General features: G+C 43.4%; 3 protein-coding genes and 1 pseudogene across 7 annotated transcripts; 2 read left to right on the top strand and 2 right to left on the bottom strand.

Moving 5' to 3' along the window:
* The first annotated feature begins 16,134 nt into the window (after positions 1-16,134).
* LOC114022716 lies at positions 16,135-33,398 on the top strand (annotated as a pseudogene).
* A 795-nt stretch (positions 33,399-34,193) lies between these two features.
* NRGN (neurogranin) lies at positions 34,194-45,068 on the top strand. The gene is given in 5 exon segments (XM_027877592.1): positions 34,194-36,837; positions 42,943-43,131; positions 43,133-43,170; positions 43,484-43,504; positions 44,095-45,068. Coding segments are annotated over 3 exon segments (237 nt in total). The 5' UTR covers positions 34,194-36,822; the 3' UTR covers positions 43,166-43,170; positions 43,484-43,504; positions 44,095-45,068.
* Positions 44,810-51,706, bottom strand: VSIG2 (V-set and immunoglobulin domain containing 2). Of its 4 annotated transcripts, XM_027877586.1 has the most exons (8): positions 51,655-51,706; positions 51,471-51,551; positions 50,560-50,723; positions 49,143-49,350; positions 47,316-47,474; positions 46,447-46,566; positions 46,146-46,290; positions 45,172-45,720 (listed from the first exon to the last, which is right to left on the bottom strand). In XM_027877586.1, exons 1-8 carry the CDS (start codon positions 51,689-51,691, stop codon positions 45,588-45,590), a joined length of 1,047 nt encoding a protein of 348 aa, XP_027733387.1. In that variant the 5' UTR covers positions 51,692-51,706; the 3' UTR covers positions 45,172-45,587. The 4 variants fall into 4 exon arrangements, with proteins under 4 accessions (XP_027733384.1, XP_027733387.1, XP_027733386.1 ...); XM_027877583.1 differs by having other exon boundaries at positions 44,810-45,720; positions 51,471-51,670; XM_027877585.1 differs by having other exon boundaries at positions 45,172-45,491; positions 51,471-51,677.
* Positions 51,707-53,197: 1,491 nt separating this feature from the next.
* On the bottom strand, positions 53,198-63,288 carry ESAM (endothelial cell adhesion molecule). 2 transcript variants are annotated; one of them, XM_027835248.1, is made up of 7 exons: positions 63,074-63,288; positions 57,023-57,207; positions 56,329-56,527; positions 55,884-56,039; positions 55,041-55,163; positions 54,594-54,720; positions 53,198-54,325 (listed from the first exon to the last, which is right to left on the bottom strand). In XM_027835248.1, the coding sequence occupies exons 1-7, from the start codon at positions 63,141-63,143 to the stop codon at positions 54,010-54,012; spliced, it is 1,176 nt and encodes a 391-aa protein (XP_027691049.1). In that variant the 5' UTR covers positions 63,144-63,288; the 3' UTR covers positions 53,198-54,009. The 2 variants fall into 2 exon arrangements, with proteins under 2 accessions (XP_027691049.1, XP_027691050.1); XM_027835249.1 differs by lacking the exon at positions 63,074-63,288 and adding an exon at positions 62,022-62,042.
* Positions 63,289-71,199: the final 7,911 nt, after the last annotated feature.

Raw genomic sequence — 71,199 nt, 5'->3', positions numbered from 1 at the left:
GAAGAGCTATGGATGACTTTCAATAACAATAGCTAAATTTTTTGCACTTAGTATAGTTCATGCACTATGGTAAGTGCTTTACAATTATTATTTCATTTAATCCTCACAACAACCTTGGAAGGTAGGTGTCATTATTATCCTTATTTTATAGTTGAGGAAACTAAGGCAGAGGTTAAATGACTTGCCCAAGGTCACACAGCTAGTAAGTATCTGAGGTCAGATTTGACCTTAGGTCTTCCTGACTCCCCCAGCATTCTATCCACTGTGCCACCTAGCTGCCCTAGGGTTGAGAAATATAGGATATCCCAAAAGTCTTAAAGTTTGAAGTTTTTTTGAAGCTTTTAAGTTTGAAGCTTTTTGAAAGTCTTATAGCTTGAAGCTTTTAAAGCTTTGTGAAATGCTGTATTTATTTCCTTAGAAGATGCAATCTGTGAATCTGCCCATGGGCCTAAAATGGCAGATGAATGGTGTCAGGACCAATGAGATCAACATGATTCTGACCCTCTGCCTTCCAGAGCTATCTTCTCCACACTACCCGGTGAGGAGATTCACAAACTCCCTGAACTCAAGGCTCCAGTTTTTCGATCTTGCTTCCCTGGGATCCCCTGGAATCTGACACTGAATATGCAGCTCCCAGGAATAACTACAATGACAGATGCAATGACCAACTGTGATTTCAGAGGATCACCTGTGAATCATGCCTCCTGTCTAGTGGCAAAGAGATAGATGGTAGACTGCAGGTACAGAACGAAGCATACATTTTCAGACGTAGCCAATGTGTTAATTTACCTAACTTCTATATTTGTTGCAAGGAAAGGTTGGGGGTAGGGGACGGCAGAAGGTAAATAACTGGGAAATTGCAATAATGCTTTTAAAAGTATCATTAAAACATTTTAAAAACTAAAAGCACCGAGCACCTGATACCTCCGGGCTGATATTTAGGCTGGCCCAATTCTTCATGGTAAATTAGTATGGCCTTGGGGGGTTGGGTGGCTTTCCCTGAGTTGTATGATTGATTCCCTAGAAAAGTCTCATATGTTAGACTAGGTTGCAAAATGGCTGAGGTCTTAAACACACAAGATAAGGGTTGGGACACGATGATTCTATGTCAGAAGATAGTTGACAGCTGTACTCTTGACGTCTTCCAAATTATTTCCTTTTTCCTTAGGCATGCCTATATCAGAAATCAAAGGCACCTGATAGGCACTGACCACAAGAATCTTACAAATAGCCCCATAGAACCTACCCACCATTGTTTCAAAGAGAAATTTTCTTCTGATTTCCATCCCATACCCCTGTCATCCTATCATCAGTTAATACAACAGGAAGAGAGACCCTTAGAATTGCTGAAACCCAAAGCTGGAAGGGATCTCAGATCATCAAGTTCAAACTTCCATCTGAGACATAAAAATCCTCTTCAGCATCCCTGATAAGTGGTCATTTGGGCCCTACTTGAAGTCCTTGAATAAGAGAGAACCTCCAGCAACATCCCCTAAAATAAATCTTTAAGATTAAGTAATCTCAGTGCCTCAAGTTGAGATTTAAAGATTAAGTGAGATTTTAAAACAGTAAAGGAAGTTGGATTAATGATAAAATCTCTTAAATCAGAGCCAAGAAAGAGCTGGTGTCTCAGGTAACTATGATGGCCAGGAAGGCCTCTAGCCTATGGCTGGATTCTTCACAGAATCCCACTCATGCTTCCTCTGAACTTACCAAAAAAATACACTTCCTTTAAGACTAGATCCTGGGCATGGATCCAGTGTTCCCCTCCTTATCCATAATGAACTAAAAAATGGCATGGTTATTCTATCCCAAGGTTCCTGTTGTTATCAGTTCACCAACCAGTTCTTTCTTGTTGATTAGAACCAGGTCTAGAATAGCAGTTTCCTTTATTATTTCCTCTGCATTATAAATGATAGAATCATCAGTAAGGCAAGTCAAAAATGTATCAGGTGCTCTCTTTTTAGCAAAGAGAGATCCTCCAGCAGTGGTGTGAATAGTTAGAAGTTGGTCCACTACAATAATATCCTGCCTCCATGCAAGTTTGGGTGATGCATGTTAGGAACTAATCAGTTTCTCTCAAGTGGCCAAGCAATCTACAATAGACACCCCACCCCACCCCACCCCCAACCCCACTGATATCACCTGTTTCTCCAACCTTTTGTCTCTCAAAAGCTCTTGCAATCATGAACTTTTAGATCAGGGATGGGGAAGCTTTGGCCTCAAGGCCACATATGGCCTTCTAGGTCCTTGGGTGTGGCCTTCTGATGAGTCCAAGTTTTATAGAACAAATCCATTTATTAAGGGGATTTGTTCTGTGAAGTTTGGATTCAGTCAAAGGGCTGTACTTTAGATTCATGAATTTCTATACAAACTTATGTTGTCTTAACAGACTGTGCTACTCCATCACCCCACATATCTGATCTATTCTTTTCTAAACAAAACTTAACCTGCCACGGCTATAGTTTGGCTAATACCACCAAGTCTCTGTGATTCTTATGAGGTTTTATTTACCTCCCTGTATTATGATACCAAGTTCATTGTTTCTTTTCCCAGCTCCCATGGTAGTGGCCCCTGTGAGATGGAGCTGTGGTTGTAAGAGGGCAGAAAGGGGCTATGATGATCCACAAACTCTTGCTAGAAGGGAGCTTTTGAGGCTCCCATTGGGGCTACAGTTGTGGCTGAGGAAGAGGGCTTTAGAGGGGAAGGAACACGGACAGTAGAGCGAAGAAGAGATCAGGGGCTACTGAGACAGTTGTTTGCACATTCCAGGCATTTGTAACTTGGGTTTCCATAATTTGAAGACTGCACATTTGAGGATTTTCTCCATCTGGCCTTGGTTGTTATTGACCACCCCCACCTGCTGCCCCCAAATTGCCTTAAGCTTAGATGAGTTCTTGAATAACAGAGACTTTGTCACAACTCAAGACCTTTACCTTCAGCTTTTTTCTGTGGGAGATGCTGCCAGAGTCTTTCAGTAGCCAGACTGTGAGTAATGAAGGAGTAAATGAGTTTCTTATGTAACAGGAAACAGTACTCTCTAGGGCACACAGTGCGCTCAGGGAGCCAGGACTCCAGACTTCTATTTCTGATTCTGCCACAGCCTAGTTCTGGATCTTAAAGCTATTTGCCTCCCTTCACCTCCTCTGTAGCCTGGAGAGCATGATTCTGTTCCTCCCCTCCCCCACTCTCTCTGAAGGAAAGAAAATTCAACAATATGAGAAATATTGCAGCGCTGTGATATCCTATCTCCCATCTCCATTTTAGCTTCAGTTCCTCCCCCCATCCTTGTTCCTTGCCCAATGCCCCCCACCCTCTTCCCAGATACTAAATTCCATTAGTGTCACTTTCTCCCTCATGGAACAATCTCAAGAAACTTAAATATAGTTTGATGAAAATAGCTCTGGACTGGGAGTTAGGAGATCTAAGTTATACTTCCAATTATGTCTAACTAATTGGGTGACTCTGGGCAAGTCACTTAATCCCTCTGGACCATAATATTTTTTAACTAGAGAGTAAGAGAGTTGGACTAGATGATCTTCTAGACCCCTTCTAGCTCTCAAGTTTCATGATACTGTCTTATCCTATGATTCTTTCCTAGGTAGCCCCTAATCAGAGAAGTCAAATTACTGTCCCTTAATTGTCTGTTGGCTCTTTCTAGGTGTCTCAGATGACTGAGCATTTCTCTAAAGCTCAGGAGGCTCTGGAACTATGTGCCCTCTAATGGGCTGGACCTATGTAGAGGACATATGCCAGGTATCCCAACCTCCAAGCAGCAGTTCTATGGTGTAGTGAGGCAAAATAGAGTGACCACAGGCAGGGTCACACTCAGAAAGCATGGAAGCACACTTTCATGCACTGCAGCAAAACTGAAGGGCTAATGACCAGCAGCAGCTGAGCCTTGCAAACCAGGGAGCAGCCATCAGGTGTTCGGTGACCTCCTTGGCCACACTGTGGAGTGACTGCAACTGGTATTTGTAGTAACCACATCATTTGGCCATGAGGAGCACAAGAGGTAAACAATGGAACAGGATCTTCAAGTTGTCAAGAGAACAAGAGAGATCCCCTGCAGGCCACTTATGGGATGACACGGACAAGAATCGTCCAGGACGGGCAGGCATGGCTGAGGTTTCATCGGCATCATTAGAGGGAATACTCATACTGGCGAGATCACAGAATCATTTGACTATAATCTTTTCAGGTGAAAACTGAAGAATAGTCTTTCCGGAAGCCCAGTTCAGAAAGATTGTATGGATCGAGGAGCAGTTTTGAAGTTTTTCTGACCTATTCATACCCGTGAAGTGTCAAAGTAAATGTTTCCCACCATCTCACTGAAGGGGGATACTAAGGAAAGGTATAACCATCCTGTTTTGGGAATAGACTCCCTCAGGAATAAAGGAAAAGTAGACCCTGAGAAGACACCGGCTCTCCTCCCCACCCAGGCCTCACATCTCAGCCTTAGGACAGTTCTGCTTTGCTCCACTCACCCTGCGTGGGCTAGTTCCTGTTGCTAGGAGACCCTGACCATTTGCATCTCCTGCTGTTTTTATTTTAGATTAGCAGCCGCACTGCTGCAGGAACACAGAGTATTTTAAGAAAGAAAAAAAAAGAGGGGGGTGGTTAGGGCTTCCTTCCCATAGATCCCAGAAGGGCTAAGACCAAGGTAGCACCTAATCCCAACCCCTATCTAGCCTTGGATTCCTACCCTACCCTTACCCACCCTGACACCATCACAGGTATCTTCAAACCGTGGCAGGAGGTTCAACTAAACCATCTTCTCCCTAATAAGAACACAGAGGTCTCAATCCAATCCCAAAAAGGGCACCAGCTCCCCATGAATTCAGTACCACATTCACTCCTTGGATGCCAACCAGCTGATGGCAAAGCTGACCTTAAGTGGTGATTCATTTCATTTTCTTTCTCCTTTCCTACTTCATTTGAGCACCTCCCTAAAGAAAGGTGCTGGATGTATGGCACATTTGTTTTTACGTGACGGCAATAATACCAAGTGTAATCCCTAGGCGCCTCCTATGTCTTCCCCCCATGTGTCCCTATTCTCCATCCCTTCTCCATCTCATCTCTCCTCAGAAATACATACTTTTTCCCATCTCCTCAGCCATGCTATTGGGAAATAGTCTATGCAGAGGATAGAAGGAGCACCAAATACAAGTTAGGGTTGTGTCCAAATATTCTTGAGCCTGTAGTAGAAGGCTGGGTCCTTAGCTATATAAATTCAGTACCACTTAATTTCATGTAAGCCAACAACAACTAAGCCTCTCAGGGCATCCAGACTGCATTGAAATTCAAATTTGCCATACCTTCTGCATGACTGCCCAAAAAGACCAATCTCTGAAGAAAGATCACCTAAATCAAGATGGTTATTGGGTCTCCCTTGTACCCACAGCCCACTGTGTACCTGACAGACATGAAATCACAGTAGCCCTCAATTTTAGATGTGAAAGGGCCTCAGAGGACACCTAGTCCAATCCATACCAACATCAGCATTACAACACACTCACCACCTTCTGAAGCAGCGCATTCTCATTTTTTGGACAGCAATAATCGTTAGAAATTTTTACTTACATCAAGACTAAGAAAAAAAAAAGTGTGTTTGCCTCTTCTACCCATTGCATTGCTTCTGGTTGTTCCTTCTGTGACCAAATAGACTAAGTCTGACCCTTCTTCCAAATGAAGTTCTTCAAACACTTGTAGACAACTAGCATGCCTCTCCTTGCCTATCCAGTCTTCCCTTCTCTTGACTAAATATCCCCGGTTTCTTCAACCTGTCCTCATATGGCACAGATTTCATCATGCAGGATGCCCTCCTCCAGCTGCTCTCCATCTCATCAATGCCCTTCCTATTCTTTAGTGTCCAGAACAATGAGATCACAATAAGAAGTCAGGGTAGCTAGAAGCCGTCTAATGCTAGATCTATGCTTTTAAAGTAACCCTGCCCTTCTGGGCAAAGTAATGGTGATGAAAAATAACGTGCAGTGTTGGGGAGAAGCTAATGCTCCCTTCTTCTTGTCTTCCTATTACTGATGAAGATAGGGATTATTTAATTTTTGACCCTTTTTTTTTAGGCAATTGGGATTAAGTGACTTGCCCAGGGTCACACAGCTAGTAAGTGTCAACTGTTTGGTCTGAGATCAAATTTGAACTCAGGTCCTCCTGACTTGAGGGTCAGTGCTCTATCCACTAGCTGCCGTAGATAAGGATTATTTAGAGGCAGCTGGTGGCACAGTGGATAGAGTGCTGAGCCAGGAGTCAGGAAGACCAAGTACAAATCTGGCCTCAGACATTTATTAGCTGTGTGACCCTAGCCAAGTCACTTAACCTCTGTTTGCCACAGTTTCCTCAACTGTAAAATAGAGAATAATAAGAACACCTAACTCACAGGGTTGTTCTGAGGATCAAATGAGATATTTGTAAGATGCATTTGACACAGTGCCTGGCACTATATAAATGCTTATCTCCTTCCCCCATATGGAGCTAAATAGGGCATAGAGTGGCTATTTCCAGTCAGATTCCTCCTTTCTTCCCTACTCTCTATTACCAGCTCTTTTTAGGCTGGCATTTCTTTCAGTGGTCTCAGAGTAGAGCCCACCTCTATCCCACCATCTCTCTTCTCCATCTCCCCTCTCCTCACCCCACTATCCTCCTCCAGTAACTGCCAATCCGACTCCAAAGTCACATTACCAGGAAGGAAATTAGCATGTGTGTTGGGACAGAAAGTGACACTGCTCAGCTCTCACTGTCATTCTGCTCTTAATTAATATTTAACCTCAGAGAGACTGTAGCAGACGGAAGTCGCTGACAGGAGAACAAAGCCCAGGCTGGCACCCCGCCTCCATTCTGATTTCCCCATCTCCCCAGCTTCTCCCTATAGCTCCCCTACATCCCCAAGACCCCTGACAAGTCCCAAAGGGTTCCAGGGTTGGAGTGCTTTGGAGAAGAGACACTTTACTAAAAATTCTAAACTAAATTTGGTGTTTAACTGCAACATCAGAGACTTGAAGCTCTAGAATGTTTGGGCAACAATGTACCCACAGGAGCTGCCCAGAACTCAGAACCCTGAGCCCAGAACCAGAGCCCAGCTCCTGCCCTGTCAAGGAGGCTGTGAGGAGGCAGGAGAGAAAAAGCAATGCAAATGTACCCCTCTTAGGATTATATTTAATGCACTATATTTAGTTCCCTTCAATCCCTCGGGGCTGTCAGGGGCGGTTGCAGCCCCACTCCCCCGGGAGTGAAATGACAGGCATTGTTACCCAGCCCGATAGCGCCGGCAGCCTAGTAGATGGGGGAGGTGCTGCTGCACCAGTTTTGAGATTTGAAAATTTGACTTCAGCAGAGATATGGAGAATTAACCCTTTTTAGCAGGAGCATGGGAACCCCCCCCCCCTCCCGGAGACAGCCTTGGCAGGCTGGCCAATCAAATATTCACCGAGCCCACCCACACTGTGAAGCGAGGGACCTCCCCTCCCCAGCTTCTCTAAAATCTTTAGAAAAGATTACGCAGCCTTCTTGCTTTTGCCAACTTCTACCTTCTCTCTAACTTTAGTTCTTTTAATGCTTCCATTTAAATACTATTTTTCCTTCATTTCATTACCTCTTTTTTTCTCATCTCATCTTCCAAGTTTCTTCCTATGTTTCTTTTTAGATATAGAATGGTATTTAGGGACTGCCTAAATGCTGAGTATAATGGAAAGACCCAATTATTTACTATTTTCTATTGTTCTCTAACTAATATGTCATGTCTCTTTATCATAAGACTGAAAGGACCTTAAAATCAGGAACTTTTTTTTTTAACATCTTTTATATAGTCTTCCCTCAGTCCCTTCTCCCTACACCAGCTAAGTACTGCACTTCGTACTGGACACACAGAAAGTGTTCAAGGGAATGTTCATTTAATCAAATTTTGTGCCACATTCCAGACAACATTCATTTTCTTAATCACGGCACTATAGTTTTCTTATGTTTACTTCATTATCCACCAAAATACCTAGATTTTCTTGAGCCCTGCCTGCACATAACATTAGCTTCCATGTTTTAGGGGCATATACTTGTTCGTCCTCTCCAATGGTATTTATTACCTTCACATTTACCGCCCCCTCCACCTCAAAAAAATCATGCAAAATGAAAGCTGGAAGGGACCATAGAAATCATCCATTCCAAACCTCTCCTTTTACAGATAAGGAAACTGAACCCTAGACAAGTGGTAACTTGCCCTAGGTCACAGATATAAAAAGTGGTAGAGTCAGGACCTGAGCCCAGACCATTGTATTTCAAAGGCCAATGTACTTGCCATTGCATCAGAACTCTCTTGTTTCTAATGAATCATGTTCTATTTGCTCCTAATCACTTCTTTAATTTGTTCCAGTCTGTTTAATTTATTATCCCCTTTTCCAAGAGACTTGTCACCTTCTCATGCCTACCACCCAATCCTTAACAATAACTTCAGCATACTCTGTTCCATATTTAAAGTATCTGATGAAAATGTTGTACATCCCAAGAATGATCCCTTATAGTACACATATCCCTTATGGGTACCATCAAGAATATATAGTACATATCCTTTATAATCCTTATAAACTAGGGTGCTATGTCCCTTTTGCTTTGCCTCCTTGCCTCAAACTATCCCAATGATCTATACTGAATACAGTAAGACTACAGGAATAATGAGTCAAATGAATCAACAGTCATTCATTTGCTCTTCCCGCCCCTTTTCTTCTCTCTGGGTCATCAGAGCCCATAGGCCCTGGGAGTGTTTTAGTCTAGTAAGAAGCAAGTAAGAAGTAAGTAAGTAAGATTCACTCTGTTGATAATATCTGCAATTCACTCTAATATTCAGCCAATGAATCTGATGAGGCTATTCTAGAATTTTGGATAGGTTGGACCATTCTAGAACTGAGCCAGAGGACTTGGAGTGTTATGTTCAGAATTTATCAAAAGCTGGAACATCTGAAGCATCTAGTAAGGTAAGTAGTTCCCAGTTTATCATCATCAACAACACACATTAATGAGCTTCAATATCATAGTAGCTAGTGTACATGTAATAACAGAGCCGTAGGGTAGATGACATCAGAGATTGCAGTTTTGTGACATCAGAAGCTTGCTACCTGTTCACAAAATGGGGCTTTCTACTTACTATCAACCATTTTTTTTTTTTTTTTGGTAATGAGGGATTGCTCAGGACAACCTCTGATCAATCTGAGCTTTCCTCAACACACTTCATGAAATTACAGGACATGGACCTTTGTCTGAACAAAAGTAGACACCTCCTAAGGAAGTTCTCATTAACTCTTGTGGAGAGGCATGCACCCTAGCACCTTGCTGTGATGACATATGGAACTCCTGATTTGTCCCCAATAACTTGGGGTTTCATCAAAAAACAACTAGCAATTAAACATCAGGGAGGATGGACTTTTGTAGGAAATTCCCTGTTTTTAGAGTCTATCAGAATGAGGCTCTGCTACTCTGGATCCTTCTGCCTTGACATTCTTTTCTAGGGCTTTCTCTCCTGTGGACTTAGATCGAGGGGCAGGGAAAGGGTTTACTTTCCCTCACTTAGCAGCATTGGCAATTTGTAACAGAAACATTTGGCAAATTAAAAAAATGTTTGCCCAGGAAAATCCAAAACTGGATCTTGAGTCCCTGGATGCCTTGTGTCTTTGGTTTCCTTCCCTAAGTACAGGTCAGCAACTAGCAATCTTGAAGAGTTTGTCAGGTCAAGAGTCCCTGAGTTTGGGTTTGGGGTAGCAGATGACCAAAAGAAAATGTATCTATCCATAATTCCACACTTCTTAGAAGGGAAGAAGACAACTTCTTGATCCTTGCCAGGGTCATCCAGCAACTGAAGGACTACAGAAAGCCATGCCCCTGATTGGTTAGGAGATCTGGACCTAGCCAATCTTCCATAATAGTGGTTTGATTTCTTAGACTGTGTAGAACCAAAGTAAATGGGAGATAAGTATTTAGTAGTCTCACAAAAGTACTTAATAAATGTTTATTTATTTATGAGAAAAAAAGACAATCTACTCATTATATGGACTTTTTGAGTGTTTCATGTCACCTGTGAAGACTAAGCATATCATGCCATTTCAGTGATGAAAGAAACAGCTTTCCCATACCCTATGAACATATTATATAATGAGTATCTTTATGGAAGGGGACTTTGTCACCTGTATTCAGGGAAACCCAGAGATATATATCATAACTAAGCTTTTGGAGATTTTCCTGAAATTACTCTGGGATAAGAGCAGAACCAGAACGGAGAACATAATCTTCCTTGGGGATCAGAGCTACTGAGATGGATCTGAGGTCACATAAGCTAGAGGGCTGGGGCCAGGAGTTGGGGGAGGGAAGAAGAGAAAGAGGAATGGACATAGGGTACAATATTTTATTAAATCTTCTTATATTTCTTTATTATTCTTATATTTCATTTTTTAAAGTTTTATTGATGTCTTATCTCTATATCATAGTCATTTGCCATGCACCCAACCCTCCAGACTGACCTCTTCTTTGTGACAAAGGAAAAACAGTCAAAAATATTTGATATGGAAACATGATTTGATAACATATATAAATATAATATTCTGTTCTAATAGCCTCCCACATCTCTGCTATGAAGAAGGATGTATTTTTCATTATCTCTTCTCCAAGACTTTTATTGGTTTTTCCATTACTCAGAATTCAACTTCCTTTTAGTGATCTTTTCATTTAAACTAACAGTTATTTTACAAAACACTCACAACATATTGAGCATATGTATACATGTTGCTCTACATATTTACACTTCTATAAATTATCATTAGGTCACCTTGCCTTTCTCAAGAAGTATAAGTTCCCTAAAGGCATGAACCCTGTCTCTATAAATTTCAGAAAACCTCATTCAAAGCCATTCATTTAATGGCTTTGCAGTCAGTAATATAGTTAATGACTAGAGTATTGGAGGATAATAAAACTAAGGATAATTTAATTCAATAAATATTTATCTAGTAGCTTGCATTTATAAGGTACTGCATTAGTGAGACTCCAAACTCCTTAGACTCTCAATAATCTGGTCACTACCTAACTCTTAATTTAGTTCAATAGGTGGTTCAGTGAAAAGAATTCTGGATTTGTAGTCATAAAATGTAATCCTAGCTCTGCCATTTATCACCTGTGTGACCTTGGGCAAATCACTTTATCTCTCTGAGCCCTAGTCTCCTCATGTATAAAATGAGGGCTTTAAATTAGATTTCTTCTAAGTTCCCTTCTAGTTCTATGATCCTATGAACATTTATTAATCAAATCTTATTTTCCCCTAGCCCCCTATGTAAACGGACATTCATCAACATGGAATAACCTTCTCACTCTTCTACACTTCTCTAAGTTCTTCCCTCCTATGTCTAATTCATCCTTGACCACTCCTCCGAATTCCTTCGACCGCCTATACCACTTAATTGGCACTTGCCATTTGTTACTTTGTTACTGTTACTTATCTTTTTTTAAAAAATTCTATCCACAATCCCCACCTCTTATTCCCCATCCTCCTCAATCCTACTTTTGGAATTCCCATTCCACAGGAAACAAATTTTTCCTTCATGTTGGACCTCTTTCTCTCACAAGTCCTTTTATTCGCTAGCCCTCACTGAGGCTTCGCATTCCCCAGACGACACTGTATCCCTAGTCATCAAATCCATCACTGACTGTACCTTCACTCACCCCTTTACACACTAGTCCTAGAGGTGGAGTCAGAACCCTCCTTATTCTCTCCTGCCATTTCCAGACTCTCACTTTAACATCATCACTCAGCAACATCTCCTTTGAAGTTCACTCAATTAAAAATTTCCACCCCATCCACATCATGCTGGCTGTTATATATCAGCCCTAGGTCATTTTGAACAAGATAAGTTTAAGCTGTCTCTTGGACATATAGTTTGGAATGGCCAACATATATCTGGTGATATGGGACTAACACTCAGGGGAGAAATTGGGCCTGGATATATAGATCTATAAGCTATCAGCATAGAAATGATAATGAAAGCCATAGGAACTAATGAGGTGAGAGAGAGACAGAGAGACAGAGACAGAAAGAGAGAAGAACAAACAAACATACAGAGAATTTCTTTCTCTAGAGGTTCAGCACTTGGTTTACCATCTTCCATACCTCCCCAAATCCCAGCCTTATCCTAGGAGACTTCAATAGCCACATTGATGGTCTTTCAGCTTCCTTAGCCTTCCAATTCCTCCCTAAATCCCATGATCTGTTCTTTTATTCCACCTCAGTCACACATAGGGGTGTTCACATGCTGGATCTCACAAATTCTGAAAATGATCCACTTAAAATGACCTATCATAATGACGTTATATGAACTATTATTCCATCTCTCTCTGTGCCTCACTCTTCCAATACCCATTCTTTGCCCACTTCACCACCTCCACTCCTTCCTTCCCACAGTACTTCCTGTGGGCTGTTACCCCTTCTCTGACTTTTAATTCTTCCATTTCCATTCGCTACTCATGGTTAGCCAATTTAATTCTACACTGTTCTCTATTCTCAAATCCCTTGCCTTCGAGCTGTTGCAAGCTCCTCACACAAGACACTCCATTTCCCAAGTAGGCATTTTCACTGGCTATCCCCCATGCCTAGAATTCTCTCCTTCCTCATCTTCTAGTTCCTGACTTTCCTGACTTCCTTAAAGTCCCAGCTAAAATCCCACTTTCTACAGAAAGCCTTTTTTGATCACCTTTAATGCTAAAGTGACTTCTCTGTGTTGATAATCTCCAATTTATCCTGTATATATCTTTTTCTGTGTACAAATGTTTTTCATGTCTTCCCATTAGACTATGAACTTTTGGAGAGTGAGGATTTTCTTTTGCCTTTCTTTTGTATCCCTAGAGCTTAGCAAAGTGCTTGGCACATAATAGGTGCTTAATAAATGTTTATTGACTTTTTTGACCAGATGACTATTGCTACTCTTTCCTCAACCCTGGATTTCTCCCACCATCTGCCTCCATCCTTCTGCTCATAAACAGAGTTGAAGAAAAGGTTGAACACAGCTTGAGGAAATCACACAACTGTGCTGTTTGGGCACATTATAAATCTTGTGTTTTCCAACATCGAATGGACACTCACTGAATCAAAGCAATCCTTTTATTCCTCCTTAATTTACATTCTCTCTCTCACTTCCCAAAGAAGCTATTCCAAACTTTATCTTCTCTCAGGCTTCCCATATCTCCACCTTCTCCCTTCTCTCAGCTAAAGACTTTGCCTCTTACTTAGAAAATTGAAGTCATTTGATATGAGCACAATCATCTTTCCTTCTCTTCATCCCCAAACCCCTTGACTTCATCTGTTACTCTCTCTTCCTTCCCCCCAGTCTCTGACAATAAGATGGCCCTTCCCCTTGCCAAGGCCAAACACTCTACATTTCCCCTTAATCCCCTTTTTCTCATCTTCTCCAACATATTGTAACCTCAATCATCCCTCCCCCCCATCTTCTGCTTCTTCCTATCTATAGTTCCTTTCCTACTGCCTTCAAACATGACCAAGTCTCTTCTATTCATAAAAAACAAAACCTCTTCAATAGACCCTACCATTCCCTCAAGCTTTCATCTTATATTTCTTCTCCCCTTCTCAGATGAACTCCTATACTTGTTGCTTTCTTTTAGTCACCCTGCACCCTTTGGAATTTGGCTTCTGACCTTACCACTCCATTGAAACTGCTCTCTCCAAAATCACCAAGGTGTCTAACTTGTCCAAACTGTTGGTCTTTTTCCAGTCCTAGTCCTTCTTGATTTATATGCTATACATAAGGCTGTTGACCACCTTGGTCTCGTGGATATTCTCTCCAAGTTCTCCTACCTATCAAGCCATACTTTGAGGAGTTAAGCAGTTCTGAGTCAAGAAGACCTGAGGCCAAATTCAACCTCAGACATTTACTAATTATGTGACCTTGGACAAGTTATTTAACCTCCATTTTCCTCCATTTCTTCTATAAAATGGAGATAATAATATCCTATAATAATTAGCTATAAAATGGGAATAATAATAGCACTTACCTTGCAAGGTCGGTGTGAGGCTCAAATGGGATAATATCTGTAAAAAGCACTTAGAACAATGCCTGACACTGGCACGTAGTAGGGACTACATAAGTGATTATTTCTATCCCTCCCCCACCCCCACTCTGTCTCTGTTGCCTTTGCTGGCTCATCATCCCTATCATAGCCCCTAACTGTGGGTGTTCCCTAAGGTTGTGTCCTGGGCTCTCTTCATTCTCTCCACTCTATCTTGATAACCCTACCAGCTCCAATACATTTAATTATCATCTTTATGCAGATGACTCAGAGATCTATATATCCAGCCCCATTAACTCCCTTGAGCATCCGTTTTCCATTTGCCTATTGGACATTTCACACTGGATGTCACAGTGACGTCTTAAACTCCACATGTCCCAAAAAGGTCCCGTTATCTTTCTCCCAGAATTTTCCTATTTCTGTCAAAGGCACCATCATTCTTCCCAGGTTCCTAACCTTGGCATTATCCTTGACTTCTCACTCTTCCTCATCCCACATATATAATCAGTTGCCAAATCTTACCCCTTCTACCCCCACATCTTTCACATCCACCCCCTTCTCTCTACTCACAGCTCTTAGCTTAGTTCAGGCTCTCATCACTTCTCATCTGGATTATACCACTGTCTCCTAGTTAGTCTCCCTACCTCAAGTCCCTCTTCCCTTTAGTCCATCCTCTACCCTTCTGCCCAGGTGATTTTTCTTAAATATAGATCTAACTATGCTATTCCTCTACTCAATAAAAACCAGTAGCTCCCTATTTGCCTCTCGATAAAACACAAATGTCCCTGTTTAGCTTTGGAGCCCTTCACAACCTGGTGCCAGCCTATCTTTCCAGCTTCATTATGTACATTACTCCCCTCCCCTCACTCTCCAAACCAGCTAAATCAAGCATTTCTCTGTTCTTACACACAATACTCCTCGAATAACTGGGCCTTTGCACTGGCTGTCCCCCAGGCTTGGGATGAACTCCTTCCTCTTTTCTGCCACACAGAATCCCTCCCTTCCTTCAAGACGCAGCTCAAGCACCACTTTTTACCTTTTATGAGTTCTTCTTCATCTCCACTCTCCCACCTCCCTCCCCACCTTGCTGCCAACCATTAGAGCACCCCCTCCCAAAGTACCTTTTATTTAACCACTTTGTTTCACATGTATTAGGTTGTAAGCTCCTTATGGGCAGGACCTGCCCATATCTCTAGCACTTATATAATCCCTAGCACATAGTAGGCCTTTAGTAAATGTTTATTGATTTGTATTTATCCTCTTCACATTTATTTTTATACACTTATATAGGGAGGCCCCAAAAGTCAATTTTAAGTTATTAAAGCTTAAAACTGCACTAAGACTTTTAGGACAAATTCTACACATATCTATGTATGTGTCCCCATTGGAATATAAGCTCATTGAGGCCAAAGATTGTTTCACTTTGTTATTTGTATCCCCACCACTTAGTACAGTGCCTAGCATTTAATAATTGCTTGTTAATTTATTGATTGATGGTCTCCTTCTGGGAAATTAATAAGGCCCTCGAGGGCAGGAACTATGTAACCCACAAGTGAAATCTAAGTAAGGTCCTGAAGAGGAGGGACATTTTTTTCATGTCTCACCAGAATATAAAGACCTTAAAGTCAGGATAATTGGCTTTGTATCCCAGTACCTAGCACACCGCTCCCTACATATTCTTTCACGCCTAATTATTTCAGTCATGTCTGACCCTCTGTGACCCTATTTGGGGTTTTCTTGGCAAAGATACTGGAGTAGTTTGCCATTTCCTTCTCCAGCTCATTTTGTGGATGAGGAAACTGAGGCAAAAAGAGTTAAGTGACTTGCCCAGGGTCACACAGCTAATAAATGTCTGAATCCAGATTTGAACTCAGGTCTTCCAGACTCTAGGCAGGGCACTCTACCCCTACATAATAGAGAGCAATAAAATTGTTTTTGGAGACAATGACTACGGTTCTAATAGTACTGACGGGTGGGAAAAGAAATCACAGAGAGGACCTGTTCTGCCTACGGTCACTCATTAACCTAATAAGATGAACTCTATCTCCAGAGTATTATTGATTAGAACATAAAATGTCTCCCCTTTTCCTCTGTGGGACACGGAGTGGGGAAGAGGTGGGAAGCCTCCAGCTTGGCAGAAGCCCGTTTAAATATGTACCAAAGCTCCACCTCTGCCAGCAGGTTGCTAAAAATATCACCACAGTGAGAAGCTGAAATATTTTCAGAAAGAACTGTCTCTACTGCTCCCCCCTTATGGCAGAAGCCTGGCCCAAGAAGCCCCCCCAGACAATATCCCACCAGAACACACAGGGTCTCCTATCCACTTTCCCATCTCATTGGCTAGTGTCTGAGTTGAATAGGTCTGAGTTAAGGTACTATATCCAAAGAATGCCCATTCTCCCAGGTAGGAGTAAATAAGCATTGGCAGTAAAAGTGCCACATGCCACATTATTTCCATTGCCTTCCAGGACCATCTCCACCCAGATTCTCCTCCATCTGTCTCTGTCAGAATCTGGCCTAGAACCCAGAACCTTCCCTTCCCATCTATGCATCCCTCTCCTGCTACCACCAACCAACCTATCCTCATCGTTCTCTATGTCATGTCCTTTCTCTGATACTATTCAGCTAAAGAATGAGTTTTATGAGATTAGAGTGATTGGTACTCAGCAGACCAAGTAACAGGCTACTCTCAGAATTAGATGACTTCTAAGGTCCTTTCTAATTCTGAGATTCTATGAGTTAATAATTCCCCTTATCCTAGTTTCTGCCCAACTCCTCACCCATTCTCCACCTACAGACCCAATCCCTTTGCCAATTCATGCCTCTGCTTCTTCCCCACTTCCTTCCTCGATTTCCTGCTTTCAGCCATATTATTCATCCCCACGTAATTTTTTATATGTATACCTGCAAGCCCTACTCCCTCAGGAACTAGACAAAGAGCAAGAATATCTAAATTGGAATAGGTCCTTGGGAAAGAGCTAAAGGCCCAATTCCAAATGTGCATTGTGGTAATTCCTAAATATTGCCATATAGTTCTTGGAACTAGTGGGGCAACCAGACAGGTACAGCAGCTCTTTCTCCAGCCTTTGTGATGCCCTCTCACTAAGATGTATTTCCTGACACTTCTCTATTGGAAATCAGGAGGTTGTATTAGAGGCAGCATGGTATAGAGGGAAAAATACTGGATTTGGAATCGACTAGAACTAGTTTTGATTCACAGTTCTGATCCTTACTAAGGCAAGTCTCAATCTTTCTGACCCTAACTTTCCACATCCATTCTTTGATAGTTTGACGATATACCCCAAATAGAACACATGATTTCAGATGTGGTCTGACCAGTACAAAGTTCAGTGGAATGATTCAACCATATGATCTTCTTAAGATTGTATAAGCATTTTTTTTTGTGTGTCAAGCCATTGATTCATTTGGAGGTAGAAGTCTACTAAAGCCCCCAGGCCCTTTTGATATAAACTGTTGTCTTAGTCATAATGCTTTTTGAAGCCAAATGAAGGTCCTTCTGGTGATAGAGAACTCACTCTTGAAGGAAACAACTTATTACATCTCTAGTCAGATAAAACGGTTTCTCAAATTGTTCAGATTGCATCAAGCCCTCAGACAACTGAGATCCTTCTCACTGAAACCCATGGTTACTCAAAAGAGATAGACCTAGTAATAATCCACATAGGAAAAAAACAGAAACAAAAACCAAGTGATACCTTACATGACTCTGTTTAGGGGAGCATTTTTTAACTGAACAAGGGATAGAAATGATTATAAAATAATTCTCATTAGATCAAATTGGAAGGCTTTTGCACAAACAATATCAAATACAACTAGAATTAGAGTAGAACCAGTTAACTGGAATAATGTTATAAAATATGCTAAATTACTAATAATCAGAGAAATACAAATTAAAGCAACTTTGGGGTTACACTTTATACCTATCAGACCAGCAAAGATGACAAAAGAGGAAAATGACAAATATTGGAAAGACTGGAAAAAAACATAAACACAAGTTCTGTGAATTGGTCCAGCCATTCCAAAAAGCAGTTTTGAATTATGCCCAGAAATTTATAAAACTTTGCATACCCTTTGACCCAGCTATATAACAACGAGGCTTCTACCCCCAAAAAAATCTGCAAAGAAGAAAAAAATAAAAAATACAAAACTATTCATGGCAGTTCTTTTGTGAGTAGCCAAAAATTTTAAACTAAGAGATTGTCCTATTGGGAAATGGCTAAGCAAATTATGGTACACAAAAGTAATGGAATATTTACTGTGCCTTAAGAAATGATGGAATTGAAAATTTCACAGGAAACTAAGAAGACTATTATGAACTGATGCAGGGTGAAGTGAGCAGAACAATGTTAACATTACAGAGAAAAACAAATTTGAAAAACTCTAGAACTCTGATCAATGCAATGAAAAAAAATGAATCTGAAAGGAATGAAGATGAAATACTGCTTCACAGAGAGGTGCTGAACATAAAATACAAAAGAAGATACATATTTTAGGAAACTGCTAATGTAGGAATTTGTTTTGCCAGACTAAGTCCATGTGTATTGAGGGATTTGATTTTCAGGGTGGTTGGTCTTTGTTGTTACTGGGTTTTTTTTAATTTGTTCAATGGGAGGAGGGGGGGTATTATAAGGGATAGATTCATTTTTTAAAAACCTGTTCCTTGAAAATAAAAATAATAAACTGAATTGAAGAAGAAAAAGTGGTTTAATTGGGAAATTTTTTTCACAGCAAATATCTGGCAAGGGTCTAATATCCAAGATACATAGGGAATTGATACAAATATATAAGAAAGAAAGATTCTTCAACAGATAATTAGATAAAGGATATGATACAAACCAGATGTTTTCAAGATAAGTAATGCAAACTATTAACAATATGAACGAATGTTTAAAATCACTAATAATAGGAGAAATGCAAATTAAAGCAACTCTAAGTTTTCCCTTCATACCCATCAGATTGGCAAAAATAGCAAGGTAAATATTGAGATATCTTTGAGAAGATAGACACACTAATAACATACTGTTGGTACAGCTATAAACTGGTTCAGCTAACCTGTCTGGAATGGTTTTCCAGAATGGTTAGTATAATTTGGAAGTGACAGGAATGTAAATAATAATAATAATAATAATAATAATGATAATCAATAAAACATTTAAAGAAAAAAATCCATGCCAGAATTATGCCTTATAGGTGGAAAAGGAACCCACTGACACAATCTATCAGAGTTTGTGTGTATATGTGTGTATGAATATACACATTTATACATATATATACATATATACCCTTACCTGTGGTACTCTGCCCAAAGGAATATAAATTCTGATCACTGAAATCTAGCAAGATATCTTGGGGTTTATGGGCTAGATTTCTCTTTTTCTCTTCCCTTATTTATTCTGTCACTTAAAAAAAAACTGGGACAATTAACTCTTTTGCTCCATGTAGTTTCATTTATGATTTCTTGAAATACAGCATTAGAAACCTAGGCTTTGATAAAATTATTCGGATTCAAATGGAGCTAATTTGACCATGACTCAAACCCAAATCACTCTGCCTCTCACAGATTAGCCAACAATAGGTCCTAGGCCAAGCCTCACTTGGTCATTGTTTGGGTTTTGATGGCTCAGAGTGAGTATAAATAGCAATTGTTTCTGTTTTGGCCAGAAACCCTGAGAGTGTTCCCCTCCCAGATTGATTTTTTTTTTTTTTTTGGACTAGGTAAAAGAGGCCATTTTTTTGCCTCATTTCTTACCCAGCCTTAATCAATCACTGAATGGGTGTTGCCTCAGACAAATTGAGACCTGAGAAAGACCTTAGCTTAAAAAGGCCAAGTTCTCCCACTTCATCCAGGGACATCCCCATCATCCTGATCTATATCTTGCCACTGGACCTAGATAGCTCCAGAGGAGAGAGTGAGGCTGGTGACTTGGCACAGCCCTGCCTCACTTAAATCCAACTCATTTACAAGTCAAGACATCACCTTCCTGATTTCATTGATCCTCTTGGAGAACAAGCACAAACAATACATACATACATGTATTTACATGGTATTCCAAAAGCCTTGTGCAGTTTTAAACTATCAAAGCTTAAATAAATATGTATCAATATTTACATATCTATAGTCATTGAAGAATGACAATGAGCTAAGCTCAAAATAATTAGGAAAAAGAAGTTGATACCTCAAAACTTTAATAGCTCTGTGATCTTGTCTATAGCAGTACTCAATACAAAGGTCCAGATAGCAACCTATGAATGACTTTTCAACCTGTGCTACTATATTCTTGTCAATGTCCTTCTATAAATCCACAGCAGGAGCCCCACTTAATGTGCTAGGTACCTTCCCTGGTATCTCTATATGTTTTCTAGATACCAGTGTAGCACTGTGATAGACCCTCCGTTAGGGACCCAGGGGCACCACACCCCGGGGCCTCTGGCTCAGCTTCCCCTAACGGCTGTTACAACACCCTGGGTGAAATCCTCAAGGGTGGGGTGCAACATCCTGTTCTGTAAATGACCTGATCTGTCTTCCCGGCACCCCACCGGACCCTGCTCCCTTCCCGGCACCCCACCGGACCCTGTTCCCTTCCCGGCACCCCACCGGACCCTGCTCCCTTCCCGGCACCCCACCGGACCCTGTTCCCTTCCCGGCACCCCACCGGACCCTGTTCCCTTCCCGGCACCCCACCGGACCCTGTTCCCTTCCCGGCACCCCACCAGACCCTGTTTTGTAACCGGACAGTATAAATATCTCAGATGAAACCCTCGGTGGGACGGCCCCTGGGATGCACGCCTGGGGTCCGTCGCCGGCCGGCTCAAATAAACGCGCTCTCAATTAAAGTCAATTGGGTGTGATGCTCTGATTTCTCTCGGGCGTCCAGTTCAGCACATAGGTTTTTCTTAGGTTTTCCCTTGTTCTATCTACATAACCAACCCACCTCTTTTCCTACACGTGTCTGATGATATACTTTATGCCAATTCTCCTATGTAATTTTTCACTGGTAACATTACCACCTACTCATGGCTACCATTAACCTCTATGTCACCCCTTTGAATTAGACACAACTTTAATTCTTTGAAGACCAACATTCCATTATGCAATAGCAATACACCAAAATTATCCTGATACTTAAAAGACAGGAATTTTTCCAGAAGAAGCCAATCCAGCCCCCTGATAGGACCACTATCTACCAAGGGTCTCCCCATCTACACCTATACCCACAACATAAGTTCCCTAAGTTTTTTGTTTGTTTGTTTGCTTTTTGAGAAAAAGCTATCCCAGGGACTTGATCAGCCCATGGGGCCAAGACACAAGATATATACCTTGAGGCAGCTTCCTAGTAGCCTCTGATCATATTTAAGTGGCTTCATAGTCACCTAAGGATATAAAGAAGCTCACCCATGGGAAGTCTAGGCCCTTCAGACTTGGAGGATGTCCCAAGATTGACTGAGTCACCACACCCTGCCATGCTGAGCAGACACATTTCCATATGGAGATGAGAGGAACTGTGTCTACCCAAACTCAGTGCTGGAATATCCTTTCTATATACTATAGTTATGTAAGTAAACCTCCTTTTGTTAACTGTTGAATAACCTCTACAATGCCTCATTTTATCCCAACATCAAACTTGAATTGAACTAACAGGGTTCCCACCTGAGTTAGGCCTGCCCCAGAACCTCCTTCTCTTCCTCCTCCTCCAATTCAGTGCTGAGCCCACTTTATTGCATATCCACATGCAATAAATAACACACAAAATCATTACTGGGTCTAGGAGAGCTAGAAAAATTGACTTCTCTCTCCCAGGTCTGGACCCATACGCATGAACTAGGTTCAGTCATGGCAGAGTTATGCTCTGAAGAGGATTTGGGCTTCTTTTCTCAAATTCTCTGGCTTTTTACACCCCAATCCAGGAACCCCAGGGAGAATCACATAAAGTTTGGATCTGGCTCACGTCTACCTATGGTAGAAGGAATAGAAAGGTAATGTACAAGTATAAATCAGGTATAAGACCGCTATTTATTTCCTCAAAAAAAATACTAAAAACACAAATTACTCATGAGTGTGTGTATGTGGGTGTGTGGGGGTGTGTGTGTGTATGTGTGTGTGTGTGTGTGTGTGTGTGTATGTGTGAGAATGAACTTAGTTAGAACTATGATTATACTCTCCCTAGAGGTTGATAAAACATCAAAGCAAAACATTTTGTAGGACTTTTAAACTCCCATTTCTCATCCATCTTGACTCTGCACTGTCTCTAAGTCCTTAAAGAGAAGGAGAGTTCTAGGGTGAGACCTGACTGAGGTGGATACGCTGTTAGTTCAGGTTCAACGTTGGGATAAAATCAGGCACCGTAGAGGTTATTCAACAGCTAACAAAAGAAGGTTTACTTATATAACTATATTATATAGAAAGGATATTCAACAATGATACTTCATGGGTCTTCTGGCAAGCCAGGCTCTAAGAAGTGCTAGGGATATAAGGGACACCACCTCACACACAAGGTTTAAAACAGAAATTTAGTGCAGCCACACCAATTGAGCAACCCAGGAGTGTCCAATCTCTCTAAAGTCACAAGGTTGCTTCCAAGAGTGGAAATGTCCATCTGAGGATTGCTGTTTGATCACTTGTGCTAAGGAAAGAAACATAAATCAGAAAATGCAGCCAAGGCTTTGAAATCTAGTACATGTGCTGACTGCCAGGTGTGAGAAATTAGCCATCTCTGCCTTACTGGAGGTCCAGGGAGAGACTTGAAGAGTTCTAACTTGTCCGGCAGATCCTAGGGTGGGGGGAGGGGAAGGAGAGACAAGAGAGGAGAGGGGAGGGGGAGAGAGAGAGAGAGAGAGAGAGAGAGAGAGAGAGAGAGAGAGAATGGAAATCTACAGATCTTAAATTTCACGTCATTATTTTTATTATCTCTGAGGTAGTTTTGAAGCAGGTCTCCTCTCTATCCTGACAGCCATCATAGAGTGAAGTGGGAAACCAAGGGACCACCCAGCATTTGCTGCATCATCCCAAAGGGCCAAACCCTTCATCATGGAGCCACACATGTTTCTGGAAGTGGCCAGGGGAGCTCAGTGCATGCTCTATGAGATGGCCCCAGTAGAACAATCCCTATACATGTTCCATGAGGTGTACCAGATTTCCCTGAAAGTCTAGGGGACCTGTTAGACCAGACCCATTAAATATTATTATAAAGGTTGTCTGGGAGAAAAGAAAAAAGCACTGGATTTGGAGTCAGAGAGTGTGAGTTCAAATCTCACCCCTGTCATTTACTGCCTGGCATTGGTACCCTATTCTTACTAGTTCCCCACCTCTCAAAAGGGGTGGGCCAGGCTGCAGACTTGTTTGTTGGTTTTGTTTTGTTTTGGTTTTGCTTTGTCTAATAAAACATGAAGCCATATTGACTATATTCTATATATGAAGGTCATTGATTGACAAGGGAAAGGTCCTGAGGCGGGAATGGAGGTGGAAACCCCAAATTTTTATATAATTTTCCAAAAATTCTGACCTAAATTTCATTATTCCTTAGTATAGATTCAGAATTTTGTCAGTGTAGGTTTTTAATTCTCCCTTTCCCTCTTCCTCTCCTCCCCCCAAACCACAATAGCTATATGACTTGTAGGGATGGGAAGTTTTCTCATGCACACCAAAACCTCCAAGAAAAGCATTTGGTATGTGATTTGAATATGGAATTATGGAATATTTAAATATGACTTGCCCTCCCGTGGTGACTAATAAATTGACATTTTGGGCTTCCAGAACTACTGGATTACCCATGAAATACGTCATATGTCATATGGATTACCCATGAAACACATAAGCAGGCTATATCTGTCATACCTTTACCACTTTTTCTTAGCAACATCTGTGATTCTTTTTCCTCTGAAAGAGGGAAAGAGGTATCTACCCCAATCTCAGGAAAATCAGTCCTTCAATGCTTTCAGAATTGTTACCATCTCTAGCACAGATAAGGCAGCTAGGTGGCACAGTGGACAGAATCTTCCCGAATTCAAATGTGACCTCAGACACTAGCTGTGGGACCCTGGGCAAGTCCCTTAACCCTGTTTGCCTCAGTTTCTTCATTGGGAAAATGAGCTGAAATAGGAAATGGCAAATCACTCCAGTATCTTTGCCAAGAAAATTCCAAATGAGGTCACAAAGAGTCAAACACAACTGAAAATGACTGAACAATAATAACTAACTCCCATGTATTTGAAAGCTGCATTTCCCTTTTTTTTTTCCTTTAGTGTCATTTCTACTTCTTCATGTAGCACAGTGAGGGCTGTAATTTTAAAACCCAAGTATTGTAAATCCATTGTCATTGATAGAAAAAATAATTTGGTATAAAATTAAAAACCAGGACAAATCCTTCTAATTTTTTACTTGTTTGTTGTTTTCCTTCCAGCTTCAATGTTAAATGTTCTTAAGAGGATCTGGCTTAATTAAATTTTTCATCAAGTTGCAGTCATTGTTTACTTGTTTTGCCTTTGTTTTTTATAAGGTGATGCTACTCATAATCTTCCACCATCTTCACTTATAAAATTTTATAAACCATTTTGTATTCTTTGTATTCTAAATAGGTATTGCCCTTCATTGCCATATCTCTGTATTTAGCAAGGAGATCCATTATATGCTGACTGGTATAGTTTCTATGCTTTTCTTTTCTTTTTTTCCCCCTTTATTCTATCTTATCCATTAATTGTATCATTAGGAAATGATGATAGTCTTTGTCAATGTCTGTCCTTTTATGCATTTTCCATTTGTGGTGCCAACAGTTTTTATCTTTAGGGTGGCCTTTTTGCAAAAGCTTATTATTTATAAGAGCGATGTAAATCAAAACAAATCTAAGATTTCACTTCACAACCAGCAGCCTGGCAAAAGGGAAAAAAAATGGAAATAATCACTATTAGAGGAGCTGCAGAAAAGCAGGAACACTAATACACTGTTTGGAGGATTGTGAACTAGTCTGTACCACTCTAGAAAACAATGTGGAATTATGTTAGAGAGAGAGAGAGTTGCTATGAGATCCTGCTACTAGCCATACACCAGAAAGAAGTCAAAGAAAGGTCTTCAGACATGCCAAAATATTAATGAGCACTTTTGTGAAAGCAAGAAATTTGAAACAAAGTAAAAAACAATTAATTACAGAATGACTAAACAAATTGGTATATAAATGTGATAGAATATTACTATACTGTAAGTCAAGTCAACAAGCATGCATTAAGCATCGACTAAATGTCAAGCACCATGCTAAGTACTAGGGATACAAAGAAGGGTGAAAAAAAATCCCTATTCAAGGAACTCACAACAAGTATACTTATAGAACACAGATATAGGAAGATATATAAATATCTGAAGAGTGCAATAAGTAGAACCAGGGGGAAAAAAATAATGTATTCAGTGACTAAAAATTAAAATCCAAACAATAAAAACGTGTAACTGAATGCTATGTAATTAGAGCGACCAAACTTGACTTTGGAGAATGAACAAATGAAAAAGTATTTATAAAATACTTACCATGGGCAAAACATTGGGAATACAAATGGAAAAGCAAGACAGTCTGTGCTCTTAAAGAGCTCACATTCTAATAGAGGGAGATCACACATACAAAAGTTTTCAGTCCCAACTCAGATAGAAAGACCAGGTTCTTAGGGTGCAGTGGCAAAGCTAATGAGAATACATCTGTTTTTGAGTCATTTCCATTAACAAAACCACATACGTTTCTGACACCGAGCCATTCATTGGCCAAAGTGAGTCAACGAGGATAGAGCGCTAGGTCTGGAGTGAGGAAGACAACTTCAAATCCAACCTCAGACGCTTACAAGCTATATGACCCTGAGCAAGTCACTTAACCTCTGCTTATCTCACTTTCCTCAACTTAAAAATAGGCATTGTAATAGCACCTACCTCCCAGTGTTGTTGTGAGGATCAAATGAAATGAAATTTGTAAAGTACTTAATGCCTAGCACACAGTAGGCACTCTTTAAATGTTTATCCCCTCCCAAGGACACTAATGGTAAGAAGTTTCTTTTCTGGGTCTTCAGCAGTTGTGGCTGATGAGAAGGCAGGGACTGAAGCATCTACAAAGGCTGATGCCATGTCATCATCTCCCATGGATGAGATAGCAGGAGCTGGTGAAAATTAAATCCAGTGGTCTAGGGAGTGTTGCTGTTCCTGCAGCTCTTGGACTTATCTTCCTATGATTGGCAGTTGCTCAGCAGATGGTTTGGTGATAGCAATGTCAGGAATGTTCTCCAGGGTGCCAGGGCCTGTTCTCCACAAAGGGTTCCCCCAACATACACCAATGATGGCTTTATAGTATCAGTGGTCTGGGGGCCACTGCTATTCTTGCACACAGAATTCTGGGTTATACTCACCTGAGTTTGAGAAGAGGCACATGCTGCCTTCCTATCTCTCCCTCAGGACACTTTGATGCTTTGGCAAAGCACCTGCAGGCACTAATAGGTGAAAGATTCAAAAATGAACCTCCCTCCCTTCCTTGCACAAGTGGGGGACTATGGGTAGGGACCATTGCATATACTGTCAGATATGGTTAATGTGGTGGTTTTACTGAACTATTTTTTTCTTTCTCTGTTTTATTCTTTATTATAAGGGCTCAATCACTGGGTAAGGGGAAGAGAAAAGATATATTTAGGAATGAAGGTGATGCAAAAACAAAAGATATCAATAATTTTTTAAAAGAAAAATATCATTATTGTGGGCCAAGGACAACATGAGATAACCAAATATTCTATGAAATGACATTTCTTATTGCCTTGGGATACACAACTAAATGAACTCTTAACAGCTTCTCTTAACACCCTCTCCAAGGAGAACATGTGAATCATCCTTTCATTTAACCACAACTTCCTGTTGTCTTCTGGTTTCATCTATAAAAATATAACAATTAATTAGATTTGTAAGCTCTGTGAGGGCAAGAACTGTCTTTTGCCTCTTTTTGTGTCTCCAGCATTTAACACAATATCTGACACATAAAGCAGGCACTTTATAAATGTTAGTTGATTGATATAATGTTTCCTCTAGTAATTTGCTGACTTTTTAGTCACTCAATATAAGCTCTTATATTTAGAATACCAAAAGCTAAATTAATGTTCATAGAACATCTAAGAACCAAATGACCTTTATCATCCTCTGCTTCCTTTTCTGTACCTGCTAATGTTGCTGCCAATGTGGGAAGGGGTGTATTTTTCTTTGTTTTCTGGATTACCATGGCCAAATAATTCATCCCAAAGTAGCCAGCCTACTAATGATGAGTTTCTCTGTACTTAGCTAGACAGACCCACTCTTGCAGGGACTGGTATAGTAAGTAGAATGCTGGACTTGAAGTCAGGAACACCTAGGTTCAGCTAGGTTCAAATCCTACCTCAGACACTCGACGCCTGACTCTGGGCAATCATTTGACCACTCAGGGCCTCATTTTCTTCAAATGTAAAATTAGGAGATTGGGCTCAACAACCTCTAAGCTACCTCTCAATTCTAAACCTATGATCCTATGATCCTACGATCCTTTTTGGCATGGTAGAAATTACCAGAATTTATACTCCTCTAGAATGGCCTTTTAGAATCCAGAATATCTCCCTGCCACAGTGAGTCATGGGAATAGATTTTGTACAAGTTAATAGTTTGGGAATAATAATCTTTGGGCCACCTACCACACAGAGTTATTGTGAGAAAAGTCATTTATAAACCACACAGCACTGTGTATTATTTATAGGGTCGGGAACAACAGTCCCAAGCTTACCATGGCATAAACTAGTACTTGGACTTCTCACTTTCTTGTTCTTTGGTTCACTTATTGTAAGTAAAAATGCCCCAATTTTCTTGTCTTGGCCTCCTAGGAGCACAGATTTAAAATTGGAATGGACCTTAGAGATCAAATTCAACTACTATATTTTACAGATGAAAAAACTGAGGACTAAGAAATCAAATTCTATCAAATTCTATCAAATCAAATCAACTAATCAATCAATATCTATCAATCAATCTATAAATATTTTAAGTGCTTACTATATGCCAGGCATTAGACTAAGTGCCAGGCAATACAAATAAGAAAAGGAGAGATAATAAATAAATGCTAATAAATTATTGATAAATTTAATACTCATAAATAAGTTAACAAATGCTTGTTGCATCTATTAGTAGTCTACCAAGTGGCAGGTATAGTGCCTCATAGTGGGGATACAAATATATAACCCTACTTTCAAGGAACTTAAATTCTGTTGGGGGGAGGGGTGTGTGTGTGTGTGTGTGTGTGTGTGTGTACAGAATAAATATAAAGAAAAAAAACAAGACACAAGGCAACAAGAATATGCCCTGAACTGTGCGAAGTGCTAGGGACACAGATACAAGTAAAAATAAAGGCGGACCTTACCCTCAAGAAGCGTTCATTCTGGGGCAGCTAGGTGGAGCAGTGGATAGAACACCAGCCCTGGAGTCAGGAGGACCTGAGTTCAAATTCAGCCTCAGACACTTGCTACTTACTAGCTGTGTGACCCTGGGCAAATCACTTAACCCCACTGCCTAGTCAAAAAAAAGCATTCATTCTAATGGGGAACATACAAAAGAGAGCTGAAAAGGGGTAAAGGGAGAGAATGAACGCACCCAACAGGGGTTATGGTTTGGAAACAGGCAAAGTCAGAAGCTCAGTAAAGAGGGGAATTGACCACCCGAAATGGGGGCCCTGGAAGAAGCTCACCAATGGGAGAAGGGGACCAGTATAGCATAAAGAATAGCACCTGCTTAGCCAGAACCTAGGGCACAGCAGCCTTTGCTACCAAAGGTCAACCATCTATTGTCCTATGCTAACAAAATCTCTCCTTATCTCTTCCAAATGCTTGGGTTTTTGAATTTAGCCTGCCCAGATGAAAGCTCTCTTCTCCTGTTGCCACTCCCTGCTCCCTCATCCCAGGTCACTTTAGCCCTACTCCTGATTCTCTATTCAGTACTTTCCTCCCCTTTCATTGTGCCTTTTTTCTATTGGTAGCAAAACTACCCTTCCTATTAAAAGTTTCTTTTTCTCACAATCCATCCATTTTCTCTCATTCATAAAAACTTGGCTCTTCCCCAAAGCCACTGACCCTCTAGTTGCCCTCTTCATTTTCAAACCAATTTCTCTAGTGCTCACCAATACATTGGGCTAGAAAGAGGAGTAGATTTACTTGTGCTCTTTACCTGCCACTTCCAAGCCATCCCCCTGCCACCATCACTCAGCAACCTCCTCTTTTTATAGCTTCACTCCATCTAGATTTACCATGACTTCCAGATCTTGGTGTAAGTTATCTACTGGCCCTCAGATCATTCTCCCTCCTTTCTCAAGGAGTTCAGTACTGTGAATCATGGATCATCTCAACCCCTTGTCCTTATAATTGCATCCTGAAATAGTTCATCAGCCTCCTCAACTCCCATGACCTGTACCACACACTCCACCTCAGCTACCCTTAACCTCATTGCCATGTGTTCCACCTCCATATTAGAGCTCTAAAATTACTTTATCTTACTATGACCTATGCTTCTATCCTCACCCCTCCTAAATGAATTATTTGTCCTAATTGTGGCAAGTGAAAATTTCTGAGACAGAGTTTCTGGGTAAATTATAATCGATTTTATTAACTACGGATAGTAAGTATTCTATAAAATGGACTCATTTGTTCCTCTTGGTGAGCAAGGAGGAATCATGGGGACTTCTTGAAGCTTACGTGCCCTAGAAAGAGTGGGTGTTCCTGACAGATAGCAATCAACTCTGATAGGTTAACAATGAGAAGAATGAATATTATAATGAGAGGTGGACCTATTCCCATGAGGGGCTGGGGAATATGACTTTGATTACATCACTTACTCCCAGACCACCCCCAGAAGTGGGCAATCTAGACAAAGGATCTACCCCCCCACACTCCCACCCAAGCCTGAGTAGAATACAATGGGCAGAAATTCACCCCAGTTAAATTCTTTATAAAGTTTTTAGGTAGGGCAACAATTCCACCTAGATAAGATAATCTTGGTGGAGGCAAATTTTTGGACAAGGTGAGAGATCTCTTTAAAAAGGAAAAAAATTCTGGATCTCCCCAATAATTGGTTATTTAATAATCATTTCTCTCATTATCCTAATCTCTAGTCACTCTACCTCTCCCTTTCTAGTCTATAACCTTTGTTCTAGTCTCACTATACTCCCTTAAAAATTTTGACTATTGGCAAGATACAAACCCAAACCAAAGAAGAGGCTTGGGCCTCGTTCCAGAAGCTCTTAAGATATATTAGAGAAAACATTCAGTTGCTTGTAGACTAACCTGATGACACCTATTGTTCCCAGCTCCATAAAGACAGAATCTATAATGTGAGAAGATTCTTAAACTGGCAGTTTAAGAACTGGAGGAGCTGCTGTCCCTGGGGACCTGCTTTGAAAAATTCACTAAGACTCAGATGTTCAGACTGCACATCACTGCCTTGAATTACCTGGAACCTTATGGAACGCATAAAGTATGAGTGAAACCTGGAACAGAGCAGTCATTCTTATATGGGAACCATATGTTAAAGGACAGCAAGTTGGCACAGTAGATAGAGTGCTGGGCCTGAAGTCAGGAAGACTCATCTTCCTGAGTTCAAATCTGGACTCAGACACTTACTAGCTGTGTGACCCTAGGCAAGTCACTTAACCCTGTTTGCCTCAGTTTCCTCATCTGTAAAATGAACTAGAGGAGGAAATGGCAAACCACTCCAGAATCTTTGCCAAGAAAACCTTAAATGGGGTCACAAAGAGTTGGACATGACTGAAAACAACTGAATAACAATGTGTTGAAGTCTGGCCTGGATGGAATCACAAAAAATACTGATAGTTTCAGGGACTGGTGATATTCACCATGAAAGATGTCCCTTTGGGTTTTGATGTGGCAGCAAAGTCTACACTGGACTGCAGAAAGGTGGACCACATGGCAATTGTCATGCTTCACCAAGCTGACATTGGGGAATATGTGTACCATGAAGACACACAGATTTAATTCATCTTATGGACTTGTGATGGAGAGGAAAGACCTTATTTTTTCTCTTGCGGGAGCAGCTAAACTACAAATCCACCCTTGTATTGACTTACTACCCACAACAATGTGACCTACGTATACAATTGGTCTTCTATTGGCCATTCTGGCGATTGCAGAGGTACCAGAGAACAGTGGATTAACCCTAGACTTGGAAATTGGAAGTCACTTGACTGGATTCACCAACCTCACAGGGTTGTTGTGAGGATCAAAAGAGCTAATGTACTTAAAGCAAAAGTGAGGTAGAAATAGGAGCTATCATCATAAACAACTGCAGGGTGAATGCATGTTTAGCAAAAAAGTGAGACATTTTGAACCTTTTTGTTTAATAATAGTGATTAAATTGAATGCCATGTTTAAAAAAAAATCTTGACTATTGGCCAGTTCAAGTTTGCACTGTTCTCTACCCTTGCTTCTTTGACCTATTGCCACGCGTTGCTTTCCAGACCCTGTTTTACCCCCACTATTGGTCTTCTCTGCTCCTACTCAAGTACCCCTGAACACAAATAGAGGAAGCCATTTCACCATTCTATTAAGGTCCACCACAGATTTGGGTCATCTAATCTCTGCAGTACCTCACTACAGCACAGCAATTCTTTTGTTCTTCCTTAATTACTCCTGATCACAATCCCTCAGAATCTGTTCCAAACCTTCTCTTCTTTCTCAAACATCCTACACTACCTTTTTCTTCTCTTCTCTCTCAGCAGATTTTGCCCATCTTTCCTGAGAAAATTGAGGATATCCATCATGAACCCCTTCTTCTCCCCCCATCCTATACTTCAATTCCCCTCAATATCATTCCTCCACTCACTCCAGTCTCAGAGTTTGTCCTTCTACTTGCTCATATGGCTTGTGTCCTTGGCATCCCCTCCTAATTCCTCAAGGAACTTGGCCCTATGATCATCTCTTACTTTCTGATCTTCAGTCTTTCTTTATTCACTGGCTCTTTCCCTGCTGCTCACAGAAATGACCAAATCTCCCCACTCCTGAAAAAAATAAATAAATAAATAAATGAAACAAACCTTCAGCTGAAAAGCCACTTGGAATAGTGGGAAGAGAACAAACATCAGATTTAGAATCCCTTGGGTTAAAGTCCACCTCTGACACATACTAGCTGTGTGATCCTTGGCAAATCACTACCTCTCAGTTCCTTAGTCAACTCTCTAAAATTACAAATTACACAATTGAGAAAAAGATTTTCTTTACCAGGGAGCTTTCTATGCAATAAAATCACAAATACAGACCAAAAAAAAATCTCACACATTCCCTGGAATTATAGTCCTATATCTTGCCTCCTTTTCACCAAACTCCTGGAAAATGCTATCTACACTAGCTGCTTCTCTTTATCACCTTGCAATTTGGTTTCCAACCCCACTACACACTATTTCTTAACAATCACTATCACATCACCAACACTTTCTTAATTGCTAAATCTAGTGACCTTTTCTCAGTCTTCATTCTTCTTGACCTCTTTGTATCATTTGACGCTGGGGATTATCAGCTTCTGATTGCTCAATGTTCCCTAGGTTTTGATGACTTTTCTTCCATGGTTCTCTTCATATCTATCTGACTTCTTGGTCTCCAAAGGAGGACCCATCCTCTATTTACCCCAGGGTTCCTTCTGAGGATCTCTTTTATTCTCTCTCTACATTTTTTTCCTTGGTGATTTCATTGATTCCCATGAGTCCAATTATCACCTATATACTGATGATTCCCAAATCTACATATCTAGACTTCATCTCTCTCCTAAACTCTTGGCCCATATCACCAACAGCCTGCTAGACATCTCCACCTGGATGTATTGTAGGCATCTCAAACTCAACATGTCCTGAAAAGAACTCATTTTCACCTTAAAACCCTCCCCCTTCCTAATTCCCTATTTCTGCTAAGGGAACCACTATCTTGCCAATCACTCCAATGCTCAACCTAAGCATCATCCTTGACTCTTCATCCTCCTTCACTCCACCATATCCGACTGGTTGCCAAGTATTGTCAATTCTACTGCCAAATCTCTAGCACCCATCCCCTTTTCTCCGACTGTATCTCAACTACCTTGGTTCCAGCCCTCATCACCTTTCACCTGAGCTATTATAATAGCCTCCTAATTTGTGTCTCTGTCTCCCCTTTCTGATCCATCTTCCGCACAGCTGCCAAATTGGTATTCCTAAAACAGAAGGGTGACCATGCCACTCACCCACTCAAGAAGCGTCAATGACACCCTATTGTCTCTAATAGAAAATATAAGCTCTTCTGTGGAAAGAGTGCTAGGAGTGGAGTCAGGAAGACTTGAGTTCAAATTCAGTTTCATACACTTATCAACTGTGACCCTGGACAAGTCACTTAACCTCTACCTCATTTTCTTCATCTGTAAAATGAGGGCCATCTACCTCCTAGGACTGTTATGAAGATCAAATTAGGTACTATTTGTAAGTGCTTAGCACAGTGCCTGGCACATAGTAGGTATTTAATACTTGTTTCCTTCCCTGCCCTTTCCCATTGTCTAACTTTTTTTTTCCTGAGGAAATTGGGGTTAAGTGACTTGTCCAGGGTCACACAGCTAGTAAGTGTCAAGTGTCTGAGGTTGGATTTGAATTCAGATCCTTCTGACTCCAAGACCAGAGCTCTATTCACTGCGCCACCTAGCTGCCCCATTGTCTGGCTTTTTAAAGCCCTTCCCAATCTAGCTCCAACACACTTTTATAGAATTATTTCACACCATTCCCCCTCATGAATTCTATATTCCAGCCAACCTGGCCAGCTTGCTCCCCCTCGTACATAACATTCCAGTTCCTGCCTTCATACCTTTCCCCCATGTCTGGAATATTGTTCCTCTTTGCTTCTGTCTCTTGAAATCCTTCCTATATCTCCAGGCCTCAGATCAAGTGCTACTTCCTACATGAGGTTTTTCCCAATCCTTCAAATCACTTTGTATTTTTTTTTATTTATTTATCTGTGTACATGTATCTTTCTCTCCACCCTACCCTCATTCTCATTAGACTGTGAAGACCTTCAGGGAAGAAATGGTTTTATTTTTGTCTCTGAATCCCCAATGCCTAGTACAGTGCTTGGCACATAGTAGGTACTTAATAAATGCTTATTTTATTTAATTATAAATTCTGCCCATCTAATTAAGAGAAGAGCCCCCTTTGCAGAGGAAGTGTTTGGCCACAGCAGGGGTGTATATGAGACACCAGGTATACATGAGTCCAGCTTTGTGTCTTTACCTCTGTAAACATATTAATATAATTGAAGTGTCCATGACTATCGTTATTCATATGTATGCAATGGTCTGTGTCTGCCTGTGACTCTACATCTACGCATATGTGTCTATGGGTGTGGGAGGAGAGATAGCTTTGTGTCTATGTCTCTGCATATGTATATCTTTTGCCCTGTCTAGTCCCATCTTAGAGACATCCCCTCCCCCCAGAAACCATGGCCAGTATAGCGTGGGTACGGAAGTGGGCTGTTGCTGTGGTGTTGATTGTGTCACTGGGACTGGCAGCTGCCACAATACCCACTCTCCTGTAAGCTTGGGATCTTCTAGAGAGACCATTCTCCCTGCCCCCAGACGCCACAATATTTATGTAGGGAGAAGGGAGAGTGCTACAGGTATTGGAGTTGGGGTGGGGCGAGGGGAATTCACTGCAAAGACACCCCCCCATCATCTCTGACCAGCAGGAGGAAGGACCAGGAGGCAGCACAGCCTGCAGAGGAAGGTTGCCTAGCAACTTGGGAGACTTTACTGCAAACTCACCAAATCCCAAAACTCCTCAGTTCTAAATTAGGAAGACAGAAGCATGGAGACAGGGCCTGATACCCACTTTCCCACTTCCCCATCCATCCCCATAGGACCCTAGTGATAGAGTTCGTCAGGGAAGTTACCTAGCCTAAGGTCTTATATACTCCCAATCAACTAAGAGGCTTGAGCACCTGAGGCAAGTTATGGTTTGTTGGTGTCAGAAAATGGTATTTTGTACCAGGAATTGATTAAATTCTCACTAACATGGGTGAGCCTTCAATAATTGGGGAGGGGGGAGATTCCCTAAAACTTTGGAAACCCAGCTCTGGAGAACCAAGGTAGTTAACTCTATCCCCACCCTTGCTAACAATTAGATTTTTCTGTTTTCCCCTTTGGTCCCAAGAACTTCTGTACTATCCTTTCAGATAAGTGAACCAACCTATGCTTTTCACAAGCCCACCCTTCACCTGAGCCACATATGTGGGCTTAATTACCAGGCATCTCCAGAGCTTCATCACCTATCTTCTTTCCTCTCTGAACTGCCCTATCAGCAATTCTCTTTTCCCCCTCTTCGAGCTTGTTGATTTAGAATTTTCCGTTTTTCTCATAACTACCTTACCCTTACTCATACAATATCCTGCACCATTACCAGCCCTAAGGTCCAAGACATGAGATTTTCCTTTCTATGTGGATTTCTCCATAACTCCCTTCCCCCAGCCTTTCAGGATACATGAATTCTCTCCCCTAACACTTCCCTGACCCCAGAGAGATAACTAGAATCCTCATGATTCACTGTGCTTAAGGTTAAAATGGTTTTCTTCTCCAGATGAACAGAGAAGGAAAGGGGCAGGTGTGTATCTGAGAGCTGAGGATTCCTTGGACCTTGAAGGAATTTACCCCACAGCAAAGGGTAGGAGACACTGAACAGATTCTAGGAGGATAGCTCTCTAGGGAGGTGCAAGGGATAATGGGGAGATGGTTCTTGAAGATCCCTTCTTACAAATATGTATACATCATGTGTATATGTAAAGTGTATTATACAGTACTCAGTATCTGCGTATCACAGGTTTGCAGGTTGCAATTGCATATATGTCTTTCTGAGCAGGATGTGTGTATGTGTGTGTGTGTTAGGGGACGGGTGCCCATGTGTATTTGAGCTAATCTATGTAGAGTATAGCAGTGTGTGGGTGTACAGCTCTCTGTGGGGTATCTGAATTTTCATGTATTTGTGTATGACTATGTGCCCATCACTGGCCTTCATAACTTGCAGGATGAATACATCTGCGCTGTACTGGATGTGAAGAGTAGACAATCTTCCCACATTTTGGTGAGGTCTGTGTGTGTTGCTTACTTTGGAGATTCGAGTGAGAGTGGGGAAAATGGAAGAATTGGGGGAGGCACATCCCTAAGTGGAGGAAAACAAAGGGAGGGGTATCTCTCTCGAAAAGCTGGAGCCTCAGGTAACTGTACTAAGATATATGTGTCCGGATGGAAGGGTGTGTGTCTCTGAGAGGTCGGGGGTGTTTTTCTATTTCCCGTACTCCTTGCCTACCACTCTGTGCTGTATTGGGGAGTGGAGATGGTGGGGATTATTGCGTGGGAGTTTGGGAGGCTGTAGGTGTGTAGGAGGAATAGAGGAAGGTGTGTAGGTGTAGGGGCTGGGGCCGCCACTGGTGGGGGTTGGTAGGGAGGGGGGAAAAGAGGGCACAAAGGGGGCGGAGCCTCAAGGCGTAGTCTCTCCTCTCCTCTGCCCACTCAAGTTAAGACTCCTCCTGATTGGCTACCCTACTGTGGGCTTCAGGTTACATCCCAGAGCAGTCCCGAGCGCGGGAGAGAGAGGAATAGAGTCGGGAGCGGATTTTGCACTCTGAGCCGGGAAACCAAAGTCCCTGAAAGGCGTCGGACAGCTCACCGCCCCTGCCCCCGCCCCCAGCCCCGCCCAGCCCAGCCCTGCGGTCGGGATGGATTGCTGCACGGTAAATACAAGGACCACCAGAGGAGGGGGTCTAAGGGTGCTAGTGGGACCACATAGGGAAAGTGGGAGATGAGGGGTGGGCGAACCTAGGGAGGGAATTGGGCCGTTAACTAAAGGAAAAGGGTAGGTTGGTGAAAAAGGGTGCTTGGAGAAAAAAAAATGAGGAGGTGAGGGCGGGGAGGGGGGTTCGGTGGGGTGGGGGGGCGTCCTCCCTAGGCTTCCGAGCCCAGGAACGATTCCCCAAAGACAGCAGTCGTGGTTAGAACACGAACCTTTTTGATCGTTTCATTGTTGGAGCTGACCTGGCCGGAACGGACAGTAGTCTTTGCAGGGTGAAGCAGCGGCAGGACAGAGGTTAGATCGTCAGGACGCACTTTCCGATAAAGAAGGGTAGGAGACCCCAAGAACAAGAAGGTTGTGGTGGATCTCTCCCTGGGAATCTGTAGACTCAAGACCAGTCTCCACCTACTGGCAATCTCCTAAGAATCCAACAGTGCCCAAGGTGGAAGTAATCAGTTAATTGGTTAATACTGATCTTGGACAAGAAGCAATCTGGGTGAAAGAGTTCTAGCCCCTTTCCCCTTCCCCTCTTCTGCTTCAGGGAAGGTGTGGAGATTGGATGAGATGACCTCCAGAGGTCTCTGCAGGAGAAGGAAGGAAATATCTGTCATTTATCACCCCCCACATAAGAAATCAGAACGTAGCAAATAAGAATTTGTCTAGCTGACCTAGGAACGGTTTGGATAATCTTACTTTATTCACATCTTTTCATTAGTCTAAATCAGTAGAATTGCTCTCTCAGGAAGATTATGGGCTCAGGGCCTCAGTCACTCAAGACAGAGATAGGCAGTGGGGAGAGAAAGGTTCAATGTGGGAGGAATGGTACAATTCAGTGAGATCACCCAGAAAGGAGAGAAGGAAATTGAGGAAAGGAGGGAAGAGTTTGTAGGTGAGGTAGGATTTGGAGGAGGAAGGGAAGAAATGCTGTGTGTGAATAGATATTGGTTGCCCAGATCATGGCTTTCCAACCCTCTGAGTGTGGTATAAAGAGACCCTGCCACTAACAAGTGGCAAACCCTACTGCCTATCAGTTAGGAGTAGTGCTGAGAGCTAAGAGGAGTGGAGAAGAGAGGGAGAGAAGGGTTTGAGGAAAAAATTAAGACTTCCTGAACAATAAAATGTGCTGAAAGGTGAGAACAAAGAGTACAGATGCCAGAACTAAAGAAGAATTTTAGTCCTGGAAGTGGAATAAAATAATATTTAGAACTTATGCATTATTTTTAAGGTTTACAAGATTTACATGTGTTATTTTATTGATCCTCACAACAATACTGTGATGTAGATGCTATTATCCCCCTTTACAGATAAGGAAACTGAGGCTGAGAGAGATTAGAGTGATTTGCACAGCTAAGAAGTATCTGAGGCAAGATGTTAAATCAAATCCGCACGACTCCAGGAGCAACACTATTATCCATTCCCTAAATGAACTGTCTCCTGTATAACCTTACTCCTCTGGGTAACTAGAGTTTTTGCTTTTATCTCCCCAGCAAGTGGGATAGAGGGGATGCTACCTAAATGTCCCCCATTGACAGAGGAGTCCAACCAAGAATAGAGCCCTTCCTGGAAAGAATTTTAATGAAGGCAAGAGGAGTTCACTAAGAGAAATTAGGGACCCTCCTTAACACTGCAGTCACTCCTACAGCAAAATGCCTTGGAAATTTAAGCTGGATCACACACTTTCCCGCCGCCCCACATACACACATACATACCCCTACATCAGGGGGATTCTCTTCCTTTGAGTTGCTCATTGCATCCTCTATTCTCCTAGGTCTGTCAGATAAACAGGATGGGTAAATGAGGTTCCAAGATTGTGAGTGGTGAGTTAGTTTTGCTACTGCTCTGGAAAAGGGAAATGTGGACACTGGGAAGAAGATGGGGACTGAGAGGTGCAAGCATGGTTGAATTGTAGAGTAAGTATATAGTTGGAATAGAGGTGGTTAATTTCTGTCCCATCCTCTATTCTTCAGAAAATCCCTTAGTAATATTCACAGGAGATTTAGGTGTTAGAGATCATTGTTGAATCCCATACAGGAACTAGAATAGGCAAGAGAAGCCGTATAGGACATCTCGGGTATTTAAGTCTAAGCAATGAGTGAATAGAATGGGAATTAGGATACTTGGGTTCAAGTTCCAGGTCTGCCACTGACTGTGTTTCTGACCATGGGTAAGTCACAGTACTCTGGGCCCATATTTCTCATCTGTAAAATGAGAAAATTGGGCCAAAAAGTCTCTAAGATTCTTAAATTCTATTCAATCTCAACCTGAGTTTTATCCCACCTTGTCCTTCTTCTTCTCTCCCTGTTCTATGTTACTTGCAAAATTTCCTACTGATCCTGACTGTAGAATTTGGGACAAGGCCCAGCCCTACTTTGTTCCTTACTTTCCCTTGATACTGAAAAGATAGGAACAAAAAGATGTGAGGAAAGAAATGGTAGACCTCTTAAGGGAAAGAGGATAGAGGGGGAAGTGCCTTTCCTGTTGATGCAAGCATTATAGGTATTAATTTCCAAAGTTTTGTTTTGCTTACACTTCATTTCACATGAAAATGTGAAGAATCCCTCCCAGCTCTACCCTTCTTCCCTTCCAACTACCTCTCTCTTTCCCCAGCTCCTGCTAGGTAAAACTGAGGTGGCCCAAATGAAGCCACAGAATCATAGCCTCTGAACCAACCTTGGAATTGAGACCTGCCCCTTTCCTTCTTTCCTTTCTCTTCTACTGGGTTGGCTGGTCCCTGAAGACTGAAAGGAGGGGCTAGGAGTACGTGAGGTAGGGGGAGAGCTTTTGCTTGTCGTTGCAGGTTTTCAATCTGAATCCAGCCCTGGTGGATTCAGATTTGGCAACTGTTCTTCTGGGAAAGGATACTTTCCCCCCACCCCACCCTACCCCTACCTTATTCCCTTAGCTGCTGGGGTTCTGGAGAGTGGAACTAGTGGTGATCAGTCTGTGTCCAGCTCTGGAGCAGAAAAACCACTTGAGAGTTGGGGCAGAGGAGAGGGGGACCGAGGTCCTAGGGATCTGAAGAAGGAAAAGGAGAACGGTAAGCTTAGAAAGCAGAGAATGTTCTAGACCAGAAAAGATAGGAGGACAGGGTCATCACTCTAGCTTTTCAATAAAGCCAGGGACACTTCACTGGGATAACAAATGAGGGAAAAACTTAAGTACCATTCAAAAAGACTCCAATATAGTTGTAGGCCCAGAAAAGGGGCTGAGGACGGGGGTAGGTGCATGATAAGTATATTTCAGAGGTGAGAGTTAGTATTGATGATTTTTTGCTAAATTAGACTCAGGTGTACAGAATTTAAACTGGTGTTGCCCAAAGCCCTAGCAACCAGGTTAACCAGGCCCTAAGGAAGTGGTCAACTGAAATTCCACAGAAGAAATAGTTTCCTGCCTATCTTATCTCCTCCTGCCCCCCAGTGCTATGTCTTATTTTGTTTCTTTTCTGCTCCAGGGGCATCATTCTCTACCCTTCAGTCTCAAATACATACACCCTATTCCCTCTTCTAAGAAGAGGAACCATGAGAAGGCAGACTTCAAATCCAATTGACTAAGTTCTACCTAGGGTTTCTTTTTACCTGCTCCCAGAAGACTTGAGACAAATATAACATAACATAGATGGTGACTTGATAACTGGTGCCCTCAGAACTGGAAATGGGGTGAAAGTGGTTCTAGTGGTCACATGTCCAACAACTTCCCCATTCCCCTACCCTCCCACATGTAGAAAAACAGTAGGAGAAACAAGGTCACCATTGGAAGTCTTCAAGAAACTGGAAGAAGGTTGCTAGAAATGAGGATCAGAACCTAACTTACATACTTCAAAATAAAACTCGGAGAGGGAAGGAAAAAAAGCAGAGACTACACAAACCCCATGAACCTGAGCTCCAATCTATTCTGGATCTCAGACTAATGATATGATTAATACCATTCTCACCTCCCCCATCCCCAGCCATGCCTAAGAGAAGCTTTCACGTGAGTCTATGTGGTATCCACCTGCCTTTGGAAGTCAGAGTAGCCTTAGACTTAGGGTAATAAATCTTTTTTGTGTGTGTTATGGATCCCTTTGGCAGTCTGTTGAAGTCTCTGGACAACTCAGAATAATGTTTTTTAAATGAATAAATTAAAACACATAAGCTTACCAAGGAAATAAAAAATTAGTGAAAATAAAGATGTAATTTTTTTTCTCCATCCAAGAACATGGACTTCCTGAAATCTATCTTCAGACTCCAGGTTAAGAACCTCTTTTTAAATTTGCTTAATCTAGCATTGTGGTTCAGTTTATTCACATTTTATGTTGTCCCTGATTCATTCTCCCATACACACACCATAGAAAGGCCTTTCTGCTCCAATTTATGTTTCCTTCTTCCCCTTAGTAGGTGGAAATGAGTCTTTTCTCTGCTTCTTTTCCCATCTGGACTTATAAACTGTCTCCTCTCTTTTTTGTCTCTCAGCTTTTCCTGGAGGAGGAACAGTCTGGGTAGGAAAGTAATAGAAGGAAACCTCTAAATCTAGGGGTCCCCATCCTGTTGGCCATAACTGAGATACTCAAAATCCTTGAGGCTCTTCAAGCCTGTTGTCTTTGGCCCTAAATCTAGCATCTAAATCTGTGAGAGCCCATACATCCCCTTAATTCACTTAATTCACCTTACATATATCCCCTTAATTCCCTACTTCAGCCAATCTGTAATTTCATCAGTTGTGTACTCCCTCCATTACAGCAGATTGCAACCCATCTACTCTTCTCATTCTATGTCACTGTTGTCCATGTGCTATTAACCTTCCATGAGGAAAAAGAGGGGAGAGGAAGGAAGAGCAGAGTTTGATCACTACATTGGAGGTTTTTCCGCTAGATCTCTTGATATTCTATCTATACTGCTGGAGTGTGTGGGTTGTCCTTCAATTATCCCTTGATCTTGCTAAAGATCAGCCCACCTTTTTTTCCTGGTCATATGGACCTCTGTGGACATTCTCTAAGTAATTTCTCCTTCAAAATCATTAGTAACAGTAGTAGCCTACTCTCACCAATAAAAATCGACCCATATGCCTACTTTCACATCTCTACAAAATTTTTATGAAAATAATCTACATCAGCACGGAAAGCATTGTTGATGAAAGTATGAGAAAAGAACTGGCAAATTTTCCAAAGAGTATTCCACAGTAGATTCCATTTTTGCAATGACATAATTGACTGGAAGGTGTAGAGAATCCAGCTCCCATTTATTGTTGTTGCTGCTATAAAAGCATTTGACTTAGTAGAACAAAATGTTTCTTTAAAATGATTCCTCTGACAAGGCCCCCCCCCCCCAAATCACACTAGTCTCCAAATAAGGAAAATGCTGCTGATTCTTCTCTGCAGTCCTGGATTCTCTAACCTGAATCTCTTATAGATGGAAGATATCTCAGATATTACAGAGTTCAACCTCTCTTTCTTACAGCTAACAAAACTATACCCCCGGAGAAGTGGTAAAATTGGGAGTTCTGAGTGGGTGTGGGTAGCTCTGATCTAGATCTAGTCTCTGATCAAGTGGATCTTGGGGGAACCAGAACCCTGAGGGGGAGCTATGTTCCCGGCCTCCGTTTCCTGTTGTTTCTGCTTCTCCATATTCTGGCTGGCTCTCCAGCTCCTCCCCCATCTCCTAATTCCTACTGGCAGTTTTTCCAGCACCAAGAAAATGGGTTTCCTTTCCTGCTAGAGTGTGGCTGTGGTCAGCGAGGCTCAGAGCCCTCTCCTGTCCCTTAAGGACTATTCTCCACCCAGGTTTCCTGTCCCCAGGTTCCTATCTCTGGTACACAGCTACTCTCCTATGCTAGCCTCCCTTTCTTCTCCATCTATTCTTGTCTGCAGTCCAAGCTCCCCAAATATCTTGACTCCGTTCACCCCAATAACGTCCCTTCCCAAGTCTCTACGAAGCCCTGTCACCCAAAACCCTCTGCTTCCTGGTGTCTCCCACCCCAGCTTTTCTAACATCCAGCTGGAGTCTCTTCTCATCCCTGACCCCCAACTGCACCCCATCCAGGCATATCTTCTTTCCCTCCCCCAATCCCCCAGGAGAGCGCTTGTTCCAAGCCAGACGATGACATTTTGGACATCCCTTTGGACGATCCTGGCGCCAACGCGGCTGCGGCCAAAATCCAGGCGAGTTTCCGGGGCCACATGGCTCGGAAGAAGATCAAAAGTGGGGAGCGAGCTCGGAAGGGCCCAGGCCCCGGGGGGGCGGGCGGCTCTGGGGGCGCCCGGGGGGGGCGCGGGAGGCGGCCCCAGCGGAGACTAAGCCAGGTAAGGGTTAAGTGTCACCATCTATCCCCAGATCCCTCTCTCAATTTTCCCAGCATGAGTATTCCTTCGACCCCCCACCTCAGTCCTACGAGCATTAGGAAGTCTCCTTCCGGGGACCCTTTCACTCCCGAGGTCCTAAGAGCGGAGCAGCTATTTGTATTGTGGGGGAGAGACTGGGGGGGGTCGAAGCCCCTACCCAGGTGACCGACTGCATCAGAGGGCGGGGCGGGGGGGGGGAAGGACCTGTGGATTCAATATTTCCTTCTGTTTTTCCTTCTCTGTCTCTCAACCCTTGCTTGCCCCACGACTGAAGGTGAACTGACTGTTTTCTAAGGTAATTATTGTGTTACTCGGGAGGGGCAGGAGTTGTGCTAGTATTAGCCCGGGTGTATTAGTATCTTTGTTGGGAGGGGCCGTGTCTGTCCGTGGGAGGTGTCAAATCCTTCCTCTCCCTTCTTTCCAATTCCAAGGCTACCAGACACCACCTGCTGCTGCTGGGGCCGGAGGAGGCCGGGGGGGGGGGGGGGGGGGAAAGGGGGGCCGATGGTTGGGGGAAGGGAATCCTGTAAGAACTGAGTCGGTGACCCAGAGGCAGGGACAGCATGCATACCTGGACAAACATGTACAAACGGAGTTACTTCCTTGAAGTCACAGGCATACACAGCGATTCGAACATACGCAATTTCTTTCGCTCATAGACACCCTTGGGAGGTCATTTCAGTTCAGTGACTGGGGGGCGGGGAGCAGTTTCTAGATAAGTGGAAGTCCCAGACACCCTCCTCCGAGACCAATCTCCTTGGCATCTTAGCGGGGGTGCAGATAGAAGGGAGAGAAAGCACTGGCTTCTGACCCCAGCTGAGGTTAAGGATGGGGACTAGTGGAGCGAAGAGAAGGGAATGATGTTCAGAGCTTCTCTCTCCGCAGTTCCCTAGGTGAGGTGGATGCCATGTCCCCTTCGCAGTGACAAGACTTCCCTGCAATGTTTGTGACTACTCCCCCACCTCTCCTGCCAGCCTCAGGAGCCCACACGCCACCGGGAGACCCCTCCCCCTCAGGCCGGCTCCATTCCGGAGTCACTCTACCTGTTCGCCAGTCTGAAAAGGGACCTGATTTCCCTATCTTCTTTACCCCTCTCCTGTCTGTCCTCCTTTCCTCCACCTCCTCGTTTTGCCTAACCTGCTCCACCTCCACAGCGCACCCGCCCTGCATGAACTCACCACCAACTTTACTAAGCTCCTCTTCGCTTTCTCTCTGCGGATTGCTGAGGGCGCCCCCAAGTAGTCCAAGTGTGTGTGCTCCCACTAAGGAAATCCTGTTTGTTTCTGCGGAAAGCCGAAGGATACGCCTGTCTCCACCCCTACTCACTGTGCTGCTGTAACCATCCCCATCCAGCCCACCCAAGCTCCAAGACTTTGGGCCTTCTGCTCCTCCACAGGCAGTCCCCAGTTTACACACTCGGGGTGAGGGGAGGCTTTTGGGGGTGCCGGAACCCTTTACTTCTGGGCATGATCCTATTCTGGTTGGTGGGGGGAGGAGCGGTTTCCCGTTCCAGAGGTCCCCTGAAGTGACGGTGATTGCACGCCCAGTCCCACACCTGCTTGTAATCTCCCAGTCCTGAGCCCATTCTACAGCCCTATGCCCCTAGCCTCGACTGCTGCGCATCCCGCGACCACCTCTCCAACTCTCTTCTTGTTATGCAAACTCCTAGGCCGAGGTGATCGAGAGGGGGTGTGGGGGGAGTCAGAAGCTGCCCCGCCCCTTGCCCTGCCCTGCCCTGCCCTGACCGCCCAGCCCCTAACCGGGCTCCTGGGGCTGTGGCAGAAGGGTTTTTAAATTTTCGTGTGTGCATGTGACCGCTCTGGGTTGGAATGTGAACAATAAAGAGGAATGTCCAAGTGTTCCGGGCTACCCTCGAGAAGGGGTTGGGATGGGTTTACAGAGAGGGAAGGCCCTGGACTGGACTAGCCCCAACCCGACTTAGAACTTTTAAAAATACAAAGAATTTTACTGACAGCCCTGCAAGACAGGTAGTACCAGTATCCCCATTTTACAGATGAGGAAGCTGAGAAATAGAAAGGTTTATGTGACACAGCCCAACAGTTTGTAAGTGACATGGTCTCAATACCAAAATGTGTCTGGAAAACTCTACCAAAAAGGTGAGGGAGGAATCCACCTAAGACACGAGTGATCCAGATAGATTTGGCTGACTGCCTGAGCACTCTCCACGCAACCTCTCTAGATAGTCACTCGCTCTCTGGCTTCAAGGCTCCTTAGAAGTTAGGCCCATTCCATCCACTGGAGGAGTCATACATTCATCTACCCTTTAAAAAAAAAAGCCAACGATAAGTCCTGAAAACTAGGACTTTAATTATAAATTCAAGTCCCTCGGGATAGAGGCAGTAGAGCATAGAAAGTTGTCAAACAACCATGGGGAGCTTGGACTTGGTGGTGGTCACAGTGCTGGCAGAAGGGGACCTCTCCAGTAGCCCAACATCTGTATTGCCTCTCCGGGGAAGTGAATCATAAACCCCTGGGGCCTTGGCATCCTCTCTGATGGAAGAGAAACAACTCCTCAAATAAAACCAGAGATCGTCATCCTTCTGTTTTCCCGTCCTCCCCTTGAACTTTTGGAACTAACACTTGTTGCTAAAGGAGAGAGTTGTTCCCTCAACTTCATCTAAACTTCTCATTTTCAACCCCTACCTTCAATATATGGCTGTATGACCCCAGGACCAATTCCTCAAACCAAAAATGCCCCAGGTTTGGGATCCACACCACAGTTTCTGACCCAGAGCCAAGCCTATTGTCTCCCTTCAATTTTCCTGGGCTAAATCTCCAGCTCAGATGCCCTTCTTGACTCTCTCCAGTCCTCAAATATCCTGTGGGAGGGTAATATGTGGTAGGGATGTTGCCTCTGGTGTACCCTAACCTGACACCACCCTTTCCCTTCCTCTTCCCACCTCCAGCCTCCTCACCTAAGGTCATTGCCCCCATATATCTCCCTTGGCTTCTTAATCCTCTGCTTCTGGAACTTCAGTAGGCAGAATACACCTACCACCAAGAACAGCAAGCCCAGGAGGACACCTATCACAGTTCCTGCAACCCTGCCCTTGGAAGGATCTGAGAAGACACAAAACCCACAGGACACTCAAAGAAAGACCTTGGTTGTTAACCATCTTGTACAACCCCACCTTTAACACACATTCCCCAGTCCAGGTCTCCCCACTCTAGTCCTGTATCTTTCAAGATTGAAAAGTCAGAGCCCCATCCCCATACCAGTCACTGCAAGGGTCAGTTCACAGAAAGCACTGCCTAACTGATTGGCAGCCACACATCGATAGACTCCAGAGGAAGTGAGAGAAAGGTTGGTGAGGATGAGCCGACCAGAGACTTCATCTAGGAAAAGGAGGGGAGATGTGATGGAGTAGCTATGCCCATAGGAAACAGAAAAACTGGGTGATATGGGACATTCAAGGGCAGATTGCAGTTCATTGACATGTTACAGGGGCTGTCTGCTCTGTCACACTCCACTATGCTATAGACCCCTTATATCCTGAGCTCTGCCACAGCCTTTCCCAACTGCTGCTACTTCTTTCCTACCTCCATTAACAGTCACAAGATCATAGACTCAGGGTTAGAAGGGACCTTATCAGCCATCAATCCCAACCCTATCATTTTAAAAATGAGAAAAATAAGAAGCACAGCAGGGTTAAGTGCCCAGGGTCACACAGCTCATAAGTATCTGAAACAGGATTCGAGCTCTGGTCTTTCTGACTCAAAAGTCCAATGCCCTGTCCATTATGTTGTGCTGCCTCTTAACAGTGAGAGCATAGGGCAGGGCTTCTATGAAGTTTGGATTTAGTCAAAGGGCCACACTTGGGGACCTAGAGGGCCACTTGTGGCCTCAAGGCTGCAGGTTCCCCATCTCTGGCATAGGGTGTCAAATAAAAGAGTGATCAGGGATTTTCCAAGCTGCTGAAGCCCAAGTAGGGGACCAGAACTCTTGGCCACATAGATTCCTGGATGGTCCTAAGGATAGACCTTGCCATTTTAGGTTCTCAATATCTTAAATATTGATTTATCGCAACCCCACTCCCCTTTCCCCCCTTCACCCTACCCCCCCCCCCCCACACACAAACACTTACCTTGTACCATGCTGCCAGGAGCTGGTGTAGGAGCAGAACCCAATCGAACCCAAGTGTACACAGGACGGGGGGCACCCCCTGAAGAACTGCAGGTCAATGCAGCACCCCCTCCTACTGAGATCTGCCCACTTTGTCCACATGTGGGCTTTGTTGGGGGTACTGCAGAGGAAGTGTTTTAGGTGAGAGTTAATCAATTGGGCATTTATTAAGCACTTGCTATGTATGAAAACGAAGACCAAAGTGAATCAGTCCCTGTGCTCAGGGAATTTACATTCTCTCCTGACACTAACATAAGAAAATAACATAAATATAATCAAATACAAGATAATAGGGGAGGGAAGAAGGGAAGGTAGAGGCACAAATGGAAACTGGGAGCAATCAGGAAAAGTTTCATATAGGTGGTGGTGCTTGAGCTGACTTTTGAAAGATGCTAAGGATCCTAAGACGTGGATGGAAGAATGGAGTATATTCCACCCAGAGGAGGCAACAGAAATAGGAGAAGGAATGTCTTGTATGAAAAACACTAAATAGGCCTCTTGAGCTAGACTGTAGAGTGCCTGAAGGGGTGTAATGTGTATTAAGTCTGGAAAGGTAGGTGAATACCAGATTGTGAAGAAGTTTAAATGCCAAACACAGGAGTTTGTATTTTGTCACAGAGGCAATAGGATAGTTCCTGGCAGCTTTTGACCAGGGAAGTGACGTGGTAAGATCTATTTTAAGAATGTTGATTTGGCAGTACTGTGGAAGATGGATTGTTGAAGAGAAAAAATGGAGGCAGGGACAGGAATTAAAGATAGTGTTGAAATAGTGAAAGGTGATGGAGGAGTGAAGCAGTGTGGGTATGATGTGACTGCAAAGAAGGAAGTGAAGTCTAGGGTTGGTGTGGAGGTGAAAATCAACAGAACTTGGCCAGTTGAGAAAAGGGGAGGTGGGGGGACATTGAAGATCAAGTAGGACTCTCAGGTTTCAAAACCAGGCGACTGAACTGATAATGGTTCTCTTGGCAGAAATAAGAAACAGGGTGATTTCAGTGGGGAAGGAAATCGGGGGATGATAGAGTTAATGATTTGTTTTGGATGAATTGAGTTCGTGGTGCCTATGAAATAGTGGACAAAGAGCCAGGCTAAGAATTAGAATCCCTGGATTCAAGTTCCCCCTCTAAAACTCACTGACTGTGTGACCGTGGGCAAGTCAGCTTTTCAGACAACTCCCTAAGACTATATAAACTGAAAAGAAAGTGTTTTCTCTTCCAGAAGTTTGCTGTAACAATGAAATCACAGATCCAGGCCCTATCTCCTATGGGAAGTTAGATAGGTCCTATAGAGACAACTAGCTATGATTAAATATAATGTTGGTGCTCAATGAAGAGTCAGCTAGTAAGTACCAAGGACCCCATTCCCACAACATCTTTGCCTTTGTGCTTAGGAAAAACTGTGTCTGAGCCTATAAATGAGAATTTCCTCCTTGATTGGGCTTTTGGAGGAAGAGCTCAGCTAAATTCCCATTTTAGGGGATAAGGTTCAAAGAAGATAGAAGATATACTCCTGTGTGCCCAATGAGTCTCTCTAGTGACATGAAACCTAAATCAATGGAAATTATAACTATCCCAGATAATAGGGTTCTACCTCATCTCAAAGAGTCTCCAAGTGAGGTTGTTGGGGAAGAGAAATGTTTCCTTGATTTCCCTAAAGTGCGTGACCTTGAAGTTCAGAGTAAAGCTACAATGTATAGTGGAGGAAGCAGGAAGTGGAAGAGAACTGTCTTTTGGTGTATATGTATCAAGTATGTATGCATGTATGGGCCTGCCAGATCATGGCCTATCCTTACCCAGCACCGTGAGATTGACCAGCCCCAGGCCATTATTATAGAAGTCTGGTGGATTGTTGACCTGGCAGAGGTAGGTTCCAGTGTCTGAAGATCGAATATCTGTCAGTCGAAGTGTGGCTACCCCTCCTGTAGGGGGATTCTGCAGCAGAGTGGCCCTCTTTGCCTGGGGACCCGTCAGATATAGCTCCTTATTGGTGAAATATAGGATCTTGGGAAGTGGCAGAGAAAGGGAGATTACATACAACTTTTATGTGGCTATCAACTTCTGTGATCCCTTTCCAAAAGTCAGGGACCAAGACTCTCTCCCTCCCATAGTGCCTAAAATTTTGCTATTAAATGTCTTAAGAAGTGTTCTTTCTAGGTGAAGTCTTAAAACAGCCATGCTCCTGATAAACACATAAATCAAGTCACTAACTTCTAAGTCACTAACAGCTTAGTTTAAACTATTCCATTGACTCACTTTTCTCTGGGACAGGAGGAGCTTGGGACAGCATGAGCCTAAGTCTAGGGTACAAAGGGTGGGTAGGAGGCAACGGAGCTAATCGGGGAAAGGCTATGGAAGGAAAGGTGAATAATAGTGATAAACTTCTACTTATCAATTTTGTGTAGAGTGGCCCTGCCTCTATCATGGGAGCTGTAATAGGAACAAACATCATGAGAGACTTTGCAGTTATCATGTCCTCTCACAGAAACTGCTATATGCAAGATTCCTAGCTTTCTATTATCTTTGGATGTTGGGAGAGGTTTGTCGGTTGTAGACATGCTAGAGTGAGTGGAGTGGGGGGAGGGGAGGGGGGAGAGGGTGCCTGGATTACTTCTTTCAAAGTAGGGGAAGGGCAACAGATGTGCCCTTAGGTCACAGGAAAGGTTGGTAAAAGGGGAAGGGAATTTTCAAAACCTTTTTTTTTGAGGGGGGGGAAGGGGGGGGGGTGGAACAGCAGCTTTTATGCTTTGGTCTCCTGGAGTCTCTTCCTTGTGACTCATATCCAGACAGGAAATTGTTTGATCAGGGTGGGAAAACCATATATTCTAGACGCAGGGGTAGGAAACCTGCAGCCACAAGACCACATGTGGCCTTCTAGGTCCTTGGGTGCGGCCTTTTGACTGAGTCCAAGTTTTACAGAACAAATCCTTTTATTAAGGGGATTTGCTCTGTGAAGTTTGGATTCAGACAAAGTGCCAAACTTGAGGACCCAGAAGGCCCCATGCGGCTTCGAGACCGAAGGTTTTCCATCCCTGTATCTAGAGATTATTTTCCCCCTTTACCTAAGTAGACCCAAAGGAGATACATCCTTACATTTCTCCCCCTACAATTATAGTGAGGCTGCCTCTACACTGGATAGTTGCCTTCCTCTCCCTTCTTCCTTCCACCCCCATCCCATTCTAGGAGACCTTAGACCTCCCAGTTCACACTCACAGTCTCAGCTGAAGAGATGGGATTACCCGGCTGGACAAAGCTCCATTTCAGTGCAAAGTTTTCTCCCACGGATGTGTAATAGCTACAGGTCAGCTCTGCAGCCTCACCAGCAGGTTTGCTCAGGGGTTCAATTGGCACTTTCACTTCCACAGAGCATCCTGGGGCTGGGGGAACCCCAAGGGGAACAGGGAGAGACTTCAGATCCTGGCCAAGGAGGATGGAAGCAGGAAGGGAAGACCAGGGCAAACAAACCCCTGTACTCCATCCAAACTCCCCACCTCTCTTCCAAAAACAATGTTAATCTGGTGTCTAGAACCTCTCAGAACAACCGGCTCCCCACTTCCCTCCAGCACAAGTCATTTGGGTCATTCCCTCTCCCCCCTCCCCCACCTCCTGTACACACACCTCCTTGAAAGCTAAGGTAAAGGTTTCTGGGAGGAAGGGAGGAACTTCTGCTGGCTAAGCTGGGTCTGTGGGTAAAAGAGCCTGGGCCAGATATGAGGGTATGTTTGTTAGTTTCCGTGAATCTGCCTTAGGGTATAAAAGACCAAAGTAATCCCACAGTCCTTAGAAATCTTGTCAGCAACCCAAATATCTCTTCCACCTTCAGGGCCCCTACAGTCCACTCACTTTCACCCATTCCTCATTTAACCTCAGTTTTCAGGAGACTTCTCCCCATCCTACTCCACTCAATTCCCCCTTTTAAAATTGTCTTGGTTTAGCCCCCATCCTTCCCCAGTTCTGTGGCCCTCTAGCTATTCAACTTCTGAGGCAGATGAGGGAAGGGAGGTGTCATGGGGGTGATCCTGAACTATAGAAGTTGAGCTAACAGAATCTTCTCTCTCCCCTTTCCTTCTAATCACTGCCTCCAACACACATTACCAGCCAACAAACAGCCCCCAGCTCCTCACCAATCAGGTAGATGAGGGTCAGCATTGCCCAAAACACTAAGGATCCAGGGAGCCAAGCCATGGCTGCCTTGGGCTGTCCTTCTCTGTGTAGCCTTTGTGGGAGGAGAATACCAGGAGTGCTGTACCTAGAGGTAAGTGGGACTGACTAACACAAAGAGCAAACAAGGGGGAGAGGCCCTGGCACCTTCAGGAAATGGTGCTTTACCTGGAAAGAAAGGCATTGGGGAGAGCAGAAAAACCTTGGGAAATCCAAAATGGGGATCAACCCCAGGCCAGGCTAGGTCTACAGAAAAGAAACCCAATCTCAACATGCCACAGAACAAAGGTGTAAAGGACAATGAGGAGTAAAGGATTGGAGGCTGGGAACAATGACAAAACAGGGGCTAGGAGTCGGGGACTGAAACCAGAAGAAAGATTCAGGAGGTTCCTATTCATTTTGACACTGAGAAATAATAACACTGTTACATGCAAATTAATACACAAATGAACATTTTCCATTCTTGGACTACTATCTTGGTGGATGTAATGTGCGATAGACATAGTGCCACTTTAGCATTATGCTTATTGCATAGATAGCCACTGGGCCCTTCCCAGCCTTTTAGTGACCCCTGCTGCCATAAAGGACGGTTTCTTTCTCCTGAGTTATTTTCAAAATATGTAAGCAATTTGGATAAATATTTCCATCGAACAAAAAACATTGTCTTTGGAGTCAAGGGGTCTGGATTCCGATCCTGCCTCTGAAGCTTATGATCTCTGTGGTCTTGGGCCTGAGATTCCTCATCTATACAATGATATGGCTGGACTAAATAGCCTTTGAAGACTTCCTTTCCAGCTTAAGATCTATAATCCTATGAATATGAGAAACTGAAACCTAGAGGTCATTTCACCCAGGATGTTGAGAAAAAAAGCCAATGGAATCTCTAGGGCTGACAGGGCCATTCCCTGTAAACAAAGACAGGAATAGAAGGAAGGAGAAAGGGGGAGGAAAAGAGGGACAGATTACTGAATGTCTCCTGGAGCTACATGGTCTACTTCTATTCCTGTTCAGACCTGACTGATCCTTCACTTTGTCCACCCCATGCCTCAGATGTTTAAATCGTCATTGAATAACATTGGAGTAGGGCATCACAGACAAAAGAAAAACTAGAGGGACAAGAGGGGGAGAGTTTGAACTAGGTTCCTCATCCTGCTCCATTTGAAAGAGGAATTTGGAATGGTGTTCCCAATACCACTCTCTCTTTGATGACCTCCAGAATGAGGAATATCCACTTCTGTTTCCTGCTGAAGAACATTAATAAGTGATCTAGATTACTTCTATGCCTTGCTTATGCCATCATTTTTCTTTCTGGGGTGGCTAATGCCATCCTGAGATGATAAGAAGGCTAGAAGGGAAAAGGTGGGGAAGAGATAAGAGAGACAGCCATAGTGTCACTACCATGGAAAGATATTTGATTGAAATATAAAAGACCCTGGGTTCTATTCTAACTAAAAGTCTCTTCCTCTAGCTAGCTATGTGATTGTCAGAAAGGGACGTCCCTTCTCTGGGTCTATTTTCTCATCTGCAAAATGAAGGCTGGGTTAAATTTCCATGGTCCCTTTGAGCTCTAATAGTGGATAGATTCTATAAGAATGAGACCTGCATAGGAGTGATTGAACAGTATCCTACCAACTCTTTCCTTAAGCTCCAATTATAAGCAGTAGCTTTGAAAATTGCATGTGACTCTCACTTTCCATAGAAATAAAAGTTATTTTTTATTGACATTTACAAAAAAAACAAGGTCAGTACAAAGTAGTCTAAAAATTACAGCCCCTCCCTTTCCCCCATGAAAATCCAACCAAGAAAGGTTATTAATGCAGTTGAGTCTGAGGTAAGATCACAGGGAGGATATAAGCAGAAGGATCTTGGGAAGGTGAGGTGATCACAGATAAACCCCACTACACTGTCCCCTTCATAAGCCCATCTTGACAGCATTTCAGCTCCAGTCACCAGGCAAAGGGGTTGACTCTAGAGTAATATATGAGGTCTAAACCCTCCCTGAGCCCAGGCTCACTTCCTAAGGCTTTCTACCCCTAGAGCCAGTTTTCTGAATGAATGTTGATGAGACCTATTGAAAACAGGCTTTCCCCACAATAACAGGGAGGCACAGAAGTATCTTAGGACAACAGCTAGAAGGCAAGCCTTGGAGTCAGAACAACATGGATTGAAGTCCTGCTTCTGATACATATCAACTGTGTGACTCTGGATAGGTCACTTAACCTCTCAGTGGCCCCAGTCAGCTCTCTAAAATGATAAGTTTTATTTGAATTGTCTATTTGCATCAGAGGAAGGAGTTTCCACAGTGGAAGGACCCTGTAACCAATAACATCACAGGTCCAGACCAAAAGGAGGAGATGAAAATTGGGAGAGGCGGAGGAGGCTACATGTCAGGAGTATGGTTGTCTTTAAAGCATTCCAACCCCCCAGCACAGGCAATCACCCTTTAGCTGCTAGTAGAAAGGGCAAACCAGCGGATAGCTCAGTCAAGATAAGGGTGGTCAATTATACCAGGGAGCCTGCCTGGCTCTGGGCAGGCACCATGACTGGCACAGCACCCATCCGACTGAGAGCAGAAGAAGATACCCCTCCAAGGGTAGATGATGCTGTGGGAGGGTGAGTCCTGTTTGTCCTGGGTAGCCCTGGGGAAGGCAGGGCCTGACTAGAGAGACTAGGTGTAGGGGTCAGTGTGCCAGGTCGGGTAGATCCATGGGATGGTCTGAGGGCACGGGCTGAGGTCACAGAAGAAAGGGTCCCATTCTTGGAGATGGTGTCTGAACTCTTAGGCCAGGGCAGTGTCCGGGGGGCAACAGCATCCTCCCTAAGTTTGAAAGGAGGCATAATGACAGGTCAGAAAGGTCAGAGACTCTGGGGACTGGTTCTTACTTCTGCTACTTCCCCCATCACTTGATCCTTGTACTCCAACCTCTTTAAACCTTTCCCAAAAGGAATTCACACCTCTGGCTGTAAGATGAAAATGGGATCACAGACATTGACTCTACTCCTCTTCTTCCAGAGTTGGCTAGATTTCCAGGTTCCATTGGAAATGAAAGAGATCAAAGGTTTGTACAAGAGCCAGAGACACTTACGTGATGTCATTGGCTGGTTCCTCTTGCATTTTTTCTCGGTGACAGTACAGGAGGACCAATACAGCTAACGCCACCAGCACCACCAGGGTGACCACCACAGCTCCAGCTATCACTGCTGCCTTTGGCCCTAGAAAAATCTAGGAGTCAGAGCTGGATATCCACTTAACACCTCTCCATAAAATTGGCCTTTCCCAAAACATCCTCCTCGTTCACCACCACCCCAGCATATATTCTGCCCTAATAGGAAGAAGAGGGGAAGAAGGAGTTGATTAGGATGTGTGCAGTCAATGACTGGATTAGCATTTCAGTATTTTGGATGAGAGTAAAGGCTTCAATTACTTATCCCAGCATCATGTGCTTTGACCTTCTCCTCTATGCTTCCCCCTTTCCCTACTGTTACCCAACATTGACCACCCTTTTTGTAGCCACCACATTATCCCTACTGACCTGAAGTTACCTCTAGGGTCACATTGCATTGGGCACTGCCCACCTTGTTGCTGGCTTTACAGACATAGACTCCGGACATTGAGGCTGAGAGGTTGGTGAGGAATAGAGACCCACGGGTGCTATCTGCAGGCATAATCCAAGTGGTTAGCCCATAAATACCTCTTCCCAATGAACTGTCCCTTTCCTTTGGATTCAACTCTTAATAACGTTCTGTCAAGTCTATTCATTTCCCATCAGAGTACTAGGGAATGTAGCACCTAGAACCGCCTAGGTTCTGCTTCCAATTTTTATACTTTCAGGACTCTACCTGTTATGTCTCACTTTTCTCAGATTCATTACTAACTTCCCATCTGTCATCTCATCACCATGGACATGTACACCCACAATACTGGTTCAGGGGAGGGAGACTAAAGGAGATACACTGTCCTCTCAATTTACCTTACACCTTTATCAATTTACTCCCAGAATATCCCTGTCATTCCCCTCATCTCCTCAGCTCCTCTCTTTTTCTCCCCGCCCCCTTCAGGTCCTCTTGCCCTTCTTCCACAAATAACAAGCAAGTATTGTTCATGTGCTAGGCACCGGAGATATAAGGACAACATCTTGACCCTGAAGGTATTTATAATCTAGTGTGGGCTGTAAGACATGTACATAAATATATAAAGTATACATTAGAATGTGGTCAAACAAAATGGTGTAAGAACTTTTTAAAGGAAGAATCAGGAAAGGCTCAATGCCAATCTTTCTCACTCTGACAATGCCTAGCCTAATTCCCTTTCTTGCCCTCAGTCTATCTCAACATTCCCAGCACCCTAGCTCCCCAGTTCTCCCAAATTTTCTCACCTACAGCAGGTGAGAAGAAGAACTGGACCCGTGGGGGGAGCCGCTCCCACCTGTACAGGGCAGCTGGTTTGCTTCTTGGAGTCAGGCAGGTCAGGGTTACATTGGCCCCCATTCTTGGAACACCATGGAGATGACATGATGGGGCAGCTGGGGACACTGAGGAGATGAAGGAATCAGGTGACAGACTAAGACCACTTATGGTAGAAAAAGACTAGTGACTGTCCCACCTTCCCTAAGTCCATAGTTCTCTTATGCACTTTTGGGAGAGACCAAACTGTAAGGGTAACACAGGACAGGAGAGAAGTGAGGGTGGGATGAAATAGGATTGCATGTCAATAGTAATAATAGTTGAAATCTATATAGTACTTTACAGTGGGGGATCTCTCTCATGCACATTGGGGTAAAGGGAGGTGGACTCGAGAGGTTAGGAGTGCTATTCACTTACCCAGAACATCAAGTTCCAAGCTGTCGACATCTGACATACCGTCTCCTTGGTCCCGCACATTCACAGAGCATCTGTATTGCCCAGAATCCTGCTCTTGAAGCTGGACTAGCTTCAGGGATATGTTTCTGGAGGGCATAGCGTGTAGTAGGGATATACGGGGTTTGTTGACTAAAAACTTTCCATCAAGATAGGACAGCACCTAGAAAGGTAGAGAAAACACAAGGCCCCATTACTGGGCACTCAAGAGGCCCAACAAGCAAGCTGCCTTCAAATTAAACTTTTCATTCATTATGTTAAAATAATGCAAGAAACAATGAAAACAAATTCATTTGGGGGGACAGAATTTTTATATTGATTTATGTGCTACTGATAAGCACATTACATTTTGGTGCCCTGGACTAAGTGCTTAATTGCCCTGTCCCAATTACGACTGTCTGCTCTACCTCAAGTAGTTAGTATACTAATGACCCACCAAATCCTACTAGCTTAATCTTCTCCATTTGACAAATAACTTCTTTGTAAAATAAGGGGGTTGGACTAAACGGTCTTTAAGGTCCTTTATAACTCTAATAATGTGTGCATTGTGGTGTAAGTACCCACCCATCCCAGTGGTCTCATCAGTATCTCAGCTCCCCAACAAAGTGTCTCCTAAATTAATCCCTGCCCCCTCTCCTGGGATACTCTTCTTCTTCACCTGCACCATATCCTTCCCACTTTGTTCCAGGAACCATAGCACATAAAGGGAGGCCTCAGGTTTAGGAGAGGACATCCTCGTGTTCAGCGTGTACCATGCTGGGAGCACCACGTCAGCCCCTTCCACTGCTTCCACCCTGGGAGACCCCATGTGCAACTCCAGCTGGGCTCCTCGGGAAACAGACACTGTGGGAGGGAACAGAGGGACGTCACTGAGGAGCTGGGCAGAGACAAGGGGACAGGGGAAGTGGGAAAATATCATTTCTCCTTCTGCCCACCCTCCCTGCCCCATACATCGATAACCATAGATCTCTGCAGTGAAATGGGATGGCGCTCATGCTCACAAAAGTGAATGGGTTAAGATCTGAGAACCTCTCTCTACTGGCCGTGCATCAGTTGGGTCTAAGACAAGGTATTTCTTTTTTTTTTTTTTAAACTTATTGCTTAAAAAATGCCAGCCATCTTCTGAGCTTTCAGTGAGCTGTAATCTTTTTTTTCTAGTGGAGGGTCTTGCCACAATGTAGACGACTGCTGACTGATCAGGGAGGTGGTAGCTGATGGTTGAGGTGGCTGTGGCAATTTAAAAAGAGGTATTTCAAAGCCCGTTGGCGGAGAGAGAGGGAAAGAGAATTATTACACCTCGGTTCCCTCTTTCTTTCTCAGAGCAAAAATCAGCAGAAGTTACTTCCTGGCCCCTTATCGCTGGCTTCTCCTTTTATATTAGCACTCCTCCTCCCTGCCCGTTCCCAGTCACTTGTAAAAATGGAGTAGTTGCCCTTGAGGCTTAAAAAAAAAAATCCGCACAGCTTCTTCCCATGCTGTCCTACTAAAGTGCTCAGAGTTAGCGCACTTGCTCCCCTACTGAAAAAACAGGTTGGTTACCCGCAAGCGGTAAGTTTGCGGCGAGTTTGACCAGTCACCATCACTTGGGTTGCAGCTGCTCTCCCCTCTCCTGGCTCAGTACTTAGAGAAGGGCCACGTGGGTGGGAGCGCTTCAGTTACTCATTAACTCCGAGGCTCTATCAGAAGCTCTTAAATGGGAAAGGAAAGGGTGACTCCAGTACCTGGGCCTGGCATCTGTTGGCTCTGAGCCTTCACTTTCCCAGTCATGGAGACTGGATCTTTCTCCCCTCAAAAGTGAAGACTTGAGAAGAGGATTTAGATCAAACCCTTCTCAGGCTGGAACTACCCCAAACAGCTTCAGAAATTCTCTGTCCTTTGAACAGGGGGGGGGGGGGGTGTCTGTTATGGGAACCTGAGACTGAGGAATGGAAGAGCTGAAGGAGACAATAGAAATAGCTCACATTTATACAGAAATTGTGCTTTGCTAAAAGCTGCATTTTATTTATGTTGTTTGAACCTTTGTACAATATAGCAGTTGCTATTATTAGCTTCTTTTAACAGATGAGGAAACTGAAGCTTGGAGACATTGACCTACCCAGTGTCTGAACCCAGAAATTAGAAAAACTCAGGTTCTTGATACCAAGTACGGAACTTTCATCCAAGTTGCCTTCCCAAACTGGGCTGTGTTGACATCACCTATATACAATTAAGCCTCGGGTTTTTGAATAGTGGAGGAAGGTAAGAGTAAGCAGGAACTACTTGGAGAGCTCTCTGAAAACTGCAGGTAGTATATAGCTTGTCATCCTTGGAATGTGTCATCCTCGGCTCTGGCCAAAAACTGAGTTCTAGATATTGAATCATTGAACTTTAGAGATAGAAGTCTTCTTAGAAGTAGTCTTCACCACCTTCCTTCTCCCATTCTATAGCTAAAAGGCATTATGGCAGAATGGATAGAGAACTGGCTTCAGGTTCCAAGACCCTCTTCAGATACCAAAGTAAAGAGAAGTCACTTAAAACCTCTGAGCCTCAGGCCGAGACTTAAACTAGCATTTATATATCTCTTTGAGGTTTTCAAAGTGCTTTACATGTTATTACTTTTAATCCTCACAACTACCCTGGGAAGGAGGTGTTAATATTATCCCCACTTAAAGATGAGGAAACTGAGCCAGAAAGAAGTTAAATGAATTTCCCAGAGTCACAAAACTAGCAAGTGATTAAGACAAGATCTGAATTCAGGTCTTCCTAACTCCAAGTCCAATACTATGCACAGCACTATTTATCTGTCTCTGTGGATAGTAATCATTTTCACACAGATGAAATCACGTCTCTGACTTAATGATAGTAGTTGACATTCATAGAGGGCTTTATGACTTTAAAAGAACTTTACATATAATATCCTATTTTATCCCGACAACTCTATGAGGTAGGTGCTGTTTTTCTTCCTATTTTTCAGATAAGAAAACTGAGGTTTAGAGAGGTCAAGTGACTTGCTGGACATCCAGTCCAGGCAGGTCAAACATTCTTTCCAAGTACAGAAATAAGTTCAGAGAGCTAGTAAATGGCAAAGCTGGAAGAAAGGTCAGGGTTTCAGAATGCCCCTCCCCCCAGTCTTTCTACAACCCCACAGCTACTTCTTGGCCTTGCTTTGTAATTTAAATTTCTTAATCCCTAGCCTATTTTGAGTTTAGTAAATCAACAAGCATTTATTAAGCACTTAAATTCCTCACCCACTGGGGTGGCTAGGTGGGGCAGTGGATAGAGCTCTGGCCTTGTAGTTAGTAGGACCTGAGTTCAAATTTGCCCTCAGACACTTGACACTTACTAGCTGTGTGACTCTGGGCAAGTCACTTAACCCCTTTGCCTAGCAAAAAAACAAAAACAAAAACAAAAATTCCTCACCCACACAGAATACAAAATCTAATGGATGAAACAAAATGCAAAGAAACTATGTACAAACCAGATGGATACAGTGTAAATGGCAGGTCATCTCAGAAGGAAGGCCCTAGCATTGCCAGGACAGAGAAAGGCCGCTAGCAGGAGTATGTGAGATTTTAGCAGTCTTGAAGCCAAGGAAGCTAGAAAGGAAGTGAGGAGGGAGAGAGTTCCAGGCATAGGGGTCAGTTAGTGAAAAGGCACAAAGTTTAGAGAAGGAGTATCACATTGGAGCGACAGTGAGAAGGCCAGAGTCAACAAAACTTGGAAGATAAAGAGGGCTTAGAACATAGCCACAAGCAACAGGCTTTGGGGTCTGAGATTACCATAACCACCCTCCAAAATTCACTGATTACTCCCTTGAGATTGGGAGGAAGTGACTATAATGCAGGATGCACCCTTCCCCCACCTGTTCCACGGGCTCCATTTGTTTGTAGGTCCCCTTCCTCACCCACCTCTTTTCTTTAGATTTTCAGTGTTCCCACCACCAACCCCCCTGTTTCCTGGCAATGTCTCCACAGGCTGGACAGGAAACAAAGGCCTTAGAGATAAATAGGGAGACAATGAAGGGGGGGACAAAACCGGAGACACCCCACCCCAAAATTATCCGGCCAAGTAGCTAAGCCTCCTCTCCCCCTCCTGGGCTGGTCCCTTTCACTTGTGTGCTTTTGGTATCTCTCCCTACTATCCTTTCTTTGTTATAAGGAGGTGAAAAGTAGAGGAAAGAGACCATACTTTTCCAGAATTATACCTACCTGGGAAGGGGTGGGAGCACAGGAGCTACGGCTGGGTAGAAAGTTTATCAAAAAACTTTCTCTGTACCCCTAATTCTTTGCTTGGGGGTACAGAGAAAACTGGAATTCCAAACTTCAGTACTTTAGGAGAGCCTTAATCTTCCTCCCTCCCAGAGGAAACTCTTAACTCTGGAACTGAGATAGCAGAATCACCACTGGCCTCCATTTTTTTGTGTATGTGTTGGGAGGGGAGGGGCAGGGCCCTCATTCCCCTGTCAACTCTTCCTACCCCTAGTCCCAAGAGAGCAACCCAATCACAAGAGCAATCCTGATGTACAATCCTTCTTCAGAGCTTGGATTCACAACTTCAAAGTTTTTAAAAGTGATGGGGTTTTAAGGGGTCTGGAGAGAATGAAAGTGTATGCACATTCTCCCTGGGTCTCTAAGAAGATAAGGCCCATCACTTGTTCATCCTTTTCATTCCACCTCCTGCCTCTAAGAATCTTTTCAAAAGAAAAAATAAAATTATTCAGATATCCTGTTTTTTCGTTTTTTTTCCCCTCCTGATTTCTCCATTCCAATGGCCCTGCTTTGGCCAGATATTAATTGGAATAGAGAGGTTGTTATCAGGGTAGAGGAAACAAGGCAAAGTAAAGACCCTACCAGGGCAGGGGAGCTCTTTTCTGGAAGGAAGAAGGCATGGGGGAGAAGGCAGCCCAGGCCCTAGCCTCCACCATCCCCTGGCTATTTTTAGTTTCCCTCCTTCTCTGGGAACCTCCCCCTGCTGGCTTCTCACGCCCCAAGGGCAGCAATACAGAGTCATGGAGAACAAAATGAACGGAGTGGAGCTGAGCCTGGACCAGAAAAGTTTAACACCATCTGCCAAGGGGCTTATTAACCAGCCCCTTGCCAGTTTGGGATGGGCAAACACCCTCAAGGTCGAGTAGGTATCATCTAGCTCAGGGACAGAAAATTGAGGATTGAGAAGGGATAGAAGTGGGACTGTGGAGTAAGTATGAGCCCAGTTCTGCTATCCAGCCACCCTCTCCTCACTCCTCTCTATCTAGGCCTGAAGCAGTTCTTCCTTTCTGTCTGGGTAGCCCAAAAGGAAATTGGGGGAGAAACAAAGGGAAATTGAGAGAGCCTGAGGATCCAGATGAGTAGCAACTACTCTTTCCTAAAGACTGGGAGGGGTCTTTTGCTTATATGGGTATATGAGTGAGGTGCTCTTTGAACCTCACCAACTCAACCTGAAAATCTAATGCTCCGACACTCAGAACCGGATCAAACTAGAATGGAATGGAGAAGAAGCTCCCTCATCCCAATACTTCTTGCCCTCAAAAGTTTCGGGAGTATCCGGCCTTTCAACCTCAGCCTTTTTTGTTTTTTGTTTTTTTGTTTGTTTTGTTTTGTTTTGTTTTGTTTTTATCCCTTGATTCTCGCTCAGAGAAGACCAGTGTGATGAGGGATAATAATGATGGGGAAACTGACCTGGACCCTAAACTTGCTCTGGCTCGCTCACACTCCAGTCCAGCCCAAGAGATTGCCATCTGCTCCACCTCTCCAAAAATAATCAGCACGGAGACGGAAAGAGGGTCAGGAGAAAAGGTACGTTGAATAACGGGTCTGGAAGCTTTCCATCCTCCTTCAGACGTAACTGAGAGAACGAGTTCTGTTACGCCACCCTCCCTAAGAACTAGATTGAGCAGTAAGGATCTTCAAGCATTTACCCTCAAGGAGTACCTCTCGTTTTCCAGTGCCCCCTCCTCCCCTCAAACCCGACGGCTTTATCCTTTTAGAGATCAGAATGAGGAACGTCTTAGGGAAGCAAGACAGCACTGCCCCACTATCCGCTATGGACCCCCCACACACACTTCCTGTGTCCCAAATAACCTCACTGCCACGCTCCCGAGGGTGCAACCCCTGGTTCTCCAGGCAGGAAGCAGCTTGGGACGGGGGAAATAGAGGAGGAGGAGGCCCAAGGAAGGGGACGCTAGGATGGTGGAGGTACTTTAGCATGAAACCCCAAAAGACATTTAATTCTCGAGTTGTTTTTTTTTGGGGGGGGTGTTTTCCTCCCAGCTCCTGATTTCTCCGACGGGATGGGTGAGGGCGCGGTTAAGCCCTTAAGCTCTTTATAGTTGGTTTCTCATCCTGGAGCTCAGAGCAGATCAGCTCAGCTCATCAGACTCATAACCGAAGATGGAGTGGAGGGGAGGGGAGGAATGGGGTTACTAACCCTTGAGAGTATCCAGAGCTACTACCTTTTCCCTTCCCTTCCCCTCCGCTCCCCCGCCCCTCCGACTGCTCCAACTGAACTCTTTCACTCTTCTGTCCAGGATAGTCAGTAGCCCCAATTCTCATGCCTCTGAAGGGCTAAAGGTACCTTTCCCTCTCCCTCTCTCATATGAGAATAGACTCAGAAGTTTCATCTCCTTCCCACATCAGCGTCCAAAGTATACGAAGCCTTCCTTTCCCCACCAGTGTCCACTGAAACCACACTTTTCCCTCTAAGCCAGGGGCTCCCCCAGGGTCGAACTCACCGAAGGTGGTCATCCCCAGGAGAAAAAGCTGAAGCTGGAGGAACCATGGAGGGCCAGGCGGGGGGGCCATGGCACTCCCAATCCCCAAAGCATTCAGGGGCTCCGAGTCCTAAGACAGGTGTTGCGTTTGCACTAGAGCGGGAGACAGAATACCACCCAAGGCTACAGACACTAAATGACACTGTGGGCGGCGGCTCGGACTCGGGTGCCTTGGACTTCGAAGAGTGAGGAGGGAGGGTGTTCAGGGGCGGGGCCTTCCAAGGGGCGGAGAGGTCACGGTTGGAGGGGTTCGAGTGGCTAGATCAGCCACAAAGTGGCGCTCCTTCATTCTTCAACAACTTGAAGCCCATGGCCTCTCAAACAGAGAGGGGGCAAGTGGGTGTTGACATCCTTGACACCAAGGAGGTGTTGCCCTGGGAAAGGGTCCTGAGTTGCTGAGATGTTTACTCCTGGTCCTCCTTCGCTAGTATTTAAGGAGTTAGTCTGAGTCTTTGAGAACGGGGGTTTGGGGAGGGGACGGCAGACTTAGAGCAAAGAAAGAGGCCAGAAAAGGGGAAAGGACTGAGAACAGGTCAATATGAGAACAGGTGAAAAATGAGAACCCAGGGCGGAAGCCGGTCTGGGTGCAACCTGGTCCCTAGGATTCCCCTGCTAACCCATAATGGTGGTAGTGGATGTCACGCAGAGTTGTTGCTCGAACCGCTTTCTATATATACATAAGTAGTGGAACAGGACCCTGAACTAAAAAATATGCCCCTCCCGCCTCCTTAAGCCGGACTTCCAGTAGGAGGTCTTTCTCAAGTAGGGTCAGCGGGCGTCACAAGCAGCTTCGGTCATCTTAGCACGGTCGGAGCAGCCGCAAAAGCCTAAAGCTGCAGTCAGCCTTGTGCACAGGTTATTCAGCACCGCCCCCTTCCTCGCCTCCAACAGTTTTCTGGGGGCAAGGGGCGGGGCTACCACTGGGAGAATAGGTCCGTACAGTTGCTGAACCTCAGCTTTCTTTCCCTGGCCAAAGAGGATCGCAAATCAAGAAATCTCTGACAGTCAGGACTACTCCAGGCTATGTTGTCCCCAGAGCAACACTCCCCACACGGGTAGGAGGGAAGGTACAGTGTACACTCTGGTTTGCTTTGTTCTTACCTAGGCGGAAAGGGGAGAAATCGAGAATGAGAATGCTAGCTAGACACAGGACCCAGTGCCCGCGGATCTCAAAGCATGAAATACGTCCTGAATGCTCCTCTGATTCTAGCTTGACCTAAGGCGGTTCAATAAGCTGAGAACGAAAACCAGGTGTTTTGGTCCTTTTGGACCCTCCCTCTGGAAGGGAGTGGCTTGTAGCCCTGGACGTAAAGTGTGGAATGCGGGAAAAGTACGCAGCCCCTCAATTATCCTCCCCTGCGGTGCACGGCTCAAGGCCTGATCTGATCCTTTAATGCTCAGGATTTCGTACTTTGGTTTGCTGAGAATTTAATTAAAATTCACAGAGAACAAAACACGCCAGGTCTACCAGGCCCAAGAACCTCTTTGGTAATGCTTAGGCCGACCGTAGCGCGCAAGACCTCGACCATCACTGCCCAAATGAAATATACTGACATCTGTTTCTTCTCTGGTCTAAGAGGGGAACTGGGGGAGAGGGGGTGGTGACTGGGATGCACTGTTTGCACTGCAAGACTGGGATGGAGATAAAGCCAGAAGTCACATTGGACAGAGAGATTAAGTAACTCGTTTCACCGCTCTTCACTGCAGCCTTCTGGGTGCCAGGGCATTAGGGCACCACAGATGTTAAGATTAAGCAACAAATATTTATTAAGAGCTTACTAAGTGCACAGCATCTCACCAAAGTTTAAGGGAGCAAGAGAGGAACCATGACTCATGAGTTTTATTTTCTAGTGGTGACCACAGCCTCATTCTTTCCCTACTATGCCTAATTCCCTCTCTGGCATGTCTTTCTGGCATGACAGGATGCCAGGTCAAATGGCTCGTGAGCTGTCAAAGTGCCAAGAACAACCATGCAAAACACTAGACAAGCCATGAAGCCCCAGGAATTTTATGATGTGGATACTTGGCTGTAGAGTATGTGCAGGTGAAAAACTTTTGGAGGCAAAGGCAATAAAGTAGTCTTGCAAAGCATGAGTCCAATACACGAAGTCCAGGAAATACCAGTCCAACTAGGGGGTGAATTAAATTTTATGCATACTAATTATCAACATAAAAGCAATATCCTTTTAAGATTTGTATATTCTCCAAGCTCCACTTTCTACACAGTTGAAAACCTGTGAGCATGCTCATCTAGTTCCCAGATTTGAGTTAAATCAATCCCACAGCTTGTGCCTTCCTGATTTCACTTCATGAAGAGCTGACACTCCCACCACACACATCTGATTCCACATCCTAGGAGCACATCCTCCCAAGGTACCTCAAATAACCCTTTTGCTAACCCATAACAAGTGCCACATAAGGCAAAATCTGCATAAGGAAAAGAGAGGTCTTTTCCATTACCTCATCTTCCTGTTACTGCCCATCATTAAAGTTTTTTTTTTTTTTTTGTATTTAGCCACGGTGTCCAGGCTGTCAAGTGCTTTAATAAGACACACAGACTGGGACTCTGAAGAGTCCTCACACTGCTAAAATCATAATGGCAACCTTCTTTAGTCCTTGTATAGTACATTTCTCATCTTACCTGAGGCAAGTTTTTAGTGGAAAGAGCAATCAATGAATAGGAAATAAGGAAAACTGGGTTCTAGCCCCAAGTCTGCCATTAATTTGATCTGTGACTTTGGACAAATTACCTTAGTTTCCTCCTCCGTAAACTGAGGGGTTTGGGGTAGACCTCTAAGAGCTTTCCAACCCCTAAAATTCTATTCCTTTGAGCAAGTGATTTCCAAGTATTGGGGAGTTGGCTATCAGTGTTTTGTGACACCTTTTCCTTGCCCTCAACCCTATAGTGTAGTATGGCATATAGAACACTTATTTTTCAAATTAAAATGAATCAAATTTTGGTTTTGCAAATGTCATATGCCTTGAATATCACATAAAGGGAGCCACCCTGTAGTTCATAAAATTATTTTAAATACCGTGCAAAAAAACTGGGCTGTGAATTGAATTAGAATGAGATAACTGAGAAAAGCCGATGTTAGTTTCATATGTTGGCTCTTTAGGTTTTTTGACAAATCACAATCAGTCTCACTTCTCTAAAATCTTTCCAAAGATTTCCAAATCTTTTCTTGTGTTTAGTGACTTCCTCCATCACCCTACCTTTAAGAGTTCAATGAGGCCCAAATATTTTCATTTAATTATTTGCTTTTAGCCATGTATATGCTGATAGTAACAATAGGCCATCCTTCTTACAATATTCTAATCTAAATATATATGAATAGATTTCATATCCAAGGCCTTTTCCAGACAGCCTCCTTTCCTCTAAATCCTCCGTTCCACTGGTTCAAAGCTCAATGCTAACACACACTTGGTTGCTGTCTCGTTAGACTGGTCTGTGACTGATCACAAATGATCTGATGATCCTCATTACTGCTAACTGTTTTGAACCCCACATTCTGCCTTATACCTAGAAACACACACACACACATTTCCATTTTCCTAGCTGAGCAACTATTAAGCTTAAGGGAAGAAGGAAGATTAGAGGTGAGGGAAACTGTTATTTAAAGTAGGGATATCATATGATATTCCTGGTAATAATGTAATTTGATTCTTGTAGCTTTAGGATTAATGTTATAGCTTAGAAACCTTGCTTAAGAAGAAATGCTTAATTGGTGGCAGCTAGGTGGCACAATGGATAGAGCACTGGCCCTGAAGTCAGGAAGACCTAAGTTCAAATCCGGCCTCAGAGCAAACACTTGACACTTATTAGCTGTGTGACCCTGGGCAAATCACTTAACCCCAATTGCGTAAAAAAAAAAAAAAAAAAAGAAGAAATGCTTAATTAACATACTCCAGGATGCTTGTTGTCCATGTTGTGTGCTAGTATGCCTTGTCAGCACATATCAGAAAATAGGTAATTCTACACACACATATTCCCCTCTCCTTCCAGCCACTTTTATCACAAATAGAAGTAGACCTATTTCAAACTTATCCTTAGCCACTGGGAAGTCTATACTTATTTAAATTTAAAAGGAAAATTTTAAAGGTTAAGGCAATAGTCAAAATTTACCAGACTGGAAAACAGAATCACTAATCTACAACTGTCACTTGGTTTTCAATGGTGTAAAATGACAGGGAGGATTATAAATCTTACTGGATTTGCACCCCCTGTTGAGAGTATTGGAGGCGAATGATTTATCCACAGAAGATGCTAGGGAGTCATTGAAAGGAAGCGATACAAGAAATTTTCACCACAGTAACCAAAACTTTACAGTTAAGATCACTAATCTTAGCTAACTCCAAAGTGGAAAGCCACTTAGCCTCAAGAAATATCTGGAAAACCTAGACAGCGTTCCTTGTGACCTTGCGACCACATACCTAGCTCATATCAAAAGTGGCTTGTTCTCCTTTTGTTTCAGTTCCTCTTGTTTCTTCAAAATAGTATGAAAACACTATCTTTTTCATTTCACATCTTGGACAAGGTGTCTCTGTTCACTAAGTAGAAAATATAGAAAAAGAATCTCATAGTTCAAGTATTTAAGGACAAGATACTCTTTTGTGGTATTTTTTAAAAGTCCAGACATACAAAATAACTAAGAGAAGTGGTGACAGTAGCCAGTGGAATCTGAAGGCTTGCTCCTTAAATCACCTTCTCTCATCTTCCACATTGCTAATATCTCATGACTTCCAGGACATATTTATACTTTCTTCAATGACAACCAATAAATTGGTTCACAAACTTCCTTTCCTCTTGACAATCTGCCATCGTCCTTATGTACTTCAATATTCATGTTAATGAACTATCCTCACTTAAGTTTCTCAACTCCAATAGCCTCCATCTCCTTTCCAGTTCAGTCAATTGAATGACTGCATGACCCCACTTCAGATTTCATGACCCAAAGCCCTACCCCTAAAAGGTCCTGAATTCCAAAATTCTCTTTGACCACAACCCATCTTCATTTCTTTCCTCTAAATTTGTTCTTCATCCTCAGCTTGATCTTAGGTTTCCCAACCCTTCCCTCTTCTCTGAATCTCTTTCCCCCATTCCAGCTTCTCTTGCACCTTAACCCAATGTTGATACTATCCAAGATCAGCTACTTCACTGATTCACTTGCCATAACCTTAGAAGCCCTTCCTCTCCCTTCCCCCACCTCCTGCCTTTCAAAAAAATTCAGACCTTGAAGTTACTGCACAGGAGAGAATCACAAAATTATGATTCTATTATAAACTTATGCAACAGAACCTTCATTGACACTCATCAGTCCTATTCATTTCTCTCCTCTCAATTTGTTCACCCTCGTCTTATAGTACTTATAGATTTCCCATCCAGTTCTTCCCAGAGGACTCTTTTCCTTCTTTCAAGTCTCTAAACAACCACCCAAATTTAGAGAGTCACGCTCATATTCCACCAAAGATAGGTCCCTTAAATTCCCCCTTCACACTTCAAAATTTTCTTTATTCATTCTTTCCTGCCTCAAAGATACATACATACATACATACACACACACACACACACACACACACACACACACACCTTAAATTGACCTTTCTACCCCAAGCTAGTGGCTCATCTCTCTACTGTCACAACCAAAATTCTTGAAAAAAGTATAATCTGTACTTGCTTCCTCATCATTACCTAAAACTGCATTGCCTTTGAGACTCTGGACTCCTAGATTCTCCTCTTGACTATAAAATCCTTCTGCCTCTCACCACCCCACTCTTTGCAACTTTCTTGCAATGTGACTTCTTCCATCCCCATCATTCTACAGAAACTGCTCAAGGCTTACCTATGATTCCTTGTTTCTAAATCCTAAAGCCTTCCCATCCTGTATACTCCTAGATGTTTCTATAGCATGACACTTGGCCACTGCATTTTTCTCAATACTCTCTTCTCCCTTGAATTCCCTGGTTCTTATTCCATTGGGGTGTAGGGTGTGTTCAGGGAAGAGAGTGTGACTCCCGAAGGGCTGGCCATGTTGTTTGAATGACAAACATACATTTGCCTAAAAGATTCTTTTACAGAGAACTTATGCAAGGAAGGCACTCACATGGTGGTCAGAAGAAGTGATACAAGGACACTCAAGGTCTCTCTGAAGAACTTTGGGATCAATTTTGTGACATGGGAGATTCTGGCACAGGACCACCCAGCATGGTGTGCCAATATCAAAGATGGCGCTATGTTTATTGCAGTATCAAATGTGAGATGTGAAAATTTAGAGACATTTCCACTCCAAATATTCATATGGACTATTTGTGCCTGACCTATAGTAGAGCCTTCAGAGCTCATATGGGTCTGATCAGCCACAGTTGGACACACTGTACCTTGACTCCAATATAATGATGTCATTTTGGTCCTCTTCTAGCATGAAGGACAACAACCAACCAACCAATTTTATTCTACTGTTGTAATCATTTCTGTCTCTTCTTCCTTTTCCTAAACCCCTAATATTGGTATTACTCAAGGTTCTACCTTCTGCCTTAGTAGTTAGGCTAGGACCATAGATTAAGCTGGAAAGGGCATTAGAGGCCATCTAATCCAACTCCTTCATTTTAAAGATGAGGAAACTGAGGCTCAGGGGTGCTAAATCACACCTAAAATCACACTGGTAGTTAGTGACAGAGGCAGGATTTGAACCCTGGTCCTCTTGACTCCAAATTCACTGTTCTTTCTCATGTGCCGCCCTTGGGTTCTTCTTCCTCTCCTAACTTTTTTTTCCACAAAATGCATTCTCCTTTTTAACTTTCCTGCTTCTATCAATAGTACCACCTTTTATTCAGTCATTAAAGGCTGAAAACTTTTGTGTTATCTTTAACTCTTCCCTGTCCTCACCTTTTTTATCTAATGTGTTGCCAAACCCTACAGATCCTTTCACGGCAATGTTACCTCCTTTTCACTTCTTCCTTTCTATTACCTTATTAAAGGAACTACTTGCCACCTACCTGGAAAACCTCTTAAGTGATCTCTCCACCATCTAGCTCCCTCCAATCCAAATTTCACTGTATATTAATCAGACTTACAAAAAAATCTGATCATCCTGCTACTCCCATGTTTAAATTTCTGCAATGGAGCTCTATTCCCTACTGATTAAAAGCCAAATTTCTTTATCTAGCATTCAGATTCCACAATCTGGTACCACCTTATCTTTTCTATGTTCTCTATCATTACTTCGTTCCATATACTCCCACGAATCAGCAAATCTAGACTATCTATGATCCTCCCATCCCTCTTCCTAATTTTTCTGTTACTGTTGGATGTACCACCACCTTCCTAGTCACCAAGGTTCCTTGACCCCTCACTCTCTCACCATTCTATATCCAATAAGTTTCAAAGTCCTATCAATTCTACCTTTGTAATGTTTTTCATACATATCTCCTTATCTCCTCTGATGCTACCACTGCCCTATTTTAAGCCCATATCACTTTATATCTGGGCTATTTATATAGTCTTTCAGTTGGTCTGCCTCAAATCTCTCCACTCCAATACATCCTCCACTCAGCTGTCAAACTGATCTTCCTTTAGTGCAAGTCTAACTATGCCACTCCCTCCTGACTCCTAAAGTGCAAGTCTATGTCACGCCCTATTCAATGAGCGCTAGTGGTTCCTTTTTACCTCTAGGATAAAATATAAAAACCTGCTGTTTGATATTCAAAGCTCTTTACAACATGGCCCCCTCTACCTTTCCAGTCTTCTTATACTTCATTCCCAAGAACTCTGCAGTTCAGTGAAACTGGTCTCCTTGTTGTTCCTCACACAAGACACTATCAATTGATTGACTCCAGGAAAAATTCTTTGCCTCGTCTGCCTCCTCACTTCCTTTAAATCCCAGCTAAAACCTCACTTTTCATAAGAAGCCTTTCTCAGTCCCCCTTAAAAATTAGTGCCTTCCTTCTGTTGATTATTTCCAATTTATCCTGTATAGCTTGTCTGTACATACTTATTTGCATGCTGTCTCCCCCATTAGACTGTGAGCTCCCTGAGAGTAGGGACTATCTTTTGTTTTTCTTTGTAGACCCAGTGTTCAGCACAGTGG

The sequence above is a fragment of the Vombatus ursinus genome, unplaced genomic scaffold (assembly GCF_900497805.2).
Source record: "Vombatus ursinus unplaced genomic scaffold, bare-nosed wombat genome assembly UNPS02014813.1, whole genome shotgun sequence".
In the NCBI taxonomy this organism is placed as follows: domain Eukaryota; kingdom Metazoa; phylum Chordata; class Mammalia; order Diprotodontia; family Vombatidae; genus Vombatus; species Vombatus ursinus.
The sequence above is the reverse complement of the archived record's forward strand: the minus strand, read 5'-3'. Positions and strand labels throughout refer to the sequence as shown.

Bases quoted from the DNA above. Each gene is read 5' to 3' on its own strand.
- VSIG2 (XM_027877586.1), bottom strand. From the start codon at position 51,691: ATGCCTTTCTTTCCAGGTAAAGCACCATTTCCTGAAG. The intron at 49,351-50,559 runs GTGAGTGTGAAC...CCACTTCCCAAG, and splicing joins CCATCTCTTCAGCTGAGACT to ATCCTATATTTCACCAATAA. The intron at 46,291-46,446 runs GTATGGGGATGG...GTGTCTTCTCAG, and splicing joins ACTGACCCTTGCAGTGACTG to ATCCTTCCAAGGGCAGGGTT.
- ESAM (XM_027835248.1), bottom strand. From the start codon at position 63,143: ATGGCCCCCCCGCCTGGCCCTCCATGGTTCCTCCAGCTTCAGCTTTTT. The intron at 55,164-55,883 runs GTGAGAAAATTT...TTATGCCTGCAG, and splicing joins CTTCTTCTCACCTGCTGTAG to ATAGCACCCGTGGGTCTCTA. The intron at 54,326-54,593 runs GTAAGTGTCTCT...TTTCAAACTTAG, and splicing joins GAACCAGCCAATGACATCAC to GGAGGATGCTGTTGCCCCCC.